Consider the following 67,717-nt stretch of genomic DNA (forward strand, 5'->3'; position numbering starts at 1 on the left):
CTATGCAGTTTGTGAGGCAGTTTGTACTTCATTGTCTCAACATGAATTTGTTAGTCAAAGGTCAGTATATTCCTGGTTTTAAAACAGAATTGAAGATTCCTTTTCTCGTTTTGATCTTCAAAAGTTTCGTCAGCTAAAACCAGAAGCCAGAACCAAACCGACACCAGTACCCAATAATCTGTGGCTTATCTAAAACCCGAGGCCTTTGCTTTAATTAAAGCATCAGTGTGGAGCAATACTCAACACACCTATGCAGCTGCATCACAATCATAAAATACCTAAGTTTTGGCGTGTGCCGGTAGATGATATTTTATGTTACATAGCCAGTATGTCTAGCTCGACATCTCACAGCTATTGGCAGACATAATAAAATTAATAGCTGGTCCGACCCAATTGAAAACAGTGCACATTAAGATTTGCTTTTCGAAGAATGATCAACAGGGCAAAGGCACAACTCTGATAATCCCTGCTAAGTCTGATCCTACAATTTGCCCAGTCAGGTCATTAAGTGCATATCTGTCTTTACGCTCAGCCCAACCAAGCCAGTTCTTCATTCATTTGAATGATAAAGCCGTCACCAGATATCAGTTCTCTGCAGTACTCCGGAAAGCCTAACAGTTCCTCAACTTTCACACACAAGACTACAACACACACTCATTCAGGATTGGAGCCGCTACATATGCAGCAACCAAGGGAATACCACATGAGCTACTTTGTACATGGGGCAGATGGAAATCTACTGCATACGCTAAGTACATTCGTATCAGTATGTTGTAACAACTCATTTTTGACAGAAATATGGCTTGTCGGCTCCAGCCTTATCTACTGGGCTCACCGGAGAGCAGTTGCAAGGCCAATGGGATTGGACCTGGGTCTGCAGAAGTATGGACTCAGCTTAACATGGTATGGGAGTAGGGGAATGAAGTGGAAATCATTGTTGCCATTTCTACAGCAAAAACTAAGGCGCAGTCCTCCACCTGCATGGCTCCTCCTTTATTTGGGGGGTAACGACCTTGGGGATGAGCCAACCAGAGTACTATTACAAACGGTGAGTCGGGATCTTACAAAAATTCATCACATGATGCCCTTCACACAAGTTATATGATCAGATGTTCTGCAGAGGGTCACATGACGGGGTATACCAGACGGCAGAGTAATGGAGCGCAAGAGGAAGAGATTTAATGGATTTGGTAGGAAAGGTGTACTAGACCTTGGAGGCCGCGTTCTCGGACACAATTAAATTAACATAGCAGACAGGATGGTGTCCACCTGTCGGACATTGGCAATGACATTTTCGTGAGCAATGTTTCATTCATAAATACGCGCCTAAGTTAAACGTAAAGGCGGACGTTATTTGTACATTGTTACCTTGGTATCGTGACGACATAGTTCTCCTAAATGTTATGACGTCACGTAACGATAAGTTACAACTTCATTTCCGTTATTCAGTTATGGCCTGATGAGACTCATACGTGAAAGCGCAGGCCAATTAAAAGTGTGTTCAATCTTACTCCACTTATTTAATTAATACTATATTGTGCCCCCCCCCCCCCCCCCCCCCCCACACACACACGCACTTAGCTGCCACTTGGAAGTATTGCTCTATTGTGCGGGTCAAATGACGTCAGCATTGAGGTACTGTGCCCCCATCACATACATTGCATGTACAGTACAGCGAACAACTGTCGCCGGAATCCACGATTCTTTACGATAGGGACCTGGTTTTCTGACTAATATAAACACATCCCTACTTGGGCAACCTCAACATATAACCTCCTTGTAGACTGATGAAACACTCTTTTCGGAACTCTTGGAACATATTTAAAGAATAAACTAAAACGCTGAGTAATCTGCAGTTACATGATCCCTCTGCTGCTGGCGCACGTGGTCATCGCGAGTTGATCTTTACAAGGTTTTTTTACGATTTATTGGCGCTGAACGAAGCTATTTATCAATATCAAAAAAGAAAGCAGTTCCTTTTCAACTTTATACCAAGAGAGGGCAGTCATATTTTACTGGAATCATAACACTTTACGTCAATGTACTTCTTTAATAGCTTTGTGAGAACTAAAATATAATGTGTACGTTTTAGCACAATTTGTGTACAGTGTGCATGCGTGAATGTTGTTTACCCCACAGGCACAGACAACTGCTGTATCACGGCGTCGTTGAATTTGATCCAGTGAAACAGGTGGTTGAAAGCATGATCAACACAATACGTCATTTGGTACAATGGTATAAATGTACAATCATTTCACTTTAAATTAACAGATACCCATTTACTTGACTCTTGGTTACTCGATATTCCCGTGCTCGGTGGCATATTTTTAATTTCAAGTCAGGAAGTATTTTGCTTTGCGTTTATTACATTATATTCTTTATTATTTATGAAAATCATCGCATAGCAGATTAATGAATAAATACGTTTCAAAAGTAGGCATTGTTCGGTCCTCTACTGAATGTTGTGGACGAGAGAAAACTTCACATTTCATGATTTAATAATACATTATTTTGCGATACATTCGCAAAATAAACACAGTTAATTGTAGCAATAATTATTTCTAAGTTCAAGCTCGCACACAAACACATGTTCAATGTCCAGTCCGATCCGTTCCATCTTCGGTCAACTTATAGCGGATATTCTTGAGGAGGAATAGGGATCACGGAGACTTTTGTTAAATATATAAACTGTTCACGAAAATCATGGAAACAGTTGATTAGGTTGTACACGAAGTCGTTAATTGGAAATGCTTAATGTTCTGGAAAATAATGTGGTTTGAGTAAAAACAATGTTTAGTTCCTCCTTTCAAAGACAAATATGGAAATATTGAAGTTAGCATAACCTTTCGGTCATTTAGATCTAATTATCCCCTTTTCCCCCGCGAACATGGTTATCATAGATAGCCAATTTGTCTTCGACGTTACCCTTGGGAAACCCGGGATCAAGTGGCTGATAGAGAGACAAGTATTGATTACGGTGGCACTCGGGTTGTTCATTGGTGTTAGGTGTGTCATACACGTTGCAAGGGGCTTTAACTGCTTCTTTGCCTATCTCCGGCGACTTCACTTCTCCGTAAACAGCATTGGAGAAAGATGGTGGCATTACCGTGAATGCAGAACTCCCCGCTTCACTGTGACGGATGATTTGGTTCTGATAAGGTGACATTTTCTTTCTACTGTACATTCTCCACGCAATTAGAGTACCTACTACGGCCAAAACCAACACAACAACGCCAAACACCGAACCTACAATGACGCCGGTTTTGTTGGAGCGGGATGATCTCTGTGAAGCTGAAACAAAGATACCGCAATAAGTTGATACAATTTTAAATGTACCCTTATTGCCTCCTTAAATTGCTTGTCTTCCATGTTTAAAAAACCAACTACAAGATATATTTCACAATATGTCCGAAAAATAATTGTACGTTTACTTGAACTCTTGCAAATATATAAATGCAGATGGTAGACAAACGTAAGGGTATATGTTGAAGTTACACATTGTTCGTACAGTTACATCATATTGTATTGATCTTTATATTATTGATAACAAAATGACCTCTCGTTAAGTTTTAAAACAGACCAAAATACTTTATATTTTCAAGAAAGCAACTTGTGCGTTTACAACACTAAACTTACCAACATCCAGGACGCTGTCGCCAACTATGGTCTTGTAATGGACTGACCAGGGCAGCCATGGGTAATTAAAACCACCAGTGTACACCAGAAACATAACTTGACCTGTGCTGACCAGTCTCTGATTAGACTGACCGCACCACCTGGCTAAGAATGGAGAGAGAGAGGACGGACCTAAAAGAAAATAATGTAAATAGCTACTTGTTAAAAAACCACTTATTCTCCTTATCCTTGGAACAATGATGAATTACGGACAATATCATTTCATATAAGATATCAACATGACATTATAATCAGCATATGACATGATGTTACATGGTGTTCATATTAACGCACCATCGAACACTTCCAGGTACCTGCCATAACACATATCGGAGATTGTTATGTCTGAGGACCAGGATTCCAGGTTCAGTTCTATTTGATTTTCAGAATCTGCAAGGACTGAAGTCGTCACTTTCCATCTACATGTTACTCTGAAAATAAGTAAAACGTATTCATACAAGTAAACAGGCTTTGTATCTATTTAATCATTATAAATTCAAAAACTGATTCAATGCCAAATTAGTCATATATTGGTTTTGTTTCTATTTAAACATCTTAGTTGCCTTTGGACTTGCGGGTCTTAATTATTAGATCTGTAATATTAGTGTGGTAATTTATATGAATATTTACCTGGCAAGTGCAGGTATAACCAACACCTGACTGTGAACTCCCGACGTGACACTGCGTGTGACCTCACTGCATGCAGGATGTGCTGATATATAAATAAGCATAAAGAGTTCTTCAGCACACAAAGTTCAAAAACTTATCATAACGGTATTCATCTGGAATCAGATGTGTCACAAAATGTAAGAATTGATTCATTGATACCATTCTTTGGTTTAACATTTGTGTTTATCTTTCGCAGTATCACTATACTTAGATTTTTCTCTTATGAGTGAGTGAGTCCGGTTTGTAATAATATTCCAGTTATATCACGGCGTGTCAGCTTAATATGGGATGAAAGCCCGAAGTGATGCAGGTCCCAGACGTTTACCACTTCCTTGAAACCCACGAGCACGGGTATGGTGCAGACAAACCTAGAAACATAATCGGGGCGAACAGGGATTCGAACCAACAATCATAGGTTTCTGGCGTGCCCAAGGGACGCAACTCTGCACAGCGAATCGCGGCGCCTTAGACGACTGGGCCACCCGTTCCCCCTTTTCTCTTATGAAATATATTCCAACTTTAGATTGTATGTTGGTCTCACATGCGATATTATGCCAGCCTGAAGTGAACAGCCACAGTGGAACAATTTTCTTGGTGTCAAGGGACTACGAGCTATAGTGTTTTGTCTATCACCTGGTGGGATTGTCATCGACGGCGGCGTGGTTGTTGATGGTCTAGTTGTTGTTCCAGAAGGCAACTGTTCCACATACTTGTACTTCAAAGAGAAGATTGCGTTGCTCCCTCCATAGAGGTGTGTAGCGTTGAAGAGTACAGCCATACATGATCTTGAACTGAACGTATAATTGGCCCTGCCATCACACCAAGAACCTAAGTATCTGTAGAAGCCGAGGGCAGCACCACCTTCAAGTTTGAAATGGCAATATAGTCTCGTATAATGATTACATCCAAGTTGAGCAAACTTCTACAACAAAACAATGGAGTCACGGATTTAACTACTGAACTTCAAGTTGATATACGTAGTAACATGGTAATAACACAAATTTTCAACCAGATGTAGTATCATGCTTGTACACATGTGCATACACTATGCTTATGTCACAAAATGTGAAATGGACAGATTAATGTATGAAATCGTAACTTACAATCATATACTTGGATGGCTCCATGCGAACATCTCAAATCTGGATAGGTCTCAATTTCAGTATACACATAACGACTGGCTGTCTGGATCCTCCATTCCCGTGTCATTCTGGTGATTAAATGTGCCATTAAATTGTCGTTGTATAAGACGCTGAGTCACTTAATCAGTCTACCGAAGCTGATTCCATTGGGTGTAAAAGGAAATATAGTGGTGAAAACTAAGCATGGATCACCGAATATCATTGCTGACACTGGGAGTTGGTAAAAATGGAATTTAAGGACACTTTAGACAGACAAGCCACAGCGTTGCAACCTAATGTGAAGAGAAAAGGCCATAGTGGCGTCAATCGAACTCGTAGCATACTCAGTGCATTATATATCTATTCTATTGAGATATCGAGGGCCCATTCGCCACCACAGCGTCTTTGTCCTATGAGTCCTATCCATATGGTACGAAGAAAATAATTGTCCTTCAGTGAAAGTACTAGTACTCTCATTAGCGACAGAAATTCTGATCTACAAATACACGTAAGTTAGGAGAGATTAAGAAGATGACGTCACTTCTGAAACGACGCCATTGAGGCGAATGGTTCTGAGGTATATGTCATGATAGAATGGTTAATCGAGGATGACGTTATAGGGGTGTACTCCTTCGGAAAAAACATCCGAACCTGATTTGAGCCAGACAAATCAATGTGACATTAACACGTCGAATAATAGTAGATTATAGCCTTAAACCTCCAATCTGAAAGTTTTTTTATGGTGACCACGCCACAAGTACAGGATTTGCGCTCTTGTGTACTGTCGACATTACGCCTACTACTTTGTAAACAAACAGTTTCCTTCATCTCATTTACATTAGGTTTGGATAACAACTGTTACTAAGACATGTTTATGACATTTGACATACCTTGGAAAATATGGATACACAGTGAAGAAGTCATCGTTTGTCACTGTAAAGTTCTGCATCAAGCTCGTGGGAGGAAGGTAACTAAGGCACGAGTACCATGCTACATTTGTGAATAAACATAAAGGTTTCTTATAAAATACATGAACAACATTGTCGTGATTCTAAACAAAAGCCAATTGAGATTGGTGATATTATATAATCATTTTAAAACAGAAGAGTCTAAATAATTCTTTTGCCTAAAATAGGTTACTAAGAATTAAAACGTATAAAACATATTATGCTGAAATAGGAACACCCAAGAACGTTCTTACACCAGAAATTCTTGATTGGAGAATTGTACTTTAAGTAACAAGGTCGGGTTGTGTTCCATGACGTTGTAACTGTCCTGTACTGTATAGTGACAGAGCCACTGGTTACACTACTGGCGTTGAACTTGATCGTCAAAAACGTCCCCATTGACTGAACGGGGGGTGTTGAGTGCTCGCACCAGGATGTTCGCAGGTAAGGCCCTTATAGAAAGAACACAATGTGACGCTTATTATGAAATGTACATGGATCATATTATCCCTGAGGGTAAAAAGGGCCGATAAGTTTAAGATATCTTCGCATCTGTAGTTTAACAAAACACCTACCGACAGGCCAGTAAAAGCGACACGAGATCACATTACTGCATTGTTGAGAACAATGTGAATGTCATCCTTTGTTTATGACCTCATAAATTGAAAACATTATTTTAACTGAACAAAAGCTTAACTTTAGTGAAGTTTCCCACTATGGTTGGCACTTTAAACGATTTTCAAAGTTTATTCTACAAATTACAATGTACAATATAGCTAATAAATGTATCCAAATTATGAACTACGGGTTATCTGTCCTTCGTGATTGAACTCTATGTGTTTTTTCTTGTTAAAGTTGGTAAATTTTCAAATATTTTTAAGTGCACCTTCAAAACAATAACAAACTGACAAGGTATTCAAATTTGAATTAATCCACATCAATGGGACTGAGTAAACATTTCCTGACATTGACTGGAAATAAGACAAATCTTTTCTACTAATGTTTGACGAGAAGATTTGAAAATAAATCAGTCTTCCACAATTTGTTTTCATTGGATAAAAAGGACCAATAAATACCGTCTTATCTCTGGAATATTATTTAGTGTGGCTTTAAACAACAAACAAACCCACGGGTAATCGCTAGCAATCTGTCTATTCGTTTTGGTAGACGGGAGCTTAGTCACTTCTGTGCTTTTTGTTTTCAAATATCAATATATATTAGCCACGAACCTTCGACAACTTGAACTGTATCGTTAGAGCAGGTAGAAGGCAGCGACGATTGCAGAACTGTTACCAACACATGGGAATCATATGTGGTGAGCCTCAGGTAACACTGTCTATGATAGAAATGATAAAGGCTTGTCATAAAAAGTATATATGATACAACGGTAGTACAAACAAATCTCCTTCAAAGGGGGTTGAAGTAGCGTAAAATAATTGTCCCCCGAGAGGGTACATAAGTCCTATTTCATTCAAAGTATTTTTCATTTTCCATGTTTTTAATCGCAGAATTCTTGTTGTTTTTAACTGATTTGGCTTAAACTTGTTGACAATCACCAATAGCCAGAGCGATGGTGTAAATCCTGCTGGGTTACCATGTAGGTAGCAGAAGTATAGTAAGTCCCCATGGTACCTAGTATGGTGTCCTACCTTTTCCTATTAGTGATCTATAGCCAATGTTTATTGTGTACTGTTATGCATTGTTAAAATGTTATGATGATATGCTAGTTTTACAATCTACATCTGTGATAGTCTAGTGTTTTTACTGTCCTTTGTCGACAGATTTTAATGTCTATAATTATGTATTATTAATGTGCAACTTGATTTAGTCACGATATGGCTGAAATATTGCCGATTTGACTATAAATCTTAACTCACTCACTCACAAACAAATCTCTAAACATATTCATGATCCAAAACTTTTTTTGTATAAAAGTTGAAAACTATACCTTTCTCCTTCTTTATATTCTCGTGAAACCTGGTCGGAGCTGACGTTTAAGTTAAAAGTGAGTGTTCTGGGCAGGTAAGCAGCAGGAAAAGAACATCTACAGTTGCTGATGAATCCAGCTGCACATACATGAATACTTCATCATTATTGTTTGCAAGAAAAGATTTTTCGAAGTGGTAGCAAATCCTAATTACAGCACAGATCAAATATTAATATACATGCCTTAATATTAATGTACATGCCTTGCACTATATGAGCTTGTATACATGTAGCTCTCCGAAAATACATAATGTTTATTACAAATGGCATCAGTATAACATACAACTAAGTAAGGATAAGATATCTGGATGATGGTTTTTTGTTACTATTAACAAACTTGTTACACGTGGACTCTTAAAGTTTGTTTGTACGAGTGAGTGAGTTGGGTTTAACGCCGCTAATAACAGTATTCCAGTTATATCACGACGTGTCAGCTTAATGTGGGAGGAAAGCCCGAAGTGATGCAGGTCTCTGACGTTTACCACTTCGGTGAAACCCACGAGCACGGGTATGGTGCTGACAAACCTAGAAACATAATCGGGGCGAACCGGGATTCGAACCCACAATCATAGGTTTCTGGCGTGCCCAAGGGACGCAACTCTGCACAGCGAATCGCGGCGCCTTAGACGACTGGGCCACCCGTGCCCCCGACATCAGTATAACATACAACTAAGTAAGGATAAGATATCTGGATGAACTGGTTTTTTGTTACCATTAACAAACTTGTTACACGTGGACTCTTAAAGTTTGTTTGTACGAGTGAGTGAGTTGGGTTTAACGCCGCTAATAACAGTATTCCAGTTATATCACGACGTGTCAGCTTAATGTGGGAGGAAAGCCCGAAGTGATGCAGGTCTCTGACGTTTACCACTTCGGTGAAACCCACGAGCACGGGTATGGTGCTGACAAACCTAGAAACATAATCTAGGCGAACCGGGATTCGAACCCACAATCATAGGTTTCTGGCGTGCCCAAGGGACGCGACTCTGCACAGCGATCGCGGCACCTTAGACGACTGGGCCACCCGTGTCCTCTTTTTAGTACGAATACGAAACTGACGGGAAAACAAAGCATACACTTGAAACATTACTAAACTTCAAATAGTCGCCGAAACACTGCACCCAAAACACAATTATGATACATGTATCAAAAACATCACCACCACCATCAAACATGAATGTTTACTTTCTTTTGTCCGACAGTTTATATACGTACTACTCCAAGTTGGATAAGAAAACAGCATATTGCTTGGAAGTTTTACTTTGCTTACGGCTCAAATCTTGTACTTCGGTATAATTAATGGTAAAGCCATGACCGTCAGCGATGCTTGACATGTTGAACCGGATGACCAGCTCAGAGTGATAGGATGTGTACGAAGAGCTTTCATTACCACACCATGACAACGTGACCTGATCATCTAGAAAATTCATATAACATGATATAAATAGTCATATAAAAAGAATAATACCGGTAGGTAGGGCCGTTTTCACGAACACCTGGTCATCACCGATTTTTGGTGATCCATTCATAGAATTTCCACACTATGTTTCTGGTTACTCACAATAGAATCTGTTTCTTGAGATAATGGAATAGTTTATTCCCTGGAGTTGACGGAAAAGCAAAAAGAAAAGGAATGGCAGCATTTCATTAGAAGGCAAATAGAACTGTGTGCGTTGGAGTGTTCGTGCCTGTGTTAATTTTATTTAAAATTTCAAGCTGCAGTCAGCAATAATGCAGCTACAATGGCCTGAATCTAATCGATCCTGGAGCAGGCCAATCATTGGTTGATATCATGAACCACTTTCCACGTCATCGGTCCCCGAAAACAAATAATAACAAAAATCACAAAAGTCACAAAGCCTGACCCATTTTAGTTGACTCTCACGATAGATATAGCTTTCTACATGTAGGGACCAATTTTCTACCCTAGAACCCCCCAGGCTGTAATACATTTTTTATCCATGACATAACGAAAATATCATTAGGTTACAACCTTAAACAAATGTAAATAGGATGGCCAAAATGTCAACTGTTGAAGAACTACTTTGCTTTTAAAGTATTTGATACACAATGAAACAGGGGAATACTTACCAATATCAACACTTATTTTGTTTTCAGAGCAAGGTGAAGTGATATTGGATTCCAACAGCTGAACACGGACATTGTACCCTGGTCTGCTATAGATGGTCCATCGGCAAGTTCCTTTGAACAAGCTGGAACTGATATTGATGAACATATATGAGGTCATACCTCGTTAAGAGGACACTATGTACCTTAAATCATATGCATGTGTTTACATGCTGAGCGAGTGTGGGTGGGTATGGTTTTAAGCCACTTTTAGCAATATTCCAGAAATATCACGGCGGGCGCACCAGAAAATGGGCTTCACACATTGTACCCATGTGGGTAATCGAAACCGGGTCTCCGGCGTGACCAGACAACGCAATACCGAATACTATTTGTATGACATTACTTAGAATCAATCAGGGACACTAAGAATATCTCTACCAAACGTTGAGCAGTAAATATTCTGGGCTTTCTACTTTGACCCGGAATCTCCACAGTAACACGTGGGCATATGAAGCCCAGTCGCCTATGGCGCCGTGTCACGAGAGAGTGAGAGAGAAATATTATTGAATTTTGATTCATACCTATTCTGCCTGAAGATGTCAGCCGACCTGAGAATGGATGTAGCTTGTGATGCCTGGAACGTGGTATTGCACTGGTAAACTGAAGGCAGAGATGGTTACAACATTAAAAGTAAACACGTAACTGAAACAGTCGAAAAACAAATGTATGTTTTACACGTAGATTGCGTTGTACGTTCCAAGTTAAGACACATCGATAGCCTCTTTTCTTGACAAAGATGACAAAGTTTGAAACACTCAAATGTATATTGCAATGAAGAACATATTGAAACATTCCATCTTACGTGCAGGTCTTAATATGTAGGATATACGGACATCCTGCGATCCGGTAATGACTGCAGTGACGACTCTTCCACGGCTTTCATAGACTCCGTCACCACAAAGGAACTGCCCTGTTGCGTCGGTGGCTGCAGGTGCAAAAGTATAGACAGTCAACATTCATTTTCACTTAGAAAAATGAACTCATCTAGGTTTATACAAAAACTCTAAACTTTAAAGGAACGCATATTCAAGTTCTGTCGAACTGTGACGAGCTTCAGATTGAAGGCATAAACCCTTGTATTTTTATGGCTTATGAATGTGAAATGTTTTATTCCCTTGAGTTATTACCTAAACCTACCTTTTAGCAGGTAACGAACTAACCACTTTGGCTTTTATTGTATATAACACATGTTCTTCAAGTGCAAATTCTGCAACCGTCCTGGTGGCACTGCACTGTGTTCAGTAGATTGCACTCTCAGATACGTCTTATAAACTAAACTTATATAGACAACAAAATTTATGAAGATTGAATTAAGATCGCTGTCATTAGTGCAAATCGTCATGCATCGTCAGTATTTTGTATGGTTTTTATTCCCTGTATTATTTCAATGTGCACAACTAGCACATAATAGACACCATACATACATACACCAAGCACTGAAGAACACCGCAATACTGGGGCACATGTGGCCCAGTCGTCTGAGGCGCCGCAATTCGCTGTGCAGAATTGCGTCCCTTGGGCACGCCAGGAACCAATGATTGTGGATTCGATTCCCAGTTCTCCCCAATTATGTTTATAGGTTTGACGGCACGATACCCATGCTCGTGGGTTTCACCAAAGTGGTAAACGTCAGAGACCAGCATCAATTCGGGTTCCATTTAGCTGGCAATCCGTGGTATAACTGGAATACTGTTAAAAGCGGCAAGCAACCCAACACACTCACTCACAGCAATACTATGAGGCCAAGAGTGAGTCAGTTGCTATTAAGGCATCTTTACACAGGAGTTGGGTATGTGGTCCTTATATTGATGCAATTTGCTCTACTAGCACCTTGCAGACACCACACGTATATACTGTTACACTAATCATTAAAGAACATTAATAACAGCGATGTTATGACGAGTAGATCAGTTGTTATTAACGCATCTACAAACAGTAGTTAAGTCAAAGCGTGTCAGTGGAAAGTGAGTGAGTGAGTATGGTTTTACACCGCTTTTAGCAATATTCCAGCAATATCACGGCGGGGGTCACCAGAAATTGGCTTCACACATTGTACCCATGTCGGGAATCGAACCCGGGTCTTCGGCGTGACGAGCGAACGCTTTAACCACAAGGCTACCCGAACGCCCCGTCAGTGGAAAGCCCAACTTGATGTATTTGCATGTATTTGAATTTACCACTTTGATGTGAAAATAACTGCAACAAAAAGTATTTCTATAACCGTCAGAAATGTCTGCTTAAAGCAGTCAATACGATTCTGTGTGTATGAATCACTATCTAATAGCGATGGTACTAGGCGTGAGCGGTTAACAGTACAACTCTGCACAGCAGATTGCGTCTCCTCAGACCACCCTTGTCAATTATATCCACAGGTTTGTGTCAAATTGCGCAAGTTTCATGAAACGAAACACGTATGGGTTTTTTTAAATTACCCACCAATACAAACAATAAACAATATTACACTATAGTGTTCAGAAAGACATGAAAGTGATACGATAATATATAAAGTGAGGTGAGGTAAAATTGGGTTTAACGTCGCATCCATGGTGCTAGCCTAGCCAGATACCATACCATAGATACCCCCTCAGCCGGCTGGTCCATGTTTTATCCCATTAATACCGGGTGCCTGCGTATCACAGAAATTCCGCTGTATCCACTATACAACTGAGGGTATTATATGATATAAGCTTAAACACACTGGCTCTAAAAATGGAATCAATGCCAAGCACATCGTCATACACATCACCTATCTAATGATGCCATACAAACACCATGGATTGTATCAAACCAAATACCTTCTTTGATTGTTATGATAGCGTTCTTGTCTGAACAGTTGCCCGTATGTTGGGACTCAGTAGTGATTGTCAAGACAATATGGCCGTCCTCATAACCTGACGTAAAACGCAATGCAGCATCTGATCTGAAATGTGCAGAGATCAGAAAAAGTAAGTGCACAATCTAATACAGTGTGTAATTCATAAAGATGCAAGGTTTACAGTTTTCATCCAGGGGGAAAAACGTTTGTTTGACTGTTATTTGACGCTGCACTCTTATGTAATCTAAATGTGAACTGAAATACACACATTCCTAGCAGTAATCGTCATTAAAGCTGGTTTCCTAACCAGCATGGTTTAACGGTTGATAGTTCGTATGTGCTGTTTGTTTGTTCGTTTGTTTATTATTGGCGCCACTGCAGCATTTCAGGATCATGACGGCCCCCTGTATATAATCGAGTGAAATTAGATGGTAAAATTAAGTGGTTGATATTGTGAGCAACGATCCACGCCGTCGGGATGCGAGTACACGCTATCAACCAGGCCTCGGAGTCTAACCACAAGATCCATTTGGTTGCCTCTTACGACCATCATGTGTAAAATCAAGGTACAAGGTAAATGATTATTACGTTGCTGTATTCAGTTTCACCAAGGAGTGTCAGATTGAGAGGAAAGCCCAAAGTAACCCAATCAACAATATTCCAGCTATATGATGACGGTCTGTAAGAGAACGGGTCTGGACCTGACAACCAAGTTATTGACATTAAGAGCATTGATCCACGCAACTGGAATACGATGACACCTATCAACCACGTCAGCTAGCCTGACCACCCGATCCCTTAAGTCACCTCTTACGACAAGCATAGTTGCCTTTTACGGCAAACATGGGTTGCTGAAGACCTATTCTACCCCGGATTTTCACGGGTCTACCGCATTATGCGTATTTGGATAAAATGAAAAAAAACACTTCAAATATTCCCTCCCTTTCAAGCTGTTAACAAATAAAATTTCTAATAATAACTATTTCATCCTCAACATGTGTAGAATCAAGAGACAGTTCGAAAGTTCAAATTTTGAATCTTTATAAAACCATTATATATGTACTTTAAATCAAAGAACAAGAGGACATTTGTGGGATGATTTTTATACAATATGAAAATATGATCAGGGTTACTGTCTCCTTTGGGTATTCGTATTGGATATCACATCAGATGTTCTTGAAAGAAATCTTACCCCCAAGTGTGGTTATTATATGCCGAGACATCAATGTGCCTCTCAATATGGTCAACGTTAAAATCTCTCTGTCCATACGTTGAACATAGTCCTGAAAAGAAGATACAAGAATGCAAGATTTGCCCTGAGTATAACCACAGCACCATAGTCCTTGCATTGTTTTAGGCCGTGTAAGACAGAACATCATGTCATTCATATATGTAACAGCTACACTTTGACAAGGGCCGGTCGGGTAGCCTAGTGGTTAAAGCGTTCGCTCGTCACGCCGAAGACCCGGGTTCGATTCCTGACATGGGTACAATGTGTGAAGCTCATTTCTGGTGTCCCCCGCCGTGATATTGCTGGAATATTGCTAAAATCGGCGTAAAATCATACTCACTCACTCACACACTTTGACAAATGTAAGTACATGTAAGAATAGCCGGTCATTTAATTAAAGTGAGTGAGTATGGTTTTACGCCGCTTTTAGCAATATTACAGCAATGTCACGGCGGGGGACACCAGAAATGGGCTTCACACATAGTACCCATGTCGGGAATCGAACTCGGTTCTTCGGCGTGACGACCGAACGCTTTAACCACTAGGCTACCCGACCGCCCCTTATTTAATTCAAACATACACGTACATACATATATGTGTGGAAAATATATATTATTGCACCAACAAGCTTGAACAGCAATGACCAGGAAATTATCAATATAGTTACCAGCATTGATGAACAACACAAGTAAATGTGCTGTTAGTCGCATCTCTGCCGTCTTTAGTGCTCCACCTCGACCAAGAATAACGGCCATACGATAGAAAGACGTAGTCCACGCAGAATGTTTCTGTGTGTGTATCTGAGACACTTTCAATACAGGTGCAGGTCGTAATGACCGCTGCAGTGCAAAGGCTTAATATAAAGCGCTACATGATTTACAACGCTGTTATCTCAGTCATAGTTTATCAACCTTTGACAGTCATCGCATGTGGGTAAACATTATTGCAGTCACAATTCTGTTTTAGAGCTGGGCTCCCGACGCAATATCAAGTTGTATTTCGCAATATAAAGGTGCACCATCTACTTTTCAAGGATAGTGGGGGAGATAAGCATTTTTGTAATGTTAAGATTATATTTTCGAACTTTGTCAGGTGCTGACGTATTTTGCTTTGAAATAATATAAAAAACTATTTGTATTCTTTGGACATGTTTGGGGCTTGTTTAATTTTTTACATCACATATTTCAACTTCCAGATATAATAAGTGTTTTTTCCTTCTGTTTTATACAAAGAGTTAGTGAGTAAAATTGCAATGGTACGAATTAAATTTACCAATGAGGCAGGAAAGAATTACGATCTCTCCACAGGCCTCTCAGTAAAATGTGTGTGTTAGGTCGTCAGAAAGCTAAAAGCGTGTCGGTAGACAACAGCTCATTGTACACGATATAAAGAATCATGTTATGTATTGTTGCATATAATGACTGAGTGGGTACAGCAGTATATAGGCGAAATATACTGCTAATGATAATAATCATGTACACAGTAATAAATTGTACCCTTGTTTAATTCCTTAAACTCACTCATGCGACAGTTAGGAATTCACGAGACAGACGCAGCTTTTGGAGATATCGATCAAGTGAACAAATATTGATCTTTCTTATCGTTGCCGTGACTCTCGTAAGCGTTTTGAAATGTTGACCTACTTTATCCGTTCAGTTGCAGAGTTGCATAACTTGCCTAGAGGGTGTTGAAATTCTATTCCATAAATCAAGACACGATTGTCGACCCAAGGTCAATTGCCAGTCATTTATTTTCTCTGATTTACATTTCGCAACACTGGTATATGGTGGTCACGTATACGAAACGTGAATTTTAATAGCCTTGTTTGAACAATATGTACTATCCTAACAAATAAAATATTATTCCTTTCTGTGTTTTAGATCATTTAACAAACATGTTTTGATGAACAGAACGTATTATATGTCTTTCACAAATTACGCTGTGTGCATTTGTATTTCGTTTCCCTGCATGTCCTATTGCTGTTTCCGCCTCCGTGGCTTAGTGGGCAGAGTGTCTACCTGGAGAGCGGAAGATAGAGGTTCTGATCCCTGGCCGCGTATAACCAAAAGATGTATGGAGATGGTACTTGTTGTTATCTTGCCTGGCGCTTGGCATTATGAGGATAACACACGGACTGGTCGGCTCGCAGTCAGTATTTATGTTCTTAAATGAGTGAGTTGGTATGGTTTTACGCCGCTTTTAGCAGTATTCCACAATTTCACGGCGGGGGTCACCAGAAATGGGCTTCACACATTGTACCCATGTCGGGAATCGAACCCGGGTCTTCGGCGTGACGAGCGAACGCTTTAACCACTAGGCTACCCGACCGCCCCTTATGTTCTTAAGCGTGAGGTTTAACCCCATTTCACTTCACCTCAACTAGTGCGGCTATGAATATACATGCTTACTCTCTAAGTCATACTGGAAGGAACACGGGTGGAACAGTTGTCTACGGACTTCCTATTCGTTGTTTTGCATCCCTTAGAATCCGATATATGTATGAAAATGTGTAACTTCTCGTAACGATATGGCTGAAATATTGCCGATGTGACGTAAAACATAAACTCACTCACTCACTCACTTAGAATCCGAAGATTGTGGGTACGAACCCAAGATCATCCTCATAATGATCCTTGGTTTGTTGGCGTCATGCCAATGCTCGTGGGATGTAGAAATGTGGTCGGGGTGGTAAGTGTATGTCCTGCCACTGGGCTACTGATCCAAACATGAGGCAATTGGGATGAGGATGGTGACATTTATTCTGTGTCAGATGATGAGAGGGAAGCTGAAAACAAGTAACCTCCCTCCACAAGAGTTCATGCATTTATGAAACACTTACCACAATTTAACTTGAGCCAAAAGGAAATCTTTCAAATGTACTGTATAGTGGGTAGCACATGGTTGAAAACCACGTGTTCAAAAAATGTAACAAAAATGTGTAGACTGGCAAATGTTTAGATTGTTCTTACACGGAAACCACAGCCTATATTTCTATCGATAGATTTTTATGTTGATGAAAATTCCACCTATGTACATTCAATACATTACTATCAACATAAATCATCAACAAATGCTATTAATTCATATTGACCTATGTAGTGTTTTTCAATCCATTGTTTTCTGACACTGTAAGCATAACATGCATATGTTCCAAAGTTTCCTAGTCTTTGTTTTTTTTGTTACAAATGACAACGTAAACATGTCTTTTCACAACGCTAAAAAACTGACTCCTCAAATTCGCATACAAAGGACAAATCAACAGAACAAAATGTTGTTCATCTTTGATAACTTTCTTTAAACAAACATTTTTACAGTTAAAACAAAATCTCTAGTCGTACAAAATAGATTCCCATCGTTCAGACTCAATACACGGTTGTACCCCGGAAATCAGAGATTAACGAGATTTCGCTGTCAATATGATGTTGATCATGTTTATACCATTGTCACTGCGTATTGCGCATATGCTTATGTGCTTATGTTGTCGCAGTTGATACGCGTTCAAATTATACCTGCGGGGGTGTCCTCGATGCTTCAAGCTCGCCCCAAGCTTTGACATCGCCCGGATATCGTGTGGGTTATCCAAAGTAGGTTCGTCATATTTCATAAAGGTTGTTTAGGCAAGTGGTCTTAAACAAATTTTAACATGACAAAAGCATCAAATGACAGTCAGGTATGGTTTAAACATGAATGTTGAAAGCATCTGCCCGGAATCCGCAACCATAAACACCTCGTATTTCCATGGCACACAGCTTGCAGTCGAGTGAGTGTAGTCCTGTTAAACTGAGCGTGATGTCAGTATGGACGAGCAACATCTTTATTACCGTGTTACTGTGGCGACATTTCGGTGTGATAGGCTTCATCACTTGCGGGATAAGGTCTTATTATTACCTTATAATTATTTATTTGATAAAGCTCGGTCAATATTGTTCAGGGGACGTCACATAAAACCGTATGTGTTGTCATTTACAGTGACGTCATCTTCAATATTTTGCGATAATGGGTTGATAATGGGTCACCATGGGTCCCTTTGCAACAATGAAAACAATGGACATTGTGTGAACTAGCTTATCAGCATGGAGCAAAATAGGTTCATTGAGATTTAATGAATAATATTTCACCTTTATCCAAGTCCCTATGGGTAATGCTTGTATTCCCATGAATATACACATGAATATTCAGGTAGTGTGTATATGGTTTAACATACTAAACATCATATATACAATTTTCTAATACAAAACGTTATTGTCTATTAAGTTTGGATTAATATACTGTTTAAAAAAACTGAGGATATCGAAAATCACGCGCGCACACACATGCGACAGTGTAAGTGCAATTATTTTAAACACGACGTAAGGCCACACTTCACTTTCCAGACAACAGAGTGTCTCATCTGTGCTTCAATGCTCATGAAATCAAGTTACTGTTATGAAAGTTCCAGAGTTGTGTCCCTTTGAACACAACTGTTTGATAATCTTGCTGAAACTATATTATTCAATCTATTTATGAAGGCCAATGCAATTTATGGATATCAATGTGAAATCATATAGATATACTAAAGGTGAAGGGTTTTTTAACAAATGACACTCGTGATATGATCTATCACGAGTGTCATTTGTTAAAAACAACCGTACACAACGACCTACAACATTTCAGGGCAAAGAGGCATATATATATATATATATATGTTTATAGCAAAGAGAAGCGTTTGGCACCAATTGAAAAGATCGTCATCCAACTGTTGTCTGATGGCCACATTTCAGTTCGATGCCGATGATGCAAACAACGTAGACACTGGTGTAGTAGGCGATGGTCACATGTATGATGTACCCAGTCGAATGCAACTTTACCCTAGACTTCCATAAAGGCGTGGTCGTTTCAATGAGGATCTCCATGACGGACTCAATACCATTACACATCGTCCATGGGTGAGGTGCAAACTTGGTTTAACGTTGCGTCCAAGATCATTGCACTTATATAGGGACGTGCATGCACGTGTGTGTGTGTGTGTGTGTGTGTGGCTGCTTGTACTAGCCCGGACTGATGCCGATTTAACTGAGATACCATGCCGCAGTTTAACATGAATACCCCACTCAGACACAGTATACTGACTCCGAGCCGACCAGTCCTTGTTTTAGCCCCTTAATGCCGAGCGCCAGACAGGATAACAACAAGAACCATCTTTTAACGCGTCTTTTGGTATGACGCGGCCGGGGATCGAACCCAGAACCTTCCGCTCTCCAGGCGGACGCTCTACCACTAGACCACGGAGGCGGTCACATCGTCCATGGGAGTATCCCAGGACAGTTCAACATAAACATAGACAACATACTAGCATCTATCGTGCTACCCTTTGCATTCAACGGTGCCGACAATGTACGCGTCTACCATAGTCGTATTTTGTCCCCGTGAACTTGCATCAGAAATACATCATCAAAATAACCATGGTCGGAACCTCGATCTGTCCCCCATGGAACACGTGATTGACATTAAATGGAAAACGTCTCCACCTACAGCCTATCTATAGTAAAGTGTGAAAACCATTCTTCCACTTTGACAGGTTTTAGAGACAGACCAGTGGGCATCCTTCCAGTGTTGTTTCTTTTCAATCACATGAAGAAGATCACGGATTGCTAATTATATAGTGTCGTCTCCGTGGAGGGTTGAGTTCCTATTGGGGTCTTTTCCCAGGGACGCAGAGAATTGATGAGTTACGTATTTTAGAACTAAAGTTTGTTTCTTGCAGCATACCATTGCTATTGTCTTTTACTAAAATGATGGTGTTGTTGTAGGGAATGAAATTTAAGGCAATATTTCTGTACGCACTCATTTATTCAACAACCGCAGCTTTTAAGCACATTTTTCGAGCCATGTCACAACTCCGACTGACCACAGACAAATGTCACTCCAAATCATCATTCAAACTGACCAATTTGACCAATTTGGTGACCGACTGTCCTGACTGTACGAACGTGACCGACAGCCCGACTGTCATAATGTTCAACGTCTGTTGTAACCCTAATCAACGTCTGTTGTAGCCCTAATCAACGTCTGTGATAGCCCTAATCAACGTCTGTTGTAGCCCTAATCAACATCTGTTGTAGCCATAATCAACGTCTGTTGTAACCCTAATCAACGTCTGTTGTAACCCTAATCAACGTCTGTTGTAACTCTAATCAACGTCTGTTGTAACCCTAATCAAGGTCTGTTGTAATTCTAATCAACGTCAGTTGTAACCTAATCAACGTCTGTTGTAACCTAATCAACGTCTGTTGTAACCCTAATCAACGTCTGTTGTAACCCTAATCAACGTCTGTTGTAACCCTAATCAACGTCTGTTGTAGCCCTAATCAACGTCTGTTGTAGCCCTAATCAACGTCTGTCGTAACCCTAATCAAACAACCTGTGAGCAAGAAGGACATGACGCTCTATGCTGAAGGCAGCTGAAAATACCTCTGGACATAAAGGGATAGTTGACTGTTGGGAAGTTGACCCTTATTACTATCATCATCGACTTAGCTCCAGCTTACGAAGTTAAACTTCATGGCAAAATTCCCGTGTTTACATTAAGATGCTTTATTCGTAACTGCATAAGTGACATTCTAGAAGTTGATAAGTAAATAAAAAACTTACAACTTTATGGATAAACCAGAACTTATTATCCATAAAGTAGTGTGTTTCTTATGCCTAGTTCTCGTCTAAATGCTATGTCCTGTAATTACACAGCATGTTATTGATGAGGAACTTCACTGTTTTCATAACAAATGAATAAAAGACGTTTCGTGACAAAAAAAATGTTGATTCATATATCTTTGCAAGAGGTCCGGATCTCGATATGAGGAACCACTTGACGTCAGCTAATATTACCATAACAACAAATACTACATCTGTCACAGGGACTGGAACACTCACGAAAAGTTTGGGGGTTTCATGAAACTATTTTTGAGCTGTTGGGGCCTCCTGCAGTTGGAGTGTTTTGACATATATATCTATAATGAAAGATGAGTGTTAAATCGTGGTAGAAGCATGTTGAACAAACATTATTGGTTAAAACAATTACTAACTAATAGTCACATTTCTTATAGTAGAGTGATGATACTTCAGGATATAGGTATTTAAAAGTATAAACATTGTAGAATTGGGTCAAATGATATGAAGAAGAAATTCGTGCAAAAGAAAATGTAAAACACAGTATTTCCCTGTTAAGTTTCTATAATATACTGTTCCAAATCCGATATTCTGACGAAATCAAAACGGTTTGCACTCGGCTTTTTATTGTGTTGGTGATGGTATTTCCTTTGCTATAATATCATGTTTACGCAGTCTTTGATGGGACTTAAACACCAAAAAGGTCCAGATCGGTACTTTACTAAGAAAATGTTATCCCAAAATAAAACATTTCCTATATTTCCTTTGCTGAATACAACATTTGTTGTCTTATCCAAATTAGCATTAAATTTCCACGTATCACAATACATTTCGAGCTGGTTTATCAAAGTTTGTAAACATTTTACAGTACTTGAGAAAAAAATTATATCATCTGCAAATAGTAACATATATGTATCCTCGAAGCCTGTTACTGATCGAGTCCAGACAATCCGTTGATTGAGATTGCCTAGAAGTCGGGCCAAGAATGTCGGGCCGGGTGTGACCAGCGGGTAATTCTAAAAACGGGTTGCAAATAATTAAAACGAAACTTGCACATGTTGGCAAATATATCTCTGAAAGACATTTCTAAAGCATAGTTTTGCTGAAGCAATCGAGTTGGAATCTAATGTATATCCAACAACATAATAAAGTACTAACTATGACTGTATAGAGTCCTCTCAGAAGAAGCAGTTTCTTGATTCCTTGTGTTTTCTTTGGTATGTCTGTGTGTGACGGTCTCTCACTGACCTTAGCAAATGAGGTGTGATGTCCTTGGCAGGAGGTGACAACCTTCCTTCCGTTAATTAACGTGTTGGGCCTCCCGAATTAACCTTTACTCATTCCTTTGGTGTTTTTCACGGAAGTTGATATCTGCAAATGTCAAGATGACCGACACAACACGTGTTAATAACTGTTAAAGAACTTCCAACACTGTTTTACAGTGTTTAACATTATTCCTTTGGACCTGCTTCTATTCGAGTCAAGACAAACCAGTAGTTTATACTGGTAACAAGGCCCCACGCTGACATAGTGCAATGATACATTTAGTTCAAGTCTTAGCACACGCACTGGGTACTTGGAACCAATGCAAACCAAGAATTGATATTACGTATTGATTTATATTTGAATTCCCATTGGCATTTACGGCAAAGCCACAGACAACATATTTACTGCTGTATCACAGCGGCATCTAAGTTATTGAATTTGATCCAGTGAAACAAGTGGTTGATAGCATGATCAACACAATGCGTCATTTGGTACAATGGTATAGATATACAATACAATCATATTATACAATTGAAACTAACAGATACCCATTTTACTTGGCTCTTTGTTCCTCGCAATACCCATGCATGGTGGCATCCTTAAAATCAAGTCAAAAACTATTTTGGTTTGTTTTGAAAGCCTGTATTACAGTGCATTGCTTATTACCAATGAAATTACATCTGTGTTAATCAATACGTTAATGATTAATTAAGTTGATTAAAAAAAAGTAAGCACTGTAAAGTCTTATAACCGAATGTTGAGGACGTGAGACTACGTCACAGATTTCAGGATTCAATAAAACATTGATTTGTGAAACATTTGCAAACAAAAACGCAATTAATTTTAGCAATAGTTATTTCTACATTCAAGCACACACACAAACACATGTTCATGTTCAAAGTCCAGTCCGTTTCGTTCCATCTTCGGTCAATTTATAGCTGGTATTTTTGGGGAGGAATGGGGATGACAGGGACTCTTTTTGAAAATATTATGCGTTCACGAAAATTGTGGAAATAAACAATTAATCAGGTTTTACCAAACAAAATCGTTCATTGGACGATTTAATTTGTTTTAAGTAAAATTGATTGTTTGGTTGTACTTTTCAAAGACAAATATGGATATATTGAAGTCAAAACATGATGTTACAAACAAAAACCCATCCTCCCGGAATATTACTGAGTCAACCCCTCAAATCTCCGAATCCTCCACAGCCCCGCTACCATGGTTATTGTCGAGAGCCGATCTGTCCTTGGCGTTATCCTTGATAGTGGTGCGGTTTCGCGGCTGATACAGAGGCAGGTCCTGGTAGAGGTTGAATTGAGGTTCGTCATAGATGTGAGGTGTAGCATACACGTTGCCAGGGGCCAAAGTCTCCTTGCCGTCGCGAACATGGTTATCGTAGGTAACTGATTTGTCTTCGACGTTACCCTTGGGAAACCCGGGAACAAGTGGCTGATAGAGAGACAAGTATTGATTACGGGTGAACTCAGGGTGTTCATTGGTGTTAGGCGTGGCATAGGGGTTGCAGGGGGCTTTAGTTGCTTCTTTGCCCGTCTTCGGTGACTTCACTTCTTCGTAAACAGCATTGGAGAAGGATGGTGGCGTTACCGTAAACACAGAACTCCCCGCTTCACTGTGATGGCTGATATCATGGTTCTGGTAAGGTGACATTTTCTTTCTGCGATAAAGTCTCCACGCAATTAATGCACCTGCCACGGCCAAAACCAACAGAACAACGCCAAACACCGAACCTACAACGACGCCGGTTTTGTTGGAGCTGGATGCTGTCTGTGAAGCTGAAGCAAAGATACAACAAGAATTTAAAATAAAAATGTAGACTCTAAGCCCCTCTTTTAACGAATTGCTTTTCCATGTTTGAAAATCGTTAGTTACAACATAATTGTACGTATTCTTGACACTGCTAACAACTCTCTCACATACATTAATATCGACAATATACATACTTAGGGATCTGTGTTAATGATACACGATTATTCGTCCATGTATGCAATTACATCATATTGATTAGATCTGTATTAAAGTCTCGTTACGTTAAAAAACAAACCAAAATACTTTATATTTTCAAGAGAGCAACTTGTGCGTTTACAACACTAAACGTACCAACATCAGGGACGCTGTCGTGAACTATGGTCTTGTAATGGACTGGCCAGGGCAGCCATGGGTAACTAGAACCACCGGTGTACACCAGAAACATAACTTGACCTGTGCTGACCAGTGTCTGATTAGACTGACCACACCACCTGGCCAAAAAGGGAGAGCTGGAGGACGGACCTAAAAAGCAAATTGCACACAGTTTTTTAAAACATGCATGCATATTCCCCTTATCCTTAAAACAATGATGAACTACGGATAATACTATCAAATAAAAGATATCAACATGATATTATAATCAGCACATGACATTATGACCTAATGGTGTTAATAAATTGTATCATGTATCAGCGTACCATCGAACACTTCCAGGTACCTGCCATAACACATATCGGAGCTTGTTATTTCTGAGGACCAGGATTCCAGGTTCAGTTCTATTTGATTTTCAGAATCTGCAAGGACTGAAGTCGTCAGTCTCCATCTACATGTTACTCTGAAAATATGTAAAACATGTTAATACATACATTAAACAAAGGCTTTCTGTAATTAATCATTATAAATTCAAAAATGAATTCCAAGATAAAATAATTATATTTTGACTTTGTTTCTAATGAAACATATTAGTTGCCTTCAGACCTGCGGGTCTCTATTATTAGGTCTGTATTTTACAATGATATTATATAACAACAGCCACATTCTGTGATTCTTGTCCATGCATTGCAGAAACCTTCATAACATTATTGTAATTGTAACTGTAATATTTCTGCTTTAAATGACATGAATATTTACCTGGAAAGTGCAGGTATAACCAACACCTGACTGTGAACACCCGACTTAACACTGCGTGTGACTTCACTGCAGACAGATTGTGTTGTGTGATTTGCTGAGATGGAAACAGGCAAAACTAACTCTTTAGTACATTTTATACGAAGTACATAAACACGTACAGTTGAAATAGCATTGATCAGGAATCAGTGTTAGTGTCGCGGCAAAATCTCTACAGATTTAGACAATACATATTCAATGATGCATCGCTCTTAGGTTTAACATTAATGCATATTTGTTTTCTTTCTTGTCTTTAGTTGCACCTAGCGTAACCTAACAGGCTCTATATGAAATATATTCCAATTGAACCTACATAGATTGTATGTAGGTGCCACATGCCCTGCTATGCCAGGATGAAGTGTAATAGGGAAAGTGGTATAATTGTGTTAATGTTAAAGGAGCTGTTCTGCCTATCACCTTTAGCCCATGGACTCCGCGTGGACATTGTGTACATGGCCCAGTAATTTGCTGTTGTCCGTGGTCGATGGTTCATCCATGGGTTACCGTTTCCCCATGGCAGCTTGGTAGCCCATGGTCTGCTTGTCATCCACGGCCACATGGTTGCTGTTGGTCTGATTGTTGTTCCATAAGACCATTGTTGTGTATACTTGTACTTCAGAGTGAAGATTACTTTGTTTCTGTCATTGAGGCTGGTTGCGTTGACGCGTACAGCCAGACATGATCTTGAACGGAACGTTTTGGTCCCACCATCACACCAAGATCCTAAGTATCTGTAGCTGTTGATAACATCACCTTTAAGTTTGAAATGGAAATGTTAATCTGGTATAATGATTACACCAAAGACGAGCAAACCTCAATAATAAAACTATAGTAGCATGGAGTAATACGGGAAAAGACGATTAACAATAACTATCAAACAGATGAAGTACCATGCTGACACACATGTCCAGCCACTATGCATATTTCACAAAGGTGATTGTTAGTGTCAAAGGCCAGTTTAATATATGAAGTCGTAACTTACAATCATATAACCTGATGAAACCATGCGAACAGCTCAAGCCGGAATAGGGCCCAATTTCAGCATATACTTGTCTGCCTTGTCCTGCCAGGATCATCCATTCCCGTGTCATTCTGGTGATTAAAAGTGTGTTTACATAGTTAGTTCTGATGTTGCGGAAGTGACTTGAGTTTAAGGCTGCTTGGGACAGAAGTTTAGTAAAATCACGGCGCGTCAGCTCAAAGTGGCGCAGGTCGACGTTGATGCATCCTCTATTATCAAATCCCAAATATCCGGCGAAACAAATTTAACCAAAGCCCATACCCCAACATAACGTCGAGAACTTATCCTTATAGCATGACGTTGAAAATATCCGTCCAGTGAAACCACTCTCCTGAGGGAGAGAAATTTTGAGCTGAGATAATGACGTCACTTCTGAAACGTTCGAGGCTATGGTTCGAGGCTATTCATCACGGTAGAATGGAGATATAATATACAGTGACCTTATAATCGAGCAGGACGTCATTGGCGTATACTCTTTCGGGGAAAAAACAAACTAGGAACATGATTCGAGTTTGACAGACTATGGTACAATTTATCAAGTCGACATTACACCTATTATTATGATGAAACTAGTTTAGATAAGATAAATCGCAACCGTCACTAGGACATGTTTATGACATTGGACATACCTCTGATAATATGGATATCCTGTGAAGAAGTCATTGTTGGTTGCTGTCATGGTCAGCATCATGCTCATGGCATGAAGGTAACTGCTGCACGACCACCATGCTGCATTTGTAAATATACACAAAGGTGAATCTTGAACGTCATCGTGATTCTAAACTAAAGATAACTGAGTTTCATACAATCCTTTTTCATAATTCATATGTCTTTTGCTTAAAAAAGTATACTACAATTTGAAAAACATATAAAAATATGCTCAGCAACAAAGGGAACTGTGACGTGTTTTAGGATGATATACATGAACAAATAGCTGCATGTTACGAGGCAATGTAGAAATCATTTACTGGCAACGTTGTGCATTGATATTTACAGCAATAACCACCAACTGTGTTGCTGTTGATCCTCCCCATACCTTAACACTGCCCCAACCGAACTGATCTTCCTTCATGACACAGTTATTAACATGACGTTCATCACGTTGTCTGTACACTCGATACGAGATTCGTCTGTAAACATCACCGTCTCCACTGAGACATCACCGTCTCCACTGAGACAACCCGGTGTTAACGTTCTCTGCACAACTGTACGCGCAGGCGGCGATGTTTATTTGTCAAGATTGGTCATATTGCTTGTCTCCTGACTATGATTCCATTACGGGATTTATCCCCAACATAGTTTTTTTGTTGCCAACGTTGCCAAAGGTTCTAGGAGGTGTTACTGTGAAGGTTAAACTGTCGTGACACCTGACGTTGAGACGTTCCGAATCAACCATACCAATAACTCGTTTACGATCATTTTCGGACAAGCCTGGCACCCGTATGCCTTATTGTATTGGATAAAACGACTGTTTGTGTCCGATGGGAAATATTCCCACAATGTGTAAACAATCATATGCAAGGCTACCGAAAATGTTGGTTTATTTATTAATCAAACAAACCACTTTTCCTGCAGCATGAGATTTACCTCCCTACCTTCTCTCATTGGAGATGGTGTTGTTTAAGGGTAGTTTCGTACATTACCTATGGTGTTTGCAACCAAAAACCTAGTTCATGAAAATTATCCAGTACGACCGGCATCGGTTTCTTTTGTTGAGTACATTATGCTACATTAGGAAGACTCAGTTAACATTCTTACACCATTTTCCTTTGCATATTTAACTGAGACACCGCACAATTCTTCAACGTTAAAGATATTTTGCCTTTGCTTTAGAGATGCTGGATGTCTTTCTAAGATATGTAATAGGGTTTATGCATACCGTCCTTAGTTGAAGGAGTATACGGTAGTCGGTAACTCCAGGCTGGATATAAGTGACAAGGCCGGGTTCTGTGCCTTGTGACTGTCCTGTACTGGATAGTGAAACCAGGTCCATTGGTAACACTGCTGGCGTTGTACTTGATCGTCAAAAAGGTCCCAATTGACTGAACTGAGGGTGTTGAGTGCCCGCACCAGGATGTTCGCTGGTAAGGTCCTTATGATAATCGTTACATTGTAAATTTGTATAAGACCACAAGGACCATATAATCCATACGGGTAAAAAAGGTCGAGTGTGACAACTTTCCTAAAATTGCGCATCTGTAGTTTTACGAAACGCGGTGCTCATCGGTCGGTTAATGAGACATGAAATCACATTTCTGCATTGTTGAGATCAATATCATCCATTGTTCCTGACGTCATAAAGAACATTATGCTATCTGAACAATAGGTTGACTGTAGTGAAGTATCCCTATATGGTTGGCTCTTCGTACGATTTTTGCATTATTCTCAAATGACAAATGACGAGTAATATTGACAGTCACCTTCTCGAAACTCTGAGTCACGCATTATCTATCCCACGATGACATGCATCAGCTAAGTCAGCCTGACCACACGATCCCATTAGTCGCCTCTCACGACAAGCATAGTCGCCTCTTATGGGTTGCTGAAGACCTATTCTACCCCGGATCTTCACGGGTATATTCAAATGCAACAGTATACTGATGATATACTGATATATATATATAATTCACATACGTCTTGATGTTCCTGACACTGTAGTGAAATAAAGAGAAGTTTTCTCTGTCGACGTTATTTATTACGAGAACAAATTAAACATAATTCATTGTTCCACAATTTGTTTTAACTGGATTAGGAGGATCAGTGAATGCTATGTTTACCGTCGTCCAGGCGGAGACAACGGGTAATCGGTCACTGCCTTTCTATTCGTTCAGGTAGACAGTCACGAATGTACTCTTGTGTTTGTTTTTAAATATCAATTCTGCCACGAACCTTCGACCATTTGGACTGTGTGGTTAGAGCAGGGCGAAGGCAGCGACGATTGCAGAACTTTTACCAACAACTCCTGGCTATCTCCAATTGTCGTGAGTGTCACGTTACACTGCCTATAACAGAAATGATAAAAGCTTGTCATAAAAACATTTATGATAAAAAGTAGTAGTAGGAGGAGATAGTAGTAGTAGTGGTAGTAGTAGTAGTGAGGTGAAATGGGGTTTAACGTCGTGTCCAAGATTATTGCGCTTATATAGCGACGTGTATGTACGTGTGTGTGTTTGTGTGGCTGCTTATACTTGTCCGGACTGATGCCGATTTATAGTGCTAGCTCAATGAGATACCATGCCGCAGTTTAACATGAATACCCCACTCATACACAGCATACTGACTCCGAGCCGACCAGTCCTTGTTTTAGCCCCTTAATGCCGAGCGCCAGACAGGGTAACAACAAGTACCATCTTTTAACGTCTTTTGGCATGACGCGGCCGGGGATCGAACCCCGGACCTTCCGATCTCCGGGCGGACGCTCTACCACTAGACCACGGAGGCGGTCAGTAGTAGTAGTAGTAGTAGTAGTAGTAGTAGTAGTAGTAGTACAATTATGTAGGCAGTACCGCCGACAGGATAATTAATGGGGTTAAATCGGTTTGCTCTGGAAAAATAACTATGAAACATTATTTCATCACTTTTTAAAACTATGTTCAAATTATTTTGTGCATTCAGTATTATATTTTTATTAAATGGAGACATCTCTAGTCTAAACTATGAAATGTCTGCGAATAAAAGTTGAAAACTGTACCTTGTGTCTTGTTTCGAGCCGTGTCTAACCTGGTTGGGGGGGACGTTAGAATTGATTGTGAGCGTTTGAGGTTGATACGTGGCTAAGTAAGTAGCTCTACAGCTGCTGCTGAACCCGGCTGTACAAACATGGATAATTCATTATTATTGTTTGAAAGGAAACGTTTTTCATAGTCGTAGCAAATTCTCAGTACAACACAGATCAAATGTGTTTGTTTGTTTGTTTGTTGTTCAACGCCACACTTCGCAATATTCCAGCTATATGACGGCGGTCTGTAAATAATCGAGACTGAAGCGGACAACCCAGTGATTGACACCATGAGCAAGATCAAAAGTACATGCCTTGCAAAACATGAACTTGTATACATGTTGCTCTCTGCAAATACGTAATTCCTACCAGATATGACACTATAATAACATGTTAAGAACCAACATTCCCATAGGATTGATATTCATGCATGCACATGTGGACTCTTAAAATTTGTTTATCAGTATGTCACAGCTGTCACAAACACGAGGGGGGCAAGGGTGGCCCAGTCGTCTAAGGCGCCGCGATTCGCTGTGCAGAGTTGCGTCCCTTGGGCATGCCAGAAACCTATGACTGTGGGTTCGAATCCCGGTTCGCCCCGATTATGTTTCTAGGTTTGTCAGCACCATACCCGTGCTCGTGGGTTTCACCAAAGTGGTAAACGTCAGAGACCTGTGTTGTATTATAGTACCTTTCACCCATTGTAAGTGCATTCAGTTAAATTTTGCATCCCCTGTGTAAGTAGATACGTGTTTGAGTGGCTCGTCCACAGTCTAAGGGAAATCACTCTGTCAGTCCTCTGGAAGTTGTGCCGCTTAGCGCACTGTCAAATTGAAAGCGCTTACGTCATTTGCTGACGTCATTGGCTGACGTATCTTTGTCAGCCATGTTTTATCAAATATAAAACAAACGTGACCCAAATTCTTGTTGTTTTCAGTTTTCAGCCATTCTGAGTGAATGTGACCTGGGTAACATTTGGCGAGCGTGCCAGGATCAGAAGATTCTACGTTACCCAGCACTGAACAACATGGCGGAATGGGAAATCAAGTCCATTATATATGGGTTGAGTCCAACCCGACTGGGTGAGATCCTCGATCGACTAGGAGTAACAGTCAAGTCTACCGAAGATAAAGGACAGTTGTTGACAACAATAGAGTCCTACATTACTGACTGCAAGACAGATGAGAACAAAGGGGCTACCAAGTTAGGCCTACTTCTGACATTCTGTAAGGAAGACAGCATGCCTGTAGACACTGATTCTGGAGTTCATCGTTCCCAAACTCAAGCTTCTTGGAGGAAAGAATTCAAGGTACATGGACAAATCAACGGAAAACTGGGAATCAGCTTTGTTAATCTGGTTAGGCAAATAGATTCTGGGAAACAACGGGGCTATTCTGACACAGAGATTATTGATGGAGTTATCAGAGCAATTAGCACTACAGATCCGTTCCGTGGGTACCTGGAAGGAAACGACAAGTTATCCATACCTGTACTTCGTAAACTGTTACGATCATACTTTCAAGAACGAGGAGCTACAGAGCTATACCAAGACCTAAGCAATGGGGTACAGTCACAGAAAGAAGAAGCCCTAGACTTTGTTCTGAGGATGCTTGATCTTGGCCAGAAGATTCTTTTCTCTTCACTTGAAGAAGGCGCTGATGTGACATATGATCCGATCTTGGTTCGTCAGGTCACACGAAGAAGTATACTGACTGGTCTCAGAGATCCTATATTGGCTCAGGAACTGAAGAATTCATTTGGTAGGGACCCAAGTGATGAAGAGATTGTTACTCTGGTTAGTAGTGCAGTTTCTTCCCTCAACGAGCGAAATCGCAAAACCAAATCAGCAAGTGTGAGAGGAATTCAAGCAGAAAACAGAACTGAAAACCCAAGTACACTGGTGAAAGATGATGCAACTCAAAGCCTGATTAAGGAACTACAAGCTGAAGTGGCTGCATTAAAGATGAACAATACTGCTCAATCAAGAATGGCACAAAGGAGACCCAAGAGATTATGCGACAGTTGCACAAGTACCGGCAGGAGCTATTGTGATCATTGTTTTGCCTGTGGTTCAAGTGAACATCTGCAGATTGGGTGCAAGAAGCGAAGGCAAAATCGTCGGTCGGAAAACGGGAGCGAGTCAGTGATGTCAGGGGCCCTCTGACTCGTGTGGAAAAGACCCTGAATGTTAGCTGTTGTCAGTGTGAAAAGAACCTTGAAGGATCTAGATATCAGAGATGTTCTAAATGCCATACTACTCCCTACTGCTCCTACATCTGTCAAGCTGTCCACTGGGACCACCACAAGAGGGTATGCAGTGCCATAAGTGGACTTGAGAGCAAAGCTAACAAGATAGATATGGGTGACACAGCTTCACTAACACCAACTCAGAAGCAGGAACTGGTCAGGCTAGTTGGTAAACAGTGCAAGGTACTCTGCCTATTCAATGGTATAAAAACAGAGGTCTTATGGGACACTGGTGCGCAGGTATCGATAGTATCACAGTCATTTCTCGACCAAAACTTCAGAGACAGTGAAATCAGGGACATTCATGAACTTCTGGGTGAAGACCTGACAGTCAAAGCCGCCAATGGGGAAAATATACCATTTCTGGGATGGACAAAAGTGCAATTTCAGTTGTTGAGGGGAGACCCTAACAAATCCCTGAACGTTCCAGTTTTAGTCACAAATCTTACAGATTTTGATTGTCCAATCATTGGTTCTAATGTGATAGAACAGTATCTTAGTGATACTGATGCAGATAGTGTTCATGTGATACAGTCTGGTCTGCCGACAGTAGCTAAATCTAAACTAAATGCCATTGTAAATCTATTGAAAGAGGAGAAATCTGATATATTGTTTGAAGTTTTCAGCAGCAAGCAGGGTATCACAGTTAGCGCAGGACATTGTATGCGTGTGAAATGTCAAGTCAAGTCCAACCTCAAACAACCGATTACAGCTGTGTTTGAACCAAGTAATGATAACTCTTTGCATGAAGATTTAACAGTTTCAGGATCACTACTCCACATCAAGAGAGGCACTAAGGCCAGCATTCCAGTCACTCTGATGAACCATTCTAGTCGGGACATACAAGTTAAGAGTAAAACACTTCTTGGAACTATCCAACAAATACAGTCAGTGACACCACTGAAACCACCAGACAACCTTGAGACCCCAATGCAGGAAGCAACTGAACGTGCATCGGATGATCCTCCATCATCACAGATACCAGTTACAGATGGAGAACTCTGGCATCCACCAGTGGATCTTGACAACACAGATCTATCTGCAGAAGAGAAGGGGCAGGTACGTCAAATGCTGTATGAGGAATCAAATGTATTTAGTCGAAGTGATGATGACATTGGCACTATTACTGAACTGCGAATGGACATTCGCCTAACTGATAGCACACCAGTACAGAAGAGTTACATGTCTATTCCTCAGCCACTTTATCAGGAAGTTAAGACTTACCTGGAGGATCTTTTGCGCAAAGGGTGGGTGACCCCATCGTCATCACCATATTCAAGCCCACTTGTGTGTGTACGGAAAAGGGACTCGTCGCTGAGACTATGTGTGGACTTCAGGGCTCTGAATCGTAAAAGTATCCCGGATAGATACCCGATAATTCGTGTTCAAGATGCATTGAACAGATTAGGTGGAAACAGATGGTTTACTCTCCTGGATCAAGGAAAAGCATATCACCAAGGATTCATCCGAGAGGAGTGTCGACCATACACAGCATTCACCAGTCCCTGGGGTTTATATGAATGGACACGCATACCGTTTGGACTCAGTGGGGCGCCAGGTGCATTTCAGCGATTCATGGACCAGTGCCTTCATGGACTCAGAGATAAAATATGCATACCTTATCTAGATGACATAATCTGCTTCAGCAAGGATCTCTCTCAACACATAGAAGATGTTAGGGCAGTATTTCATCGCCTACATGAGCATGGTGTGAAACTCAAAGCTAGGAAATGTAACCTCTTTCGGAAGCAGATACGATATTTAGGTCACATGGTATCTGAACAAGGAATAGGAATGGACCCAGAGGATAAAGCAGCAGTTCTGAAGCTGAAAACGAACAACCCATCAACTGTTGGTGATGTCCGTAAATTGCTTGGATTCATAGGCTACTACCGAAAGTACATTCCTAACTTTGCCAGACGAGCCCAGTGTTTATTTGAACTGTTACGGAAACCCGAAACAAAACCAGCAAAATCTGCAAAGAACAAGTACAAATCTAAGAAAGGATCTGGTCAAGTGTCATCCAACTACAAGATTGAATGGACTAAGAGACATCAAGATGCAATAAATGATCTCATTGATGAACTCTTGAGTGACAGAATCATGTGCTATCCTGAATGGGATAAAGAATACATACTCCATGTTGACGCTTCACAAGAAGGTTTGGGTGCTATCCTGTATCAACAAAGAGCAGATGGGCAGTTGGGTGTTATTGCTTATGGTTCAAGATCGCTATCCCCAGCAGAAAAAAATTATCATTCTCATTCTGGAAAGTTGGAGTTTTTAGCTTTAAAATGGGCAATAACTGAAAAGTTCAGGGACTACCTATACTATTCACCCAACTTTGTTGTCTATAGCGACAACAACCCTCTGACGTATGTATTAACAACAGCCAAGCTGGATGGAACCAGACATCGATGGGTAGCTGAGCTAGCAGACTATAACTTCTCTATAAAGTACAAGCCAGGGAAACAGAACAATGATGCTGATGGACTAAGTAGAATGCCATTAGACTTCAATGAATACATGTCCCAATGCACAGAAGAAGTAAACCCAGATGTTATAGGTACGTCTATTCAGGTAGTGAATGCTAGGGAAACAAATGAGGTAGCATGGATATCTGCAATCACAGACAGTTACAGCAACTTAACAGATCTTGACTCATCAGCTGATGATTCAAAACCCTTCCAGTGCTTTACAACAAGAGACATTCGACAAGCCCAGAAGAATGATGATGCTATTAGTCCAACTTTACAGCTACTGCGCCGCAAACGGAGTAGGAGAGAAGGACGGGATGTTGTCCATGACAAGGCCAACCCTGAATTGAACTGTTTACTCAGAGAACTCAATAAGCTCATCTTTGACAAGAATGGTATATTGTGTCGCAAAACTTCAATGTTTGGTCTTCAAGAGAGAATTCAAATGGTGTTGCCAAAAGTGTACAGGTCATTGGTGTTGAAAGAACTCCACAATGACATGGGTCATCAGGGTATCGAGAGAGTGACTGACCTAATCAGGGAGAGATTTTACTGGCCCTTCATGCAGCGTGACATAGAAAGATATGTGACTAAAGAGTGCAGTTGTATAAAGGACAAACCACCGACTTTCACTCAAAGAGCTCCGCTTACTCCTATCAGAACAACAGCACCATTCCAAATGGTATCGATTGACTTTGTACATCTTGAAAGAAGTTCTGGTGGATTTGAGTACATATTGGTGATATCTGACCATTTCACAAGGTTTGTGCAAGCATATCCTACACGAAATAAGTCTGGGAAAACTGCAGCTGAGAAAATATTCAATGATTTCGTACTTCGCTTTGGCTTCCCGGAGAAACTTCATCATGACCAGGGTAAGGAGTTTGAGAATGAACTATTCCACCATCTTCAGAAGTATTGTAGGATGGCTCGCTCACGCACAACTCCATACCATCCACAAGGAAATGGTCAAGTTGAGAGACTAAACAGAACGCTGTTGGGAATGCTTCGAACACTACCGCAGGAAATGAAGAGCAACTGGAAGGATCATGTGAACAAAGTAGTTCATGCTTACAACTGCACACGCCATCAGTCCACCGGTTTCTCTCCGTTCTACCTTCTATTTGGTAGATCACCCAGATTACCTATAGACCTTATGTTCGGTCTGAACCAAGATGAAGAAAGTAGGGATCCAAGGAAGTATGTGGAAAAATGGAAATACTGCATGAAGGAAGCTTACGAGATGGCAAGCAAGAGTGCAGAGAAATCTGCTATCAAAGGGAAAAGGAACTATGATCGAAAAGTGAGAAGTTCTGTTCTACTACCAGGTGACCGAGTACTTGTCAGAAACTTATCTGAACGTGGAGGTCCAGGAAAATTACGAGGATATTGGGAATCAAGGATCCATGTTGTAGTCAGAAGAATGTCGGACGATAGTCCTGTATATGAACTGGAAGCTGAAGATGGAATCGGTCGAAATAGGGTGTTACATAGGAACCTACTATTGCCGTGTGACAGTTTGCCGGTTGAAGAAGCTGTCACAGCTCCAACGCCTAAACCTAGGAAACTATTACAGAAAAGAACCATATTGGACAACCAGTCAAAAGGTAGCAGTGACAGTTCTAGCCCAGACAACATAGCAGTTTGCAGCACACCCTCTGGATCAGATAATGATGATAAATCATCACATGTTGGCAGTGAGTCAGATGAACAGAAGGAGGAGCATTCCAAACAAGTTACATCTGGAAGGGAAACTGAAGAAGAAAACAACTTGTCAACATCAGAAACTGAACATGGAACACAGTCAGACGTTAATGCGTCTGAAGGGACTGTACAACTAGATAGGCCGAGTGAAACAATAAGTGACTCTGAACTGGCAGATGATGAAGAGGAAGTTGAAAGACTTGGACAACGTAGACGCATCAGGAGAACACCAAATATTCTGACATATGACACTATGGGCAATCCAAGATATGCACCAAGAAATGTCCGATTGCAACCTGTGCGCGTAACCATGTCACCGGCAACAAGATTTATGTGGTTCTGTCCAGCAAATCCATATCAGAACTTCAGTTCTCTTCTACAGAATTCTCACAGACCAGCGATGTACCCTATATGGTACAGATCAGCTATCCAGTGTTCGATGTGAATAACTCGAGAAACAGTAATGAGTTGTCGGCACATGCAGATTATCATGATTAGTCAGATGCTAGCTAGTAATATTTGTGCATAATTTAGAGATATAGTTAGCAATGCAAGTTTGCGTAATATGTTGTGAATGAGTCAATGAACATTATGTGTGTGTGTATGGCACATCTACCAATGTTGTAGTTATATACTATACTGAGGGTTTTGTATTGCCTATTGGCCACATGGCAATGTCAGTTATCCATCAGATTAAGTCTTTAATGATGTCAGGTACTGCAGTACCTTGGAAGGTGAACACATATGTTCATAACTAATATATCACATTAGTAGTTCACAGCAGATGTAAATACTTGATGTTGTATTCTCATTAGCTATATTATGTACCCAGTTTGGTCTGTTGTTCAAGAATTTTGGGTCATTTTTTTATGGGGGGAGGGTGTTGTATTATAGTACCTTTCACCCATTGTAAGTGCATTCAGTTAAATTTTGCATCCCCTGTGTAAGTAGATACGTGTTTGAGTGGCTCGTCCACAGTCTAAGGGAAATCACTCTGTCAGTCCTCTGGAAGTTGTGCCGCTTAGCGCACTGTCAAATTGAAAGCGCTTACGTCATTTGCTGACGTCATTGGCTGACGTATCTTTGTCAGCCATGTTTTATCAAATATAAAACAAACGTGACCCAAATTCTTGTTGTTTTCAGTTTTCAGCCATTCTGAGTGAATGTGACCTGGGTAACATTTGCATCAATTCGGGTTCCATTTAGCTGGCAATCCGTGGTATAACTGGAATACTGTTAAAAGCGGCAAGCAACCCAACACACTCACTCACAGCAATACTATGAGGCCAAGAGTGAGTCAGTTGCTATTAAGGCATCTTTACACAGGAGTTGGGTATGTGGTCCTTATATTGATACAATTTGCTCTACTAGCACCTAGCAGACACCACACTTATATACTGTTACACTAATCATCAAAGAACATTAATAACAGCGATGTTATGACGAGTAGATCAGTTGCTATTAAGGGTTTCAGCGAAGTGGTAAACGTCTTCGACCTGCATCACTTCGGGCTTTCCTTCCACATTAAGCTGACACGCCGCGATATAACTGGAATACTGTTAAAAGCGGCGTTAAACCCAACTCACTCACTCACAAACACCAATCTGAGACAGTACAAATACTGAACTGCCGGACAAAAGAAAGTATAAACCAAGTTTGATGACGGCTCTACACGAAACAAAAAGGAAATTGTTATTCGATACCTATGCATTTAATACGGGTATCATAGCTGTGTTTTGGAACTTAAGTTTGCTATGTTTCGGCGTCTATTTACAGCCTAGAATCGTATTTGTAATTTTGAGTTCAAATCCAATTTTTAAGTGCAACATATACAGTATACCCATTGCTATGAGTTAGACAAGAAAGCAGCATATTGTGTTGAAGCTTTCCTTGGCATACCGATGACTTCCGTAAACCCAATGGTAAAGCCATGACCATGAGAGATGCTTGACATATTGAACCGGATGACCATCCTTGAGCCATGGGATGTGTAGGAAGATCGCCCATAACCACACCATGACAACGTGTTCTGATCATCTAGAAATATCAGAGGGCATTATAAATAGTCATATTTAGATAACAATTTCATGTTTGATCAGTTCAAAGGAAAACGAAGAAAAGGAATGGTCTCATATCATAAGAAAGCAAATATAAGTGTACGCACGAGCGTGCGCGCGTGTCTGTGCGTTATTTCAAGCTGCAGTCAGCAATGATTTAGCTATAAATCTTATCGAGCCTAAACCAAGCAAACTAGTGGTTGATATCAAAAACAACGTTCATTGGTCCAACTTATCAACCAGGGTCACATGGCCTGACCAGCCGAGCCAATCAAATCTACTCTTGCGCTACTAGCAACCAATTCTACCCTGTCAACTCCACGGCCACAATAACCGTTTCACGTTAAATTCCTAATGTAAGTAAGTAAGTGAGTAAGTAATAGCCGTTTCTATAATAACATATGATGTACATGAGATTGTTATTGCGTATGCAGTTACGGTAAATGTACGAGCAGACAACACATTATGTGTCGGTTACTAATTAAGACAACCGCCTTGTATTTAGTGTATTTGGTGCACGTATTAATATACAAAGCACAAAACAACTACTTACCAACATCAACACTAATCTGGTTTCTAGAGCAAGGCGAAGGGAGATTGGATTCCAACACACGAACACGGACATTGTACCCTGGTCTGCTATAGATGGTCCACTTGCATGGTACTTTGAACAAGCTGGATTTGATATTATTGGAGATAGTTAGACCGCACAGAGTATACTGTATACTGGTAACTACATGTATGTGTTTATGCATATGTTGCGACATTCGCAGCGTTTTGTAAGAATCTACAAATTATCCACAAACGATACTTTCTTTGTCACCATATCAACCTTCTAATGTGAATAAACAAAATCATATTGTTAAACTTCAGTAGTATATTCACTTCAGACAAATTCTTTAGACCTTTTTTCAAGAACGATTTACTGTTTTCTTAACATATTATATTTATGGAGAGAGAGAGAGACAGACTTCATCAAACTGTGATGAATATATACAGTAACTATATAAATTATTGAATATCAATTCATACCCAATCTGATTGACAGCCGATCTGATAATGGATGTAGATTGTGTTGCGTGGCGCTCGGAATGGCACTGATAAGCTGAAAGAGATATGGATATAACATTAAAAGTACACTTAGATGGAAATATCTGATACACAAAACCAATAACTGTTTTACACGTAGATTGCGTTGTATGTTCCTAGTAATGACAAATAAGTGATAGTCAACGTTGGGAAAGTTTCAAGCACTCAAATGTATATTGCATTAAAGGACATAACATATAAATGTTCCCTCTTACATCTTTGTCTTGATATGTAGGATATATGGACAGCCTGCGAACCGGTCATTTCTGCAGTGACAACGCTGCCACGACTTTCATAGACTCCGTCACCACAGAGGAATAGTCCTGTTGCGTCGGTGCCTGCAGATGCAAATATAAAGACAGTCAACATTCATCTTCATTAAAAATAAACCCATCTAGGTTTATGAAATAAAATTCAAAGAAACTTTGAAGAAACACACTCTTAAGTTCTGTCTAACAGTATTTGTGTTCTTGATGAAATGTCTTTTTATTTAGATCTTCATTTGAGATGTGGGGGCACGGGTGGCTTTGTTTTCCCGTCAGTTTCGTATTCGTACTAAAAAGAGGACACGGATGGCCCAGTCGTCTAAGGTGCCGCGATCGCTGTGCAGAGTTGCGTCCCTTGGGAACGCCAGAAACCTATGATTGTGGGTTCGAATCCTGGTTCGCCCCGATTATGTTTCTAGGTTTGTCAGCACCATACCCGTGCTCGTGGGTTTCACCGAAGTGGTAAACGTCTAAGACCTGCATCACTTCGGGCTTTCCTCCCACATTAAGCTGACACGCCGTGATATAACTATAATACTGTTAAAAGCGGCGTTAAACCCACCCCACTCACTCACTCATTTGAGATGTACATTAGTTTGAGGGATATGGTATCCCGCCACGCATTTAAACGGCATCAAGCAACCCTGATGTCAGTGGTTTTGTGTGCACATCGTCGTACGATTGATATCGTTTAGTGCATATTCATGATTATTATTAATGCTGAGTTATCAATAAATCATCAACGGTTGTGTCGGCGATACCAATACAATTTGCACTATTAGCACCTTATAAACACTACACACATATACACTTGCTATTAAAGCACATTATTCACATCAACACTATGATGCCATAAGCGATTAACGCCTCTTTACACGGTATTTAAATCACAGCGTGTTCGTGGAAAGCCAAAATTAATGCATGTGTCAGAATCTCCCACTTTAGTGTGAATAAAAGCGACACAGTCATCCCCATAATCCAAAGAAATCTCCATTGCACGATTCCGACTACATCATGAACATGAGTTTATGATTGAGTTTATGAGTGAGTTCGGTTTAACGCCGCTTTTAACAGTATTCCAGTTATATTATATCGCGGCGTGTCAGCTTAATGTGGGAGGAAAGCCCCAAGTGATGCAGGTCGAAGACGTTTATCACTTCGGTAAAACCCACGAGCACGGGAATGGTGCTGACAAACCTAGAAACATAATCGGGGCGAACCGGGATTCGAACCCACAATCATAGGTTTCTGGCGTGCCCAAGGGACGCAACTCTGCACAGCGAATCGCGGCGCCTTAGACGACTTGACCACCCGTGACCCCCATGAGTTTATGAATCAAATCAAATTGTATTCATGAAAAAGTGAGCGTATCCTACCCCAAGTGAAGCACCTGTCACAACACATGCAAAAGCAAATCAGTAAAACAAAAGCAAAACATGGATATGCTGCTGATAAACCATGCACTGCAAGAAGGGCATGGTAGGGAATTGAACCCACGATCATCGGATCCTGGCACACCAAAGGGGTACAACTTTGCATAGCAAATTGCGGCACTTTCGACCACCCACACCCCTTGATGTAAATAGATTTGCGGGGCGGTGGGGTAGCCAAGACCCGGGTTCGATTCCCCAAATGGGTAGAATAAGCGAAGCCCATTTCTGGTGTCCCCTGCCGTGATGTGGCTGGAATATTGCTAAAGAGCGACGTAAAACCATACTCATTCAGTTGTTAAATTGAGCAGGTATTATGAAACAAAACACGAAAATAGAAACGGATAAAATATTGCTTGCAGAGACACATGTAAGTGCTAAAATATGAGCTGGGGTGAGGTACATGGGGGTTTAACATTCACGAAATGTTCACTCCTCCTACAGTGACGTACATGAATGTGTTTGTGGCTGTTTGTACTTGTAAGTCCGGGCTTACGCCGATTTTAATGCATATATATTTTATATTTTATAACTGAATTGCCTTTGCATGTGTTTGTGACGGTTGCCACCAGTGGGGCAGGATCCGCTCACGTTTTCGCCAACACCTGGTGGCAATACTATTTGATATTTAGTCATGAGCAGATCCTCATGATATATTCGGAATCGTACAATCGAATCTATTGGATTTGGGAAGGGTTTTGTCGCTTCTTCTTCTTCTTCTTCTTCTTCTTAGTAGTAGTAGTAGTAGTAGTAGTAGTAGTAGTAGTAGTAGTAGTAGTAGTAGTAGTATAGTGCTAGCACACTTAGAGACCCCACTGACTGAGAGCCGACCAGTCGTTTCTTTATCGCTTTAATGCTGGCAGAGTAACAATAGGTACCAACTTTCAAAGTCGTTTGGTCGAACAACCAGGAGCTCTATCCACTCCACAACCGAGACGGTTCTATAGTATAAGCCCAAACAGACCAAACAAAAGCTAAATAATATCAAGCACACTGTTATACTTCATTATACTCCCCTCTTATTCATACTTCATTTATTTAGTATTGCAATAGAAACCAAATAAATTGTATCAAACCCATTACCTTCTTCAAACCCAATACCTTCTTCTTTAAATGTTATGACGGAGTTCTCGTATGAACAGTTGCCCGTATAGGTGGACGTGCCAGTGATGTTCAAAACAATAAAATGGTCGTCATAAGGAGTCGTAAAATGCCATGCAGCCTGTGATCTGGAACATGCAGAGATCGGGAAATACTTTCATAATACAGCCTACGAGGTATAAAGGTGCAATACGTACACATGTTCATCTGGCGGCAAAAGGTGTTAATTTGTTTCTTGTTTAACATTGAACTCTAATATACGCTATCACCCAAGTCAACGAGCCTGACCTCGATCCAGTTGGTCGCCTCTGGGGAGTGTGTGGTGTGAGGGGAAAGCCCCAAAATGTACGCAGGTCGGAGATGTTCACGACTGTTGTGAAACACTGGAGCATTGGTGCTGTGCTGACAAAACCGTGGATCGTAATTCGTCCGAATCTTGGGCGCGAAGCAATTATCCTGGTACCCAGAAAACGTCACCACCATAGTCAGTCTCAATTATCCGCCAAAACGGATTCAATTTGGCGTAAACGGCAAAATAGTGATGTCCTAAGCATGTCCTATTCAACCGGTAGCATCCGCCACTCACACAACTTTTATTTTAAAAAAAGAGCCAGTGTTTTTGCCTAACGCCTCACCCAGCAATACTCATACAGTACGAACACGGCCTGGACCAGACAATCCAGTGATCAGTATAATGAGCATGATCCACATCGTTGCGGTACGACGCCACGCTCTCAAGCAAGTCGCAATGCATGAACACCCGATCAATTAAAGTAAATGCCAGAAGAAGCGAGAAAACTCCGGTAAAGTATAAGATAGCATCGTGTATCATATTGACAAGCAATGAGTCACATATTGAGAAGATTCTTCTGAATGTAGAACTTAAACATTTCTAGTATGACTTGATTTGCTGTAAGCAAAATGTGTGTCTCCATGAAATTTGAATAACGTGTATGTTCATTGAGATACCCAAATAAATCAGAAATGTAGATGTCATAAGCTAGCGCTGGTGGTATATTGAAACACACCGAATTACGGCTCTTTGAATTACACGGTCCCCCGTGCCTCCCTCAATGCTAAGACGTCATGTAGACGCCATAAGCTATCACTAGTTGTATATTGAAACACACCGAATTACGGTTCTTTGAATTACACGGTCCCCCGTGCCTCCCTCAATGCTAAGACGTCATGTAGACGCCATAAGCTATCACTAGTTGTATATTGAAACACACCGAATTACGGTTCTTTAAAAGGCACGGTCTCCCGTGCCTCCCTCAATGCACAGAGGGAAAAATTGAGACGTAGGAGGTCTAAGGGCCCACAATAGTTTGAATCCCGGTTTCAGTCCGATTACGTCCCCTGCTGTGTCGATATCATTCACGTGCTTGTAATATTCCCGAATGCGGTACACGTGTATTATAAAACAGGTAAAACCTCGCAAACCTCGGAAATCAACAAGACATGTAATAATATAACATAAATCGATGAATGTAATCTTGTTGTTGACAATGCATAGCACAGACTTGCTTTTCACGTCAAAATTAGAATATATACTCAAAGTGTAAAATTGAAAATGTCAATTTATTGATACTGATAAAGACTATGATCACGTGGACAAAATGGCTTTACGAAAAAAACATCTCCATAGAGGCGCATACACGTGTCAAGGTTTAATATGTATTTGGATAAAATAGAAAGAAACATTCAAACTTTCATTTTAAAGACAAATACAATCTCGAATGATCCATATTTCATACTCAACGTATGTGGAATACAAGATTTATATTCGAATGTTTATGCTCCATCTTCAGCCCATTATACATAAACTGCTGTGCAAAAGAAACTATACACGTGAGAATTGGATTTGACCGCGCAATTACAAATGTTATCAAAACGTTACAACCAAGGCATAAAACAGTCGACGGAACAGTTATGATATCGTTATCAAATAAATCAGCATTTCTTGTTTGTTTCATTCTATTCACCTTCAAACATGGACGTATACTTTCATTTGCCCGTTTATTTCGTTGAATTATGAGTGTTTATCCATTATATGACACTATAAGGGTTACTGTCGCCTTTGGGTATTCGTTTTGTATGTCAGGTCAAATCCTCTGGAACAATGTCTTACCCCCATGGCGAGGCATCGATGCGTTTCTCCCTACTGCTAACGGTAACGTCCCTCCGTTCGTAAATGGAACATAGTCCTGAAAAGAACATATAAAAATTCAAGATTGTTGCCCTGGTTATTATCGTGGTCTGTCAGGGCCATACCCCTGCTCATGGGTTTCACCAACGTGGCACTACCTCAGGCCTTACTCCCACATAACGTTGACGTTATATGACGTAGCTGCAAACTGTTAAAAGTGGAGTCACACAACACTCAATCTCATTAAAATCAGATCTTTGTTCTCGCTACCGCTAAACAAAGATCTGAGGACATCCCAGTACGGGTCACCTCAGACAGACCTTGCGCGAACTTTGACCGACCAATGGAATGACCAATCAGATGGCACCTTTCTCGTGCTTTACGGCACAAATTTCAAATTGGAGTCTACGCTTCGAAACATATTTTGACAAATTCTCAATTACAAATTTGAAACCTGAACAAAAAAACATTCTGGAATGGTCTAGATTATAAGAATTCAGTCGTTAAACCCGTAACTATCGTTCGGAATAACCCTTGTTGAGGTTTTCGAGATTGCATGATTAGAAATCACATTCCGACTGTCACTTTCATAATCTGGTAAGCGACGCACTGATTGGTCGGATGAAAGGTCGTTCTGACGTGAACCCTAATAGGATGTCTTCAGATCTTTGTTTAGCGGTAGCGAGACCTAAGGTCTGATTTTAATGAGATTGAACAACACTCAGTTACTCATCAGACTAGTTGGCAGAACACCATGTCATCGATATAAGCCACAGTCTGTTGTCACGCTTGGACAAAGGTAAGTATAACAAGCCGCTAAGTTGATTAGAAACAGACAAGGAAATTATACTGTGTTCCTGCACCAACAGAGAAGGGACAACACAAGCAAATTGGCTATAATTCGCATGTCTGTTGTAGTTACAGTGAATGGTGTTCAACAGCGTCAGCCTTTCATTACAGCTTTATCAAAGAAGCCCGTAAATAATCGACCAGACAAATGACTTAAGAATGAGTTTCGATCGACGCCCTCGGTTACGATGACAGGAGATCAGTAAGACCCTGAGCTTGGCTACCCGATCACCATGATTTTAGCCTGTTCTCACCATAAGCTTGAGACACTGATCTAGATTCCCCACAGTGTTACAGTATTTAAAAAAAATTAATGTACACACACAGATAATCAAAACTGAACCGATTTCACATTTTGTTTCTGTAAATGTCATATCTACTGTCTTTCCCAAACTACAAAAACATGAAATTATCAATATACCTTTATCAGCGTAGATGAAAAACACAAGCAAATGTGCTGTCAGTTGCATCTCTGTTGTCTCTAGTGCTCCACCTCGACCGAGAATATTACGGTCACCAGACAGAAAGACGTCGTCCCCAGTATGTTGCTTTGTGTGTATCCGTGCCACATTCAATACCGGTGCAGGTTGTAATGACGGTGCAGGGGTTTTATATTAAGCGCTATATGACTAACCACGCTGCACAGCGTTATCTCAGTTCTAATCCATCATGGAAACGTTGACTTGCTTAGACGTGGGTAAACATATCAGTCACGATTCCGTTCTGAAAGAAACGATTGCAGGTATTCCCATACGGCTTTATCAGAGAGTTGTTAAGGGAGCAACAATTCGATTTTCAGGGGCTGGGAGGTGTTGGGGGTAATTTTGGTTTGAGATGAACATTTGTTTTTAATTTAATGTTTAGGAGCTCAGTTACTTTTTCCAACGAAAACAAGTCCTCCGCTATTGTGTTTTGTTATAATTTTTTGAAGTGTATTCTTTGGAAACTTTTCTTCAAAAGGGGATACTTATTCTACAATTCGTGCCGCAAGTAGTAAGATTAAGTAAAACAGGGTCTTGAGTAATTTATAGGGCACACAGGCCCCACCACCCCCATCTCCCCCGAAACCAAAAGGGTTGCTACCAAAGACCGCGTCCACAAGATATACTGTAGAATTGTATTATTGTTTTATATCATGGGTAAATGAGTTGAGCAGTATGAAGATGTTGAATGTAACTAACTCCTCGTAGGACACTATGAAACAAGGTTATTGTTAAACAGGTAGAAGCGTCTCTCTGAATAACAGCATATACTTCATTCTCAAATTATACTTTGATTACCCTTAACCCTCCCCCGGCAAACCCCACCCGCACACACTCATCATATTTCTGTATCCCTATTGTACTATTGGGTTTTTTTAATGAACGTGTAATAAGCTCCTCTTACGGTAATACTACCAGAAAGCTTTGTGTTAAAAAATAAAACAATCTCTGTTTACAACAACATATATTTCATCCTCCAAATATAATGAGTACTGTTTCTTATTGTTTTATACAAAGGGTTAGTAAGTAAATTGCAGTGGTGCGAGTAAAATATATTTGACGAGTAAAGTGCATTTCATTTCACAGAGTCACAATGTAAATGTATGTGTGTTCAGTTGGCAGAAAGTTCTTGGCCTCTCGGTAGACAACATCATATGTTTTATTCTCCAAATATAATGAGTACTGTTTGTTATTGCCTTATACAAAGGGTTAGTAAGTAAATTGCAGTGGTAGGAGTTAAATGTATTAAGGAGGCTCGTAGGTATAGTATACCGGCGCCACATAAGGCTCTGAGTTAAATGTGTGTGTGTGTGTTAAGTAAAGGATAAGGTACGAGGTGAGGTCTTTGTGCCTGGATGTTGACCTGAGGGGGATCGGGGTGGAAATAAAGACCGAGGGCCGTCAGAACTGTTTCATGTATTATTGCATATAATCGGGGAGGGGGTACTAAGGCGACGAGCGGTTGGCAGCAAGGTGAACAATCTGGGATGATGTACGCTTACACATACGATTAAGAAGAGTGAGTGAGTATAGTTTTACGCCACTTTTAACAATATTCCAGCAATATCACGGCGGGGAACACCAGAAATGGGCTTCACACATTGCACCAATGTCGGGAATCGAACCCGGATCTTCGGCGTGACACTAGCGAACGCTTTAACCACTAGGCTACCCGACCGCCCCTATATCAAGAAGAAGACAAGGAGTACCGAGTAACAAATTAAACCCTCGTTGAATTCCTTAAACTGACTCATACCACAGGTATGAAGTCTTGGGAACTGACGACGCTTTAGAGGAAACGATACAAGTAAACCAATTTAATCTTTCTTATCTGTGTCGTGACTCTCGTAAGGGTTCTGAAATCTTGACACTATTGACGTCCACATTTATTCGTTCTGTCGCCGGGGTGCATGTATACATGGCCCTGAGGGTGTGGAAATTCCTTGCATGGATCAAGACACGATTTTCGACCCACGGTTACTTGCCAATCATTTATCTCCCTCTGATGTAAAACCTTTCAATATCAATGTAGTTTAAGGTGGAAACGTGATTACCGTTTTGTTTGTTTGATTTCTTGTATAACGCCGCATTCAGTAATATTGAAGCTATATGACGGCGGTTTTTAAATAATAGAGTCCGGGCCAGACATTCCAGTGACTGACATCATGAGCATCGATCTACACAATTTTGTATACGATGGCATGCAACCATGTCAGCGAGCCTGACCACCCGATCCTATGTTAATTAGTCGCTTCTTACAATAAACGTTGGTTGCTGAAGACCTTTTTTTCAAGGGTGACGTGATTAATACATTGTACATAAATCGTGTATTACCGTAAAATTCTCCCTCGGCAAACATCGACTTTGATCACCTTGTTTCAAGGGGAGGTAACCATTTCTTCGCGGGAAACGAAAACTGTCATCAATGGGAGACCAAACTAGTCATTTCCACAAAATAATACAAGCCGATATATCTATTCTTTACCCCAAAACAACAAAAATCTAAACATTTCATTTTGAATTATTTGAATGTATTACACAGGAAAGTGTTTTTCAGTGATCACAATGTATTCTTCTCTCATATTTTTCAAACATATTTCTTGCTCCATTTTGTGTCACATAATATTCGCAAAATTTAAAAAAGCTGACGTTTCAACTTATTGAATATATTAGGAGTTTATATAAAGATTTTTAAGTACATATTAGCCATGGCATAATTCAGTATGCTGACGTGGACGTTATTAACTTTGTATTTCTATCTATAGATTTATGCCCTGACCGCTGATCACATGATTGTGTGAGGTGAGGTGAAATGAGGTTTAACGTCGCGTCCAAGATTATTGCACTTATATAGCGACGTGCATGTACGTGTGTGTGTTTGTGTGGCTGCTTGTACTAGTCCGGACTGATGCCGATTGATAGTGCTAGCTCAATGAGATACCATGCCGCAGTTTAACATGAATATCCTACTCAGACACAGTATACTGACTCCGAGCCGACCAGTCCTTGTTTTAGCCCCTTAATGCCGAGCTCCAGACAGGGTAACAACAAGTATCATCTTTTAACGTCTTTTGGTATGACGCGGCCGGGGATCGAGCCCCGGACCTTCCGCTCTCCGGCCGGACGCTCTACCACTAGACCACGGAGGCGGCCCCATGATTCTGTGAATCAGATTATTCGCAAAGACAACCAGACGATCTTCTCCACCCGACCAGTTATGGCAAACGTTTTAAGCAATAAGTGAAAAATTTTGTAATAAATGTTTATTCACCGAGCCTGCTTGATTTCCTTGTTTTCAAACGCTATTAATCATTCTCTCTCTTTGAAATAACTATGACAGGTGCGCGTCTTCCTATGTTTGTAACGTAAATAGGCCTAGGTCCTGCCTCGAGAAACACTTGATACACATAGATATTGATATCCAGGTCAAAAGTCGTATTGTGTTATAGCTGATATCAACACTCAGTCATGTGGGCATGATAGTGCTGACACTATAGACGAAATATCCCTTATGAAATAGTCAACATTGCCGACAGAATGACCTCGAGGTACATGCATTTCCGTGCTTGCCTTTCTTGGCTATTCCTGATACTGAATAGATGCGGAACTAACGTCGGTGAGCGTGTTAATGATGCCTCGTATACATTTACCATTCTACATATGTGGCGATTGTAGATCACATCTGATTATCATATACACCACACAGCAATAAGTCTAGTGAGTGAGCATGATTTACTCTACACCGCTTTGAACAGTAATTGAGTCAGCGGCTGGAATACCGCTCTACATATAATCGCAAATTTGAAAATCTTTGATTGACAGTGACAAAAATGATGTCGAATGCAATTCCCTATGTTGATTTCTATCATATGCTCACGAATGTGTTCAGGTGAACAATTGACTTGCCTTCGCATGTGTTTGTTTGTGAACAGTATTTGAGTCAGCTGCTGGAATATCACTCTACGTAAATGCAAATTTGAAAACCTTTACGCATCAGTGACAAAAATGATGTCGGATGCAATTCCCTATTTTGATTTCTATCATATGCACACGAATGTTTTCAGGTGAACAATTGACTTGCCTTCGCATGTGTTTGTGACGGATGCTACCCGTGAGGCTGAGTACGATCAGCCTTTCGCTAACACCTGGTATCATCACTATTTGATAGTGATGTTATGTTACTACGCTTTACTTTGTCATTCAGTCCTACAAGATTACACTGACACGTCGTGATATATATGTCTGAGAATACACAGTTTAATACAGTTAAAACGACGTTCAAACCAGCTCACTCACTTACTCTTAATCTATACGTTGTGGCCCCCAGTACAATCGTTCGGATCAGTGTGTGTTATTGTTGTTTAACGCCGCACTTTGCAATGCTCCAGCTATATGACGCCGGTCTGTAAATAATCGAGTGTGCAGCAGACAATCTAGTGTCTTATTGTGAGCAACGATCTACGCCGTCGGGGTACGTTGACACCCCAACAACCAACCGACCTCACCACCCTCTTTAAACTAAACCCTCTTATAACCGGCATACGTTTTCAGGGAGCAATTCTAACCATGGATCCCCATGAGTTCCCAATATAGTCGCCTCTTACGCCTAGCAATGGTGTTTGGGACACATTCTATCCCGGATCCCAACAGTGGTAAGGAATTTCCGGACTAAGGAATCATGCATGTCTCAGGAGTAATGTCGACGTGTCATTGTCGGAAATAGGACTTTCCGGATTAACGAGATTTCGCTGTCTGTAAATGTTGATCCTGATTGCCATTGTCATTGCCATTGTTTAAAAAATATGCTTATATTTTCACAGCTGAAACGTGTTCAAATTATACCTGCGGGGGTATCCTTGATGCTTCAAACACGCCCCAGGATTTGATGTCGCCCGGATATCCTGTCGGTTATCCAAAGTAAGCAATCTTGAATATAATCGCTGGAAACAGGTTCCTCATTTTGTCATAAAATTTGTGAAGCATGTTCAACACGCGTCTGTGTGACTGTTTAAGCGCTAGCATCGTAGGTATGTGGGCTTATACGTTTTAACAAGGAAAGGCATCAGATGACAGACACCAGTACGGGTGTGCCTGTCATCACAGCACACCTAATTACACATCAGTTGAGGGTATCTGCCCGGAATCCGCAACCATAAATACCTCGTATTTTCTTGGCACACAGCTTGCAGTAGAGTGAGTGTAGTCCTGTTAAATTGAGCGTGATGTCAGTATGGATGATCAGCATCATTCTTTATTACCGTGTTATTGTGGCGACATTTCGGTATAGATTCCAATACCATTCGATTGGCTTTATCAATTGTGTGATCAGGTTGTTTCGATTGGGGTGTTCCTTGTGACTGATATGACTAAGACATTGTTTTTTTAAGGCGACTGAATCTCTGTCTCCTTATATATATAAATAATAATGCAACACAAAGATGCAAGAACACGCACATACATATGCAGGTGTGGATGGGGGATTACCACCTAACGAGGTCGTGATGGTACAGTCCGTTTTGTTCCAGTGACTGCACGTGTACCTGGAGCATCAGAGCACCTGCACAGAATGACATGATACGGATTGTGGTTCTGGATTCTATACTTGAGAATGAGATGGAATGCAAATATGACTCTGTCAAGGTATATGACGGTGAGAGCTAACTGTAGCGCTGTTAGAGTTATTATATTTAACATGCACCTCAAGGCACCTTTATGTACATAATTAATGTAGTAGTAGTCTGAAAAATTTAAGTTTTATAATTTATGTTCCGTCCAGCATTGCTTTTTTACACAAGTTATGCTGAAATCCGATTTTATACACTTTCAAAGAAAAGGGAAATTGAATAGGATTTGTGACTTTCCTTTTGGTATGGTGTAATTGATTAATCTGTAAAACCATGTAACGAGAAGTCCACATCATCATAGTTATCATCGCAACTACCTGTCTTTGCGTACAAGTAAAATGCTTTGAGGCTGCAGCATAGATTCCCAGCTGATTGTTAGCTGATATTGTACCACTTGGTGCCTTGAGATATAGGGGATATGTGGCTTGTTCTTGTAGGGTTCAACACCAGCACAAGACACATGAACACGTGGTGCGTGACGATGACTCCAACTATTCAGAGCAGGCTCAGTGCGATGACTCTTCACTTCACTACCAACGCTAACAGAACATATAATTGTGAGTGAGTTGGGTTTAACGCCGCTTTTAACAGTATTCCAGTTATATCGCGGCGTGTCAGCTTAATGTGGGAGGAAAGCCCAAAGTGATGCAGGTCTCAGACGTTTACCACTTCGGTGAAACCCACGAGCACGGGTATGGTGCTCACAAACCTAGAAACATAATCGGGGCGAACCGGGATTCGAACCCACAATCATAGGTTTCTGGCGTCCCCAAGGGACGCAACTCTGCACAGCGAATTGCGGCGCCTTAGACGACTGGGCCACCCGTGCCCCCACAGAACATATAAAGGATTCAAACTGCAATATTACGCAACGACAGGTACACGAACGAGATAATACTTTTATAGGTATAACTTTCATTGAATGTGTGTATAATCCTTACAATCACTCAATACATATCAGTTGCATGGTAGCTAGAACACTCAAAGTAGACATAATAGTTTGGTTTATCCAAGAACTATTTTCTTACTTCTAACATTATTATGAAGTATTATAGTTAATACTCAGTAGAACCACATATGATACCTACAGGCACATGACCCATATTTCCTACATTATTAATAAGTATTATTCTTAGTACAGTACTTCTCAGTACCACATATGATGTCCATAGGTAATTGACAATTTGTGCTGGAGAAGGCTAAGCTTACTGATTAAGTTATCAATATTAATATTTTCCGTGGTTAATAAGACCATTAATGAGGCCCTTTAGCATTGTATTACTTGTAAGGTGCTAGACATGACTTACCTACTCGCTCACATAATCATAGTGATTTCGAGTTAACGCGGTTTTGAAGTGTACTTCCTCTTTTGTACTGGATTCCAGTGCACCATAAAATACGAACAAAGAGCTATGTATTACTTGGCCAATCAAAACCCTGTCTCAAAAAGTCACCATAATCCGCAATGCAATTAAGTAGGGTCTTTCTTTATGTTCACAGAAAGTATTTGAGACGAATGGAATTTATACCATCTGGATTCTCAAAAACTCATAGGATTTTCTTGTCTTTTCAGTCTCAGAAAGTAACCAGATTAAACTCTGTTAAAAATATTAACTTAAAACTTTGTACACCACTATCCCAAACTACAAACTTGAAGAAAAGCTTCTTTCCTTCATCCATTGGGCTGTTGGACAAATGGTTAATTCCCTTCTACAGATTTTTCCACCTGAACTTGACACAAAGGAGACCAGTGAGACTGCTTCTTCTGTTTTCATTTTTGGTCCATGCATAACGATTCAGACTCGTCACATGACTGTATGTATGAAAAGGGATGACCTCAGCTCTCCAATAGTCAACTTTTCCTTTATGTCGAGCAATAGTCCTGCAGCTCCAGCCCTTGGTGTCTACATTTCATAACTTTTGAGGTACAATTGATCAAGCTCTTTTTCCAAGGTTTTAAAGAACTTCATACAACTATTGCTCAGCAGTTGTTTGGTCACGGTTATAACATTTTAGGCCTCAGTTAAGCTTTCATAAAGTTTTATGGAAGACATGTGGAGGACATTTCCAAATTTGATTCATCAGTGACAAAACTTATGTCCGATGCAATTCCCTATTTTGACTTGTGCCATATATTCCTGCTTTTTTCAAGTGAACGATTGCCTAGCCGGAAGTGGGACAGGATAAGCTTACTTTTTCGGTATCATCTCTATTTGATAGTGATTCATAAAAACATGCTCCTTATATAGATGGAATCGTTCAATCGACTCTGTTTCGGCAGACATTTCTTATGAATGTGGAAAGGGTTTTGTCGCTTTTATTTATATCACTGAGTAATGAGAGAGAAAGTCTCATGTCTTGTGAACCGTAGATGTTTACCACTTTGGAGGAAACCAAGAGCACGAGTACCACTGGTACTGACAAGCGAGTGATCTGGGATCTTGGATTCGAATCCACCACCTTTTGATCATGGTACGGCAAGATGACTGAACTATGCACAGCGACTTGCGACACCTTAGACATCCAGGACACCATTGTCCCCATATAACATTAATGTAGATCTCCTCAAAAGAGGCAAGTCAAAGGTGAATCGAATCTTCGACATTCATTCCTTTGCCTATGTCTGCCTAATAATAGGGAGTGGATGTACACTTTACATTTTATAGGGGATTACTTTAGTTACATTTCACGAACACCTGGTATCACAACTGTTTGATAGTCATTCATAAATAATACTTATGATATAGTCAGAATCGTACAATGGACTTTTAGTAGACACTTCTTATATGAAAAATGATTATGGAAAAATACATCGTTCACATATTTCATTCGGATTCGACAAGAACATTTAAAGGCTTCAAGATTCAGTATACCACAGAGGCTGACAAAAGTAGTGCACACAGTCTTACATATAACTTATTGTTGTTAATCATCTTATATATGTCACTATAAGAAATGTGTCATATGGAAAAGACATTACACGTGTATGAGCAGATGTACTCATAATAATTATATACAACATATTTTACTCAACAATTATTTCCTGACAACTATGTACATTTTATGTGATAACATTCTATTCTATTGTATAGAGATGAATCGGAAATCAATATAGCAGCTAACGAGTGGGATAAGTCTTAGTGGCATAAGTTTCAGTGAACGAGTGTGTTTTGACGCTTTTGACGTCATGTCATCCTCTTTTTGAAGGGAATCCTAACACGTGCAAGTCTCAGACATTTATATATTACCATTGTGGTGATGACTTGGTTGATGTATGTCATCGATCCTAAATACGTAGATCGATGCTCATGATGTCAATCACTGGATTGTCTTGTCCAGACTCGATTATTTACAGACCGCCGTCATATAGCTGGAATTTTGCTGAGTGCGGCGTTAAACAACAAGCAAACAAACCAATGTGGTGCAACCAACGAACACGGGTATGGTGATGACGAATGTAAACCTAGAAACACAATCAGGGCGAATCAGGGATTGGAACCAATGGCCACGACTATCGTCTCTTAGAAGAGAGGGCCAACCCTACCATCATGTCGAATAAAGATTATGTATACATTTTTACAAAATAAATATACACTCGACGTACTGTTGTTTCCAATGTTTACCCATCGTTCCGTCACCATCGAAATGTATTCTAGGTGTTGTGGTTTCCTTCACAATAGCCACACAGTTTTCGAAACAGCACACAAAACTTTCGAATTATGAATTATCTCTTGTCTATTATTGTGTCCAATTTTCGCTACCGACATTTTCTATGTACCTGTTTACTTAATGGTTTTTGACGGACTACTTAATTTTGCTTTTCTATTTAAACTTCAATCCATGTTCCCTGTTATTATGGTGATTATTGACAATAACAATTACACCAGTGCCTGGTTTTCCATTATATTACTCACAAAGCAGTCACTAAATATATAGTTGTCTTACCTTCGTCGCCTGTCATTATACATCAGGTGCGGTCGGGTAGCCTCGTGGTTAAAGCGTTCGCTCGTCACACCGAGGACCCGGGTTCGACTCCCGACATTGGTACAATAAGTGAAGCCCATTTCTGGTGTCCCCCGCCGTGATATGGCTGGAATATTGCTAAAAGCGACGTAAAATCAAACTCACTCACTCGCTCACATCATGTGATGTATTTCAGCATATCATGTATTTGAGTACATTATTAAACTTGTGGTAAAAGTGACTTGGTTAATTGCATGTCATTGTACCCCGACTGTGCAGATCGTTGTTCGTAATATCAGCAAATGATTTGTCTGGCAACGACTTAAATATTTACAGGCTGGCGTGATATGGCTGGAATATTGCGTAAAACATCACCCACCCACAGGTGGTTGACTTAATCTCTTCACGTTGGTTCATGTCACAAGGGGTCATATCGATGCGCAGATAACATGCACATGGGAAAGAAATTGTAGATGGTATTATCACTATTTGACAGTGATTCATAACCACCTGCTTATGATTCAGTCGGAATTGTACAATGAACCCTACCTTTAGCAGAGATTTATATGTGTTATATTTCTTAAATTGGAGATCCGTAATCTCTAAGACAATGGGAGTATAAAAGGAGAACACCATCTAGCAAACCAAATATCATGGTATTATTACAAACTGCTATTAAACGTTTATTAATATTGATAGACTATGGAATATGGTTTGTTAAAATTACGTAGGATATTTATATTTACGTTGAAAACTAATGACAGCTCATGCAGCTATTATTTTCTTGGTTTCAAGCCGGTCTGTAGATAATCGAGTCTGGACCAGATACACCAGTGATTCACATCATTAGGATCTATCCGCGCATTTAGGATACGATGACATGCATTCAACCATGTCACCAAACCTAAAAACCGTTTAATTAGTCGCCTCTTACGACAAGCATATATTGCTGAGGACCTTTTTTATTCCGAATCTCGACCGGTCCGGATGCAGATGTGTGATATCGTGGTAGACCTATGATTGCTGTAAGCGGCGGTTACCCACACGGAGTGGAATGCTGCTCATAATATCAACCACCAGTTTGCCTGGCTGACTATGACTATTATTTACAGGCCGCCTTCCGATCGCTGGAATGTTGCTGAGTGAGGCAAACATCCAACAAACAAATTATTAACAGGTCTTCGAAAGGAATTTAGAAGTGATACACATAAAACAAGAGAATTTATGGATGTCAACTTCTTTATTATGAGGCACACAACGTTTCGGCGTATATGCTTACTCCTTCACCTCAAAATGGGGTAAGCAGATACTCCGAAAAGTTGTATTCCTCATAATATAGACGTTGACATCAATAAATTTTCTTCCTTAAATTATTAACAGTTAAGGAATGTTTGTATTTCAGTTAATATACACTCTTCAAGGAAACGCACAGGTAGATATTTAGCAAATTAAATAGAGTCGATATATTTAATTTAATATCATAGATGCAAATATGAAATCTTGGAGCTCGATAGTCACATGTTGTCGTTGTACAAAGGCATTGAAAACTGTGCAGTGTCATGTCACATAAGGCAGCAAGGTTGCGCAGAACTCGTGTGAACGCCCTGGGCACCAATCACGGCTCTGCACCTCCTCGGCACTGACTCCATAAGTGTACGAATTCTGTCCTGCGGAATTCTACCTATCCTGCTTGTAACGCGTTGGCCAGTTGTGGGAGTATCTGTGGCGTTTTCTAACGTTGACGTACACGTCGAAGGAGTTCATCCCAGAGGTGTTCTGGAGATCTCGACGGCCAGGCCAAATCGTTGATGTTGGCATTATGAAGGTAGTATATCTTGATACGATATGTGTGCGTTTGAGCGTTGTCCCTCTGGCGGTCAGTGATTGGAAGAACGTGAGGTTAAAGAATTTGATTCATGTAGCGATTTGCTGTCAATTGTCCCTGAATCATAATCGAGTCATATCTCGTGGTGTAGGATATATCTTTACACCATGACACTACCGCCACCGAAATTGTCGAATTTACGTACACAATGTGGGGCAAAACACTAATTTCGACGACGATAACACGTTGCCTTCTATCTCGTCGGTGAAGAAGAAATCGTGATTCATCGCTAAATCACACTCGTCTCAAGTTTCTCAAATTCCATGACTGTAAGGTATGGCACCAACGCAAGCGTCGCTGTCGATGGATCTGTTGCAAAACAGGGACGATAACTGGTCTTCTGGGTCGGACTCCCGCCTCGCGAAGATGGTCTGGTCCGATATCCTATTCAGACCAGTCTCCGTAGCTGTGGCATTGCGATAACGTAAATGGAACAGTCGAATGTAGCGATCCGGTGCTGGGATGGTAACTCTTGGTCGGCCGGTTCTCGGTCGATCTGGAATTGAACTGTGTGTATCGGTCACAAAGGCGGCAAATGGTGCTGTGATGGACGTTGAAATGGCGTGCAACAGAAGATTGCGATACCCCTCTTTGGATATGTCCTATGGCGATGTTCGGATCGGCAGCGCTGAGTCTCGGCATTTTCGAATTTGAACAATAATGACAACTGAATGACAAATTATTGGCTTATGCTGTCCTTTTTATAGCCACTACATCGAGTTACGAATACCATAGCTTGCACGTGCATTTTGCTTTACTGTTTTCCACCATGACATTTTTGAACAAGTGTGAAAACAATGCCGTTTAAGTCATTGCAAATCGACAATGGCTGCGTTTTGACGCACCGTTTGTCCAGTGTGAGTGAGAGAGTGAGTTAAAATTTTACGTCACATCGGCAATATTTCAGCCATATTCACCGTTTGTCGAATATTAGAAATGGTTCATTAAGCACAAGTAACAACACGGTGAAATTTAAACTGGTATTTGATAACACCGTACCCAGACTGCTACTGACATCACTTCGGTAACGCCTATATCTATAACTTGTTATTTCATTTGGGACACGCGTGGCCACCCTTCTGAGGCGCAGCACATCGCTGTGGAGAGTCGCGGCCCATGGGCGTGCCAGATCCAATGATCGTGGGTTACAGTCCAAGGTTCATTGTAATTCATTGTTATTCTTGGTTTGCCAGCATCGTACTCGTGAAGGTGATATTCACCAAATGGTAAACGTCGAAGACCAGGCACTGATGTGCGTGGTGTGGCTGGTGTGCCTGCTCCAGACTCGATAAAAGGTTGTGGTTTAATAGCTGGAATATAGCTGACTGCGGAGTACAAACAACATACGCTAATTCACATGTGTATAGTAACCTATGTATAGTTTTACTACATTTTCTCACCTGTAACTTACCCTAAATTAGTCTACATCCATTAACAGCACAGCTAGTTTTTAAGGAGTATAAGGATATGAAATCGCGAACAAGTGATTAACTTAGCCTCAAGAAAAAGACTTTCACATCAGAGGCTTTGTTTCAAAATGGCAGACTGAAACTGTGGTAACCCCTTGGTCAGCAGGCATAAATCAATTCTAAATCTGGTCAAACTTTAGACAACATCGTTCATGTAATTATTTTAGAACCGAATGTTTTATCAGATAAAAACCAATACGTATTGGGGAAGATTTTGAAATATATTTTGAAAATCCGTAATTCCCAGAATCCCGTTGTTTATCCTCTAAACGTTACTGCTACAGATATCGTCTCGATAGGAGATTCGACGCATTTGAATACAAGAACAGTAACATGTGTGCACCTACAGCACTGGCTTCGAATACTAAGAGATAGCATTGGTATAAACAGGTGTATTGCATTATACCAGCACATACATACATACACGTACAGAGCTAACTTGTACAAAGGGATTTTAGCACTACGACTAACGTAAGTCTATGTGAGAGTATGGGAGTTGCGACCGCCGTAGGGCTATGTTCGCTTTGAGCAAGCGGACCCAGATACAATTCTATCTTGTTAGTACAAGTGAGCTGATTATAACCGGTGTTGGAAACCACCTTGAAAAGCTATTCCTGGCCAAGGTTAGTATATTATATGACGAGGGCATAAAGTAGGTGTTCTTTACCCTTTGAACGGTTGATATGTTGCAATCTGTATCGTGTATCAGTGGAGGCGTTCAAGCCATATACCCTGCTATCGTATGATAAACTTCAGCACGGCTGCATACTGCATCCACATCTTGACAAATATCGACATGGAGGCGGTCAACGTGTTGTTACTGTCCTCTGTGCTGTTTACACTCTCGCCACTTTCTGGGGCATTTGGTAAGTGATGAATGTTTTCAATATCACTTAATATATGAAACTTTACACTAATTCTATATCATTTACCATTATATTACCTGCTCGGATGGGGGAAAATATATCGTGACCTAAATACTAACAGTGATCAGGGCAAAATTGTTTGAATGGTTTGGATATGAAACAGCTTTATCCAGCAGTTTATAATCGTCACGGAGCTGTGCTCCAATGATCTGGGGTGTCATTAAACAAGAATAAAGTAATAATGAAGACGTGGACGAGATGCAAAGACAGCCAATTAAGTCCAGTGTGACCAATTAACACCTGATTTAGAAAAACGTACAACTTATGGATAACAACTTAGCGACGTTTCAATGTAGATTCTTACTTTCAACGTAATCAACAAGTATCACAGCCTTTCCACCCCCGGATACAGTGGTCATAACTTTCTTCACTTATCTTGAATTTCTTTGGTGCCGGAGAAGTGGAAAGGTGCCATTTCATGGTTTGACGTTTTGACTCGGGATCATGGTGGTGGACCCATGTTTTATCAACCGTTACTAATCTCTTTTTTTGAAATTGACGAAATCCCTCGCAATAAGCTCTAAATGGTTTTTGGAAATGTCAGTTCCCTTTTCCTTTGGATCAGAACTTAGAATTTTTGACACCCAACGAGCAGGTGCTTCATTCATCTGTAAATGCTCATGAATAATATTTTTAATGAATCCATGGCTTGGACCTGTGTCTTCCTCAATAGTTCAGCAATGGTAATATGTCTATCTGACAGTATAAGTTGTCCTATCTCCTTGGTTGAACCTTCATTGATGGAAGTTGAGGGATATCCAAACCTCGGGTCATCATCAGGACTTGTTCTCCGAGGCTTACACATAGTTGCCCAACGTTTAACAGTGGAATACCTTGGGCACATATCCTCATACACTTATGACATGCGGTTATGAATTTCTTGGGGAGTACTTTTCTCTAAAGTCAAATACTTGATGACTGCTCAGTACTCGTTCTTTTCCATTTCTGTGTCGATTTTTACCCTTATCACATTCAACTGGCTGTCACTTATATACAAACGGCCTAAACAGATAAATATTCTTGCAATGAAATACTCAAACAATTAACTTCATTGACATGTTCACTTTGTTATGGCCCGTAGTTGAAAGTTAGTCGGCTAAGAACCCTCGTACCAGGTTGTGCCTGTGGATTTCCTTAGCTTCTGCGAGTTTTCTTTTGGTGAAGTCCTGATGTACTCTGGTAAATGTAGAAGAGGAATTTGACAGTATGCCCATTGGCTATGAATAATTTGAATTAAGAAAATTGTATATTCCTAGGAAATATTCAGACTATCCATCCCCACATATACTCTATAAAGTTTAATATCTACAAGAAATGGCAAACTACTCCAAAATGGTCCTTTGTATGTCCACCATGCTCTAATACTATACTCTATTACTATACTCATATCTTGTAAAAATGTAGATAGTGCACTAGATATGATCCTATGGCCTTTCATTTTCGTCAAGAAAGTATAAAATTATTTAGCCATAATAGTGGGACTAAAATAGCCTTCGTCATGTAATGTACATAGAACGTACATTCATCTCCAGCATCTTTTGAGTGCATACAATAAATTTAGAACTTAATATGAGCACATGCTCCGATCTCTGTCATTTGCATTGTGCTTGTGTTTGTTACAGCTCCCTGCAACAACAGTGTAGTCGTGGTCACGCCTGACTTTGTCAACATCACGTCCCCAAACTACCCTGACCAGTTTCCAAAGTAGGTATCATCCTTGATATTGTTAACGTCGCCCTGAACTGATCGTTGTACCTTTATTCAATTAATTTACATTCTACCATGGATGTTGAAAATATTCAGTTCTCACTGATCATCAGGATCCAGGGGCATCAAAATCACAATAACCACCCCTGCTGGAAACGGCCGCACCACCATGGATGCTTATATTTAGAATTAACAACACTTTTTTCTCCATCATTTCCGGCAGGTATTTTAAAATAATGTACAATTATTGGTTGCATAATGCAGAGTTTGGTTTGCTACAATCTTCACATAATGTATGGTAAAACAATTTGGGAAGAAAAGCATGATTGAAGTCGGCTATCAAATGTCAGGGACAACACTAAGGTGAAATTTGGCACTTTTCTATATCAAACTGTGATGTCATATATATTTAGGAGATAACATACTGCTATATGCTTTCAATGCCTGTCATATGTTCGAGTGAAGTATTACGGTGTAAACAAACTGCTTGAGTATATACAGCACCATATTTTGTTCGGTGATTCCGTAATTCAGATCGATAACCCACTTAAAACACTGAACTCAACCCATGCCGCTTCACTCAGTATATTTGCTAACACCAAAGAGTTTGCGTTTTATTTAGTCATGGTAGAATGGAGATAAACATACTGTGTTTTCAATGTAGCGCTAGGTTACCTGTAGATTTAACCCCGCTAAATTGAATTTGGAACCGAACGCGCAGCGTGAGGTTTCAAATGTTAAATTTAGCGCGGTTAAGTGTTTTAAGTGGGTTATCGATCTGAATTACGGAATCACCGAACAAAATATGGTGCTGTATATACTCAAGCAGTTTGTTTACACCGTAATACTTCACTCGAACATATGACAGGCATTGAAAGCATATACGCACGGCAACTTGTTAAGCTAACATGAGGTGGGCATCCCTAAAGAAAACAAAGCAAGCTTTGCAAGGCTTTCGCTCTACATCGCACGTCACCATTATGACGTCGTATCGCTCATTGTGACGCAAAAGATATGACGTCACAGTCACAGTCGTATATAGAAACACGCCAAAAGCTCTCTGTTGTCTCCAATACGTAAATACATTCCCTTTGTTGATTTCTGTCGTGTTTTTCTGCACGAAATGTATTGCAACACATCCTATGAATATCGTAGTAACCACATCTGTGCATTTTGTAACCTGTAATTGTAGATATAGTTATTTAAATATGCCTACCGACAATGACTGAAAACAGTACTATTCTATGAATATTAGCTTCCGCGGTGATGCGGCCGTCAACCCAGCTGTTTCAATCAGAGGGGGTTTATTGTGATTTAATAGCCTCTGATTGACCAATCAGAATCGAGTAAATTCCAAATTCATGGTAGAATTAGCGTCACAGTGATCATAATGGCGTGCGGTGTAGATATAAGCCATGTAAGGTTTGCTGAAGCTTTTTAAGAGCTGCTCAGATCTTCATGTTGGCTTACTATGTAACTGCTCTTCACACTTCGAGTGCATATAGTTGCGTGTAAAGAATATGGCATTCGAAAACAATGTAACACCTGGACAATAATTAAGCATCACTTATATTTTTCCATAAAGGTAGTCATTTTTAAGAACTGCATCTTGTTTGTTTTTCTTTACAAAGAGACATATTCATGTTGAAATATAGAAACCAAAATCGATTGTGTATATGTTTCGTAACTGTTCCAGGACAATAGTCAACGACTACTCTTTCATTTGCTCATTCTGCTTTTTTTAACCAGATATAGTCTGACATGTTACGTGTAGCCATTGGGCGGCAGTGTTCTAGATCTTGTACTACACTTGAGCAGGTGGCAGTGGTGTCTTATACATTCATCAAAATGAGATCAATGTGAGATATTTCCAAATGGAACATGGCAGTGTCAGGATATATGACAATAAAGAAGGGGTAGAGCTTGACGTTTTCCACGTGGGTGTATGCCTAGTTATTGTGTTTTACAGTAACCTAGACTGTGGGTGGATATTCCGAGCCAGGGATCCAGGCAATATGGTCATTGTTGGAATAGCTGATATGTCAATTGTCAGGTCAACAAATTGTTCCACGGCACGCCTAACAGTCTATGATGGTAAGGTATATATCAATCATCAGATCACTAAGCTGCACAATAACACGCTTTTCGGCTGGGACAATATGGTATATATCTAGCATCTCGTTTCCAAACAGCTCAATACCAATGCCCATGTTACACTCAATAACTTTAAGGTATATACCATCATCAGATCGACATACATTTATAGAGATTCAATTTAAGGAAACATTATGCTCATATTTGAAATAATGTTACTTCGGTACCATGTCATCAACGATGAACACATTGTTTGAACAATTAACAATTTACACATATCTCTTAGGAGCGAATAGGACGGCCCCAGTCATCAACATATATTGTGGACATAGCAAAGACTCCATAGCAAGTACTGGAGACAGCCTGTTCGTTAGGTTCCAGACGGGAACAGCGAGCCAAGGACACGGATTCCGACTTGTCGTAACTGAAATGCCAAGTACGTACGTACCGTATTTTCTTGAGTATAGTGCGCACCAAAATATAATGCGCACCCCCTCTAGCGGTTTCAGTATTCTGGAGAAAAAAATTCGAATATTATGCGCAGACTACTATGGAATTGGGATTCGGAACTTTGTATTTCTATGTCAGGTACACACCAACATGAACAGTCAAAGTCAAACTTGTTGCCAGGGAAACGGAAGAATATAAATTCTAACAATCTCTAAATAGCAAAAGGCAACACATGACAAACTGGTGATATGTGTGCATAGTTTCAAGGAAGAATACCCAATTACTTTTAAAGATGTCGTCAAAGACAAACTTCTTGCCATGGAAACAGGGGAGAAACATCTAAATTCCTATATAGCAAAAGCTACCACTTCAATCCCTGAATAATACATGTTCCAAGTTTGATTCAACACTGTTGAACAGTTTTTTAGTGCTGCTCCAGAAACGACACCTACCTCCATTTCAGCAAAGTCTTGCTTGTGTCCATGGAGACACGGAAAAATGAAATTTTGAAACATTCCTAAATAGCAAAATTATAAATTTTAAAAATTACAAAATAGCAAAAGGCGCCACTTCAGCATGTGACTGATACATCTTTCAAGTTTCGATCAAATACACTGAATGGTTTTCGAATTCTGCCCCGGAAACGAACCCCATCCCCAATGGAGTCTATGTCTATGTCTATTGAACATATCTTGACATCCCATGCAATCGTATGCAAGGGTATACGTATAGATGCAACAAATCTCGCATCATAAAAATAATACATTTTTCGTCAATTTGTTTGAACGATAATTCCACTAAAAGTAGTTTTATACTTATTATCATCACTTTCATTTAATGTGTGAGACATGCACCTGTCTGCATTCATGTTTGTGTATTAAGGCTATGATTACATGTATCATTGATATTTATGACAGCATCATGTGGCGGTATTAGTTGTCGACCGGTCTCGTGTAGGGATATATTGTGTGGTACACTGTGTGTGTGCGCCTGTGTACCCCACACCGGATGGTACATCTCACAACAGGGACCCAGGGACCGGTTGACAATAAATTATAGTGCATAATTTTCACCCGTAATCTTTTTATCAGTATGGCTTGTAACCGTTTCATGGACACCTCGATAGCTTGCAGTCGAGTCGGACGTAAACACATCGCCTAAGCATTAGAATCGGATGTCATCGATTAAGTTCGATACACTGCATGTTAAAGATGTTCAGTATTGAGATAATATATTTTTTATCATTGTATTCATTTTTTGGTAAGAAGTTCGGCAGTGCTCAGCGGGATATACGAACGTGGATTTTCGCAATCAGCGGGTACTTGAGAAAACATTGCTAATTCGGTAACCAATCAAAAACGAGTATCTTAATGCAAGGTAGGAAAAAACAACATCATTCACTATGAGAAGATATGGTCACGTTTACTGTCTGTACTTTCAAAACAATTGGGTTTATTAATATCCAATACTTTAAGGTCTGATATTGCGCTGGAACGCAGATGAAAGTTCCTGTGGTCTTCTATCCTTTGCTGGACTTGTATCTTTTACTAAAGAGGTGAAGTGAAATTAGGATTTACGTCGCGTCCACGAGAAAAGCGACGTGTGTGTGTGTGTGTGTGTGTGTGAGTGAGTGAGTGAGTGAGTTAATATTTAAAGTCACATCGGCAATATTTCAGCCATATAGTGACTATATCAAATTAGACAATACATCAATTTAGAATATAAACCTGTCGACAAAGGACAGTAAAAGTACTAGATTATCACAGATGTCGGTTTAAAACTAGTAAATGATCATAAAACTTCACAATTCATAAAATACAATACATTACAATACAACGTAAAAGTGGGCTATAGATCACCAGCAACCAAAAGGTAGGTCACCATACCGGGGACCATGGGGACTTACAGTACCTTTGCTACCTGCAAGGACCCCGGCAGGATTTACACCATCCCTTCAGTTACTGGTGATTATGGACAAGTTTAGCCAAAATTAAAACTAACGAATATTCTACGATTAAAAACCTGGTATATATAAATTACTTTGAATGAAGAGGGATTACGCACCCTCTCAGGGGGACAATAATTTTACGCTACTTCAACCCCCGTCAAGGGTACAACCACTAACAATCGCAGTTAAGAACTATATACTACCAATTTATAAAATATATAACTGTAGACATCAAAATTTATTAATCAATTCAATTTCATTTAAAAATCCAAGAATTAAATGAGAGTTTAGGTTAAAAAGATCCTTGAGTGATGAAACGTTGAAATATTGATCCCTTGTGATGGCAAAATCAATACAGTCAAGCAGGACATGCTTGACCGTGATTCTCTCATCACAAGGGATGCAAAAGGGAGGATCCTCACCTTTCAATAAATACTCGTGGGTGTATGGGGAATGGCCAATACGACATCGTCTTAGAATGACCTCTTCAAATCTGGACTGACAGTCCAGGTAGGTGTAACCTATAGTTGGTTTAATTTCATGTAACTTATTGATACCTACTTGGGTGTCCCACTTCATTTGCATTAGGTCTCGGATGTAATATCTAATAGCAGGCTTATAATCACTATAAGGGATTAGAAGTGGTGTCACAGATTTGTTGAGTGCTGCCTTTGCAGCAGCATCGGCCATTGTGTTACCAATAATACCAACATGGCTTGGCAACCAACAAAAGACGATGTCATATTGGCCAGTAGCAAGATCATTATGTAATTCTATTATTTCAAGTAAAAGTGGATGATCATAGGAAATATTCTTAATAGCCTGAAGACAGGAAAGGGAATCAGAAAATATGATGAACTGTTTATGTTTAGATTGTGTATGTATATATTTGAGAGCTGTTAAAATTGCCTTAGATTCCGCAGTGAAAATTGAACTGGCATCTGGTATTCTTGATGATATGGTGTTGGATCCAATGACAGTGGCACTAGCAACTGCACCACCGTCCTTGGATCCATCGGTGAAAATAGATTTGTAAGTGTTATAGGAGCCTCTTAGTTAATTATTTTTTTGCTGATAAAGTAACTGATTTGTATCTGATTTCTTTAGGTTGGTTAACGTCAGATCGACCTGTGGCTTTATAAACTGCCAAGGAGGGGAAGACAAAATTTGAGTGGGAGCTACAACTGTAAGGTTAATGTTAGCATCAGAAATGACAGGTTTTATTCTTATTCCAAGTGGAGGAATAAGTGCTGATTTTTTTCCATACAAATCCTCAAAAGAAGGGTGAAATACACATTCAAATGCAGGATTAGTTGGATTGGAATAAAGTTTTGTAACATATTGCAATGCTAATTTAGGCGACGGTGTTTCAGGGATGGCTCGTCGGCCTCCACGTACAGACTACTAATGGGAGAAGTTCTGAAGGCACCAAGGCAAAGCCTCAGACCCTGGTGATGAATGGTATCAAGCAATTTTAAATTACTTTTACAGGCTCCACCATAGACGATGGAGCCATAATCTAATTTAGAGCGAATCAGCGATCGGTACAGGTGGAGTAGAGTTTTCTGATCTCCACCCCATTTTGAATTTGAAACCACTTTCAGCAAATCTAGGGCCTTTAGGCATCTATTTTTTAAAT

The 67,717-nt window shown here is 40.2% G+C and overlaps 3 protein-coding genes and 1 pseudogene across 3 annotated transcripts in view; 2 read left to right on the forward strand and 2 right to left on the reverse strand.

Moving 5' to 3' along the window:
* The first annotated feature begins 562 nt into the window (after positions 1-562).
* LOC139454234 (uncharacterized) lies at positions 563-1,335 on the forward strand (annotated as a pseudogene).
* A 1,216-nt stretch (positions 1,336-2,551) lies between these two features.
* Positions 2,552-15,329, reverse strand: LOC139473207 (cubilin-like). Its single transcript, XM_071255732.1, has 17 exons — positions 15,242-15,329; positions 14,536-14,626; positions 13,324-13,448; positions 11,331-11,453; positions 11,050-11,128; positions 10,490-10,617; positions 9,669-9,815; positions 8,361-8,478; positions 7,642-7,748; positions 6,667-6,864; positions 6,356-6,455; positions 5,448-5,554; positions 4,978-5,205; positions 4,306-4,387; positions 3,970-4,106; positions 3,637-3,807; positions 2,552-3,291 (listed from the first exon to the last, which is right to left on the reverse strand). The coding sequence occupies exons 1-17, from the start codon at positions 15,327-15,329 to the stop codon at positions 2,861-2,863; spliced, it is 2,460 nt and encodes an 819-aa protein (XP_071111833.1). The 3' UTR covers positions 2,552-2,860.
* Positions 15,330-23,673: 8,344 nt separating this feature from the next.
* Positions 23,674-46,030, reverse strand: LOC139459957 (uncharacterized). Its single transcript, XM_071241686.1, has 17 exons — positions 45,952-46,030; positions 44,664-44,739; positions 42,533-42,660; positions 39,951-40,073; positions 39,679-39,751; positions 39,200-39,321; positions 38,489-38,626; positions 30,135-30,252; positions 29,333-29,445; positions 28,323-28,535; positions 27,073-27,172; positions 26,405-26,514; positions 25,840-26,175; positions 25,387-25,480; positions 24,954-25,090; positions 24,607-24,777; positions 23,674-24,281 (listed from the first exon to the last, which is right to left on the reverse strand). The coding sequence occupies exons 1-17, from the start codon at positions 45,998-46,000 to the stop codon at positions 23,674-23,676; spliced, it is 2,709 nt and encodes a 902-aa protein (XP_071097787.1). The 5' UTR covers positions 46,001-46,030.
* A 17,568-nt stretch (positions 46,031-63,598) lies between these two features.
* The window catches only part of LOC139459973 (cubilin-like), a 31,354-nt gene continuing 27,235 nt past the window's right edge, over positions 63,599-67,717 (forward strand). The window contains exons 1-2 of the mRNA XM_071241687.1: positions 63,599-63,680; positions 63,967-64,116. Of these exons, the coding sequence (XP_071097788.1) occupies positions 63,602-63,680; positions 63,967-64,116 (229 nt within the window). The 5' untranslated portion in view covers positions 63,599-63,601. The remainder of the gene's footprint in view (positions 63,681-63,966; positions 64,117-67,717) is intronic.

The sequence above is a fragment of the Haliotis cracherodii genome, unplaced genomic scaffold (genome assembly GCF_022045235.1).
Source record: "Haliotis cracherodii isolate W230 unplaced genomic scaffold, xgHalCrac1.p SCAF_1, whole genome shotgun sequence".
Lineage (NCBI taxonomy): Eukaryota > Metazoa > Mollusca > Gastropoda > Lepetellida > Haliotidae > Haliotis > Haliotis cracherodii.

Coding starts and splice junctions, on each gene's coding strand:
- LOC139473207 (XM_071255732.1), bottom strand. CDS start 15,329: ATGGCCGTTATTCTTGGTCGAGGTGGAGCACTAAAGACGGCAGAGATG. Junction 13,449..14,535: donor TATAATAACCACACTTGGGG/GTAAGATTTCTT, acceptor TGCACATTTCAG/ATCAGATGCTGCATTGCGTT. Junction 3,808..3,969: donor GTACCTGGAAGTGTTCGATG/GTGCGTTAATAT, acceptor ATTTTCTTTTAG/GTCCGTCCTCTCTCTCTCCA.
- LOC139459957 (XM_071241686.1), bottom strand. CDS start 46,000: ATGCAACTGACAGCACATTTGCTTGTGTTTTTCATCTACGCTGATAAA. Junction 30,253..38,488: donor TGGGTTTACGGAAGTCATCG/GTATGCCAAGGA, acceptor ATGTTTGTACAG/CCGGGTTCAGCAGCAGCTGT. Junction 25,091..25,386: donor GTTATACCTGCACTTTCCAG/GTAAATATTCAT, acceptor ACATATTTTCAG/AGTAACATGTAGATGGAGAC.